The 60978-nt window shown below is 33.2% G+C and overlaps 3 protein-coding genes, 2 long non-coding RNA genes and 1 pseudogene across 5 annotated transcripts; 4 read left to right on the top strand and 2 right to left on the bottom strand.

The window, feature by feature from the left end:
- Positions 1–7958: 7958 nt before the first annotated feature.
- On the top strand, positions 7959–9809 carry LOC142634658 (receptor-like protein EIX2). Its single transcript, XM_075808947.1, has 3 exons — positions 7959–8263; positions 8377–8918; positions 9076–9809. The coding sequence occupies exons 1-3, from the start codon at positions 7959–7961 to the stop codon at positions 9807–9809; spliced, it is 1581 nt and encodes a 526-aa protein (XP_075665062.1).
- Positions 9810–16893: 7084 nt separating this feature from the next.
- LOC142634657 (receptor-like protein EIX2) lies at positions 16894–17328 on the top strand. Its single transcript, XM_075808946.1, has one exon. The coding sequence runs from the start codon at positions 16894–16896 to the stop codon at positions 17326–17328; it is 435 nt and encodes a 144-aa protein (XP_075665061.1).
- Positions 17329–17427: 99 nt separating this feature from the next.
- LOC142633497 (uncharacterized) lies at positions 17428–21762 on the bottom strand. The gene is made up of 2 exons (XR_012843924.1): positions 21648–21762; positions 17428–17988 (listed from the first exon to the last, which is right to left on the bottom strand). It is a non-coding gene; the product is annotated as an uncharacterized LOC142633497 (long non-coding RNA).
- A 12395-nt stretch (positions 21763–34157) lies between these two features.
- LOC142634656 (receptor-like protein EIX2) lies at positions 34158–36869 on the top strand (annotated as a pseudogene).
- A 1165-nt stretch (positions 36870–38034) lies between these two features.
- On the top strand, positions 38035–39900 carry LOC142636102 (uncharacterized). The gene is made up of 3 exons (XR_012844256.1): positions 38035–38165; positions 38460–38554; positions 39417–39900. It is a non-coding gene; the product is annotated as an uncharacterized LOC142636102 (long non-coding RNA).
- A 7241-nt stretch (positions 39901–47141) lies between these two features.
- On the bottom strand, positions 47142–53328 carry LOC142634654 (coatomer subunit zeta-2-like). The gene is made up of 5 exons (XM_075808945.1): positions 53141–53328; positions 50296–50455; positions 47447–47593; positions 47267–47345; positions 47142–47163 (listed from the first exon to the last, which is right to left on the bottom strand). The coding sequence occupies exons 1-5, from the start codon at positions 53147–53149 to the stop codon at positions 47142–47144; spliced, it is 417 nt and encodes a 138-aa protein (XP_075665060.1). The 5' UTR covers positions 53150–53328.
- Positions 53329–60978: the final 7650 nt, after the last annotated feature.

Raw genomic sequence — 60978 nt, 5'->3', positions numbered from 1 at the left:
CTATGTGTGTGGGATGGGGGGACTGCACATGCCTAAGAGAATAGTCAAACACCCTGTTATCAAAAAAAAAAAAAAAAAACACGTAGTTTTGTATGCTTGAGTTTTCTTCACATACAGAGTTTGGATTAGCAACTGTTTTGAGGGATTGGTTGTGGTTTCTTTCCTTTTGAAATTAATTCTTTTATGCAATGATGATGGAAAGATATTATTAAACACATGATGACAGATTCAGACATTTACTGTGAGATGTGATACTATCTTAGTTGTTATGTTGAGTTGGAAACTTGCTTTGCTTTTGTAGTTTTTAGCATCATTGAGATCATGTAAACAATAATGCATCATTTTGATGCAACATATTTAAATCCAAAGGGCTGGATTTTTTTACTGTGGTGCGGACACCAAGTTAATGCCCAATTGATTCCACTAGTCCATATTATGGGATTCAAATTTTGTTTTGAGGGTTTTAACTTTCAAGGGTTTAATTGCAATCTTAATTATGAATTATGAATTTTTTTTTTGCTACAATTAGGAATTATGATTTGATTTCCCTTATTTCATGTACTTTGGTACCTTATTCATAGATCCTAGAGTAATCCCAAACTCTCCAAACAAGGCTGTTTTGCATAGTCCGGGACTATACAATAATTTTCCCACCAAATAGCGACTACTAGATTCTACATTAACATTACATTGCACTCCAAAGTGAAGTCTTGGTTCAGTTTTAACAACAAACACCTTATAAACCTTCAACATTAACAGCAAATACACACTCTTTTTTCTTTTATGTGAAACCTCTTATGACTAAAATGTAAATAAATTCACACATTGCCCAGGTCTAAACCAAAAATAAAAGTAAAAATTGTAAGAAACTTTAGATTTAAACGTAATAATACGGGAGAAATTTATTAAAATAGACTAATAGAAAAGTTAGAATTTGCTTCATTTCTAGGGATCTGTCACAATGTAAGTGTTGAGAAATAAGAATCGAGATACATAGTACGTTAACCTAGTGGGGTTGGCCAAGTGGTTGGGCACTTGATCTCAAAGTGGCTGTCTTGGGTTTGACTAGGAGCTCCTTAGTTCAAATCCAGGCACCAACACTTTGAAAAAACTCCCTAGGCTAGCGATTTACACCGTTATGGGCCCACTTGTTGCGAACAATAATTAATCTCTGGTGGAAAGCTTTGAGGATCACTGTGGGAAACCAAAAAAAAAGAGATACATAGTACGTTTGTTTTGGCAACGAGCCACATGAGTGGTGGAGATTTTTGTGATTTAGTCCTCTGGAGTTGTACAAGTCCACGTTACAAGTGTTAGATACCGTGGTATCTAGCCCTCAAATGACGGTGATTTTTTTTTTTTCAAATCAACAATTCTACCAATTCTTTTGTATTCTTGTCATACTATTTTCAAGTCAACTTTAAATATTCCTGAGATAAAAAGGAAAAAAAAAAAAAAACCTTTATGTAAGTACATATATTGATGAAAAGTATCATTTTTTAAATCATTTTATTGAATGTAAAGTTTTTTATTATCAAATAGTAGACATCAGATTGAATCTTGCCAATATATAATTAAAAGAATAAAAAACCTCATTGATACCTTTGCAAGAAAATGATATATAATTGTTATTTAATGATCACTATAAATTAAAATTCCATGTAGTGAATTGGAAAATGCACCAACTGATGTTTTGTAGTCTACTAAAAAAAAGCCACGGTACCTTCTCAAATAAAATAAAAAAAGCCAATATATTTGGTACATGCATATTGTAAAGTTTTAGACCCCTTAACACAATATGTTTAACCTAATATTAAGCCAAGTTGATTAACAAGTTTGTTAATTAAAACTAGGTTAAACCAATATGTGTAAAAGAAATATAATGCGGAAATATAAAGAACACAAAGATCTGATGACCTAGGAAAACTAAACCGGTAAAAACTTGGAGAAGATTTAACCTAACTATCCTCAAGGTAAAACAGATCCACTATGAAAGAATTAAAGTTTGTACAATAGAAGTTAGACCACTAACATTCTATTGTTACCTCAAGTAGAAAACTTACTATCACAACCACGTGATAGCTCCAAGTCTACAGACTACTTCTTTTCTTTGATCCATTGCAACCACAAGTTCTCCTACTTGTGACTTTGAGACTCCACTCAAAGATTTCAGATCTTCGTTAAGTTTTTTATGCAGCAACTGAAGCAATCATCAAGCTCTTGATATCAATCTTTATCTTGATAACCCTAAGTATGCATGAAGGTAAACACCTCTAGATCTCACAAGAGATTCAAACACACAGCACATCAAAAGCCTCTAAAACGTAGTTAGGGCTTTTCTTTTATATGAGAAGTAAAACATAAAACCCTACATATCAAACAGGCTTAGGCTGAGTTGGAAATTCTGCAGAAAAAACAACCTGCATGTGATTTAATCAATCGAGTCTAATTTTCGATTGATCGAGTTTTGCAGATTTAGTCCAATAAATTCTACGGTCACTTGATTCAAACTTTACAATAAAACATACTTTGAGCAAGCCTAAACCTAGACTCTATATTTTGATCATGTTTGCCAACACATTACACATTAAAATTCTAATACATTAGTCCCCAAGGTCTTAGAACCTAACACATATTGATAATTGCTTTAGCTTTTGCAAGTTGACTTGAGTAGCTTACTCAATGAAGCGTTGAACCTCCTTCCAGCTTTATATGCTTTGGCGCAAGATGGACACAAGATTTCAAGCTAGGGAATAGGAGTATGAGAAAAAAAAAACTTTAAATAAGCATCTATATAGTATTAACAAACTATGACAAATACACAAAATTATTATTTTTCAATACAATTAGATGCAATCATCTACTAACAAAGACAAAAAATACAAAATACCATTGTTTTTAAATATATTATAGTGAAATCATCTATGCAATCTCAATTTATAGATTTACTAGTTTTCAATTTATAAATTTATCTAATTTAGTGAGCTAATATAATCTTGGAGGACAGGAGTCCCAATTATAAAAAATAAATAAAAAAAGTCTGGTTAATATATGTTCTTAAGACATACATTAGTCATTTATTTTAAGAAATTTTTTTTAGGAAATTTTTTAGGAAAAAGCTTTCTCATTAATTTTTTTTTTCTCCTAAAATGGTTCACTAACATATGCCCTAAGGGCATACGATAGTAAAACACATAAAAAAAAATTGTACTTAGAAAAAAAGTCTTCTTTGGGTTAAGGGGGACTCAGGCCCTTATATCCCCCCCACCCCAGGTCGATCCATATTTTGTGGAAGAAGATGAAGATTGTATTTCCACAATTTGTCTCACACTATTTTCAAGTTCACGCTGCCTTCAACGTTCAACCTTTATTTTATTTTATTTATTTGAGAAACAAACTAACTGCTAAATACACACACACACACACACACACTTAATTACACTCTCTCATCAAATGTCCTCAATATGAGTTTCCGGCCTTACATGAAAATTATTCCCCATAGTGGAAAATATTGCATAATGGATTAATGATCAACAAGTCACCAAAAAAAAAAAAAAAAAACAAAAGTTGTCAACAAGTCAAATTCTTGATGATTTTGATATTGATGAAAAATCTCTACGTGGTTACGTGAAAGATGGTCATCAAATGAATCCAACACTCCATCTTATCACTTGTGTGTGGTGAGCATTAATCTTTGCTCTTTGGGGGGTTTGGCTTAAAGTCTATGTTATCACTAAGTCAATCATGTTATTAAGAGCACAAATGCATGATATTTTACTCAATCATGACTTCCACACAAGTGTCCATAACATGAATCTCTAGCCTTACATGAAAATTATGCTGCATGGTGAAAAATGTTGCATAATGGATTAATGGTCAACAAGTCTCCCAACCAAAAAAAAAAAAAAAAAACAAAAGATGTTAGTAAGTCAAATTCTTGATAATTTTAATATTGATGAAAAATCTCTATGCGGTTACATAAAAGATGGTTGCTAAATGAACCCAACACTGCATCTCTTCACTTGTGTGTGTGGTAAGCATTGATCTATGAGGGTTTGGCTTAAAGCCTATGTTATCACTAAGTTAGTCATCTATATATATCTAAAAGTTGAAGCGTAGTATTTATTGTTATTACGCTCCAGTTGAACCACATTAGCGTCTACGTCATTATCTTTTTTCTTTTCAATTTTTCTATAATTGTTTTTAACATTTATTTTTTTAATATTTACATTTCTTTTCTAACTTTTCTCCCTCCCTTACCTTTTTATCTCCCCACTACTTCTCCAACCTTTCTCCCTCCCGTATCTTTTCATCTCCCCACTACCTTCTACATTAATGTCATTCTTCCTTTTTTCCTTCATCTTTCTTTATTTTTGTCTCTTCTTATTCATACTCTCTTACTATAACTTCGTCATTACCCTCTTTTATTCTATGCATAGTTTTCCCTCATAAAAAGGTTATTTCCCCCCCCCCCCTCTCTCTCTCTCTCTCAATTTTTTGGTGGATTTTTTAATTTTTCTTGTCTTCTGTTTTAGGTTGATAATTTTTTATATTTTTAAAACTCTACTTTAGGTTGATGTGATTTAGTTTAGTTTTTTTAATTTTAATTTTTTGGTTCTCTTTGATTTTTGAATTTATCCTATTGCGTCAAAAAGAACTAAATATAGCATATAAAAATATAATATATATTTTTATATCCTTTAAAACTCTACTTTTGGTTAATGTGATTTAGTTTTCTTTTTAAATTTTTTTTTGGTTCTCTTTGATTGTTAAATTTATCCTATTGCGTTATAAAGAATTAAATATAGCATATAAAAATATAATATTATTCTATTATATAGCGTGATTTGGATAATTTCATATTTATTGTTTTTTAATTTTTTTATTCTCTTTGATTGTTAAATTTTATCCTATTTCATTATAAAGAATTAAATATAGCATATAAAAATATAATATTATTCTATTACATATCATGATTTGGATAATTTGGTATTTATTTTATTACACATCATGATTTTTTATGGTGCCCAATTTAGATGTTAAACTATGAGACTTTACTAATTTTTATTTATTTTTTAACCCTTTGTGGTGGACAAAGTACTCTTAATAGTTGTATTAAGAGTTTCTCTAAAAAACCTTTTCCCCTCTCCCCATGTGTGTGTGTGTGTTAATACTTAGTATTATAAAAAAAAAAATAGTTGTATTAGAACTACTCTATAATGCCATTTATTTAGAGAAAAGTAAAGGCTAGTCAAATGAAAATAATCAAATGAGTGACAAATTTTAGCTTTTACAATTTTACTTTAATTGTTATTATTATTTTATAACAATGCATATATAGAAATTTAATTCTTAGTTTTTGCTACTAATTGTTTATTTGATAATATGTTTTGGGTGGATGACATTACAATTTTTGGAAAGAAAATAACCTTAATAGATTATCAACAACAAATTGTTTTTCCTAATTGGTCCAATTAATCATTGTTAAATTTATTAACTTTCTTAGTTATGTTTTTTGATGTTTTGAATTGTAGGCAGAAAAAATAAGGTTTGAGAAAGTTTGTTTAAAACTAAAAGAATAATTTCCAAATTTCATATTCTTTTTAATGATTCACAAAATGTTATAAATAACTTTTATTAAAAATGAATATTTTCCTTAATTTGCCTTTAAAATTTCTGAGAAAAATTGTATTGTTTTCATTTTGGTACAACAAAAATTATATTTATGATTTATTATTGTTTTTATACTACATTATTCTTTATTAAATTGGTTTAAATTGTAAAAAAATAAAAATAAAACCACCATAAAAGTAATTATCACACGCAACGTGCGGGTTCGCGACTAGTGTAATTAAGAGTGCAAATTCATGTTATTTTACTCAATCATGACTTCCACACATGCAAATGTCCACGATATGAATCTTTGGCCTTACATGAAAATTATGCGACACAGTGGAAAATATTGCATAATGAGTTAATAATTTAATGATCAACAAGTCACCCAACAAAGAAACCAAATATCTTAGTAAATCAATTCTTGATTATTCTAATATTGATGATTAAAATATATGCAATTTCGTGAAAGATGGTCATCAAATGAACCTATCACTACATTCCATCTCTTGTGTGTGGTGATATCTTACTCAATTGTGAGCCTAAATTTCCACAAATATCCACAACGTGAATTTTGGACGTGAATTTCCTGTATAATCTCATTTTCTGACCTTCTAACAAGGCTCATTGCCTAATTATTGTATGAACTAATGGAAAATACTTCCCCAAAAACCCAACCTTTATGTTAACTCCACCATCAAATCATAGGTTTTTTTTTTTTTTACAAGATAAAACTCTACTCTATCCTAATTTAAGTGTGTATATGTGTGAAACTCTCTCTTGATGACTTGAATCCCGACCTTTGCCCCCCACACCTCACAAACACTTATACTTGTGGAAAGACCGTTGCGCTAAGGGTGTACGGTGGTGATCATAGGTTTTTGAAAAACTGATTTTTTAATAAACTAACAAGAAGTACATGGTTAATATGGATAAGGATCAACCTTTCTTTGATGGTCATGCAAAATGATATTGGCAAAATTTCAGTGCGGACTATAATTAGAATTCAGCTTATAGCATGAAAACATCCAAAGACCATTGCTTATGTTCTCTTCTTCTTTATTTATTTTTTGAAATATCCAGGAAGATACGTCAGAAAGCACTCTCATTTACTAATACAAAGCTACAAACCTCCTGCTTTCATTCAGTGAAAAAGAAAAAGAAACACACATGACCTTTTACTTTGATTACAAGTTCTAAAATTGTAACAGCAGCTTGCTTCTTTTCATGAAGGCCGAAAAATATAGTTCCTTCATATTCTTGCATTCATCGTATCAGAATGTTCAAATGTTCACAACCTGATAGACTGAGGCAGCCATTCCTCTTCAGTGGTGCCATGTCCTGGCTGTCTTGAGCTGTTGGAGCTGAATGTATAAACATGTTTAAAATTAAAGAACTCCATTCTCAAAATGTACATAATATTTACTTGCCTCTAGTTTTGCAAGATCTTGAGGATCCAAGTTACACGTTGTAAAGACATAAAGGAAAATGGAGGGATTTGAAGACAAGGGGGATTCCTTCCGGGGGATGGAATCCCTGAAGCAATGGTGTTGGTGTTGGTGTTGTTGAAATGCCGATACAGGTGTGGCAACAATAGCATTAATTGGCTGGTCTGGAATATTATGGTTATCGAACACTTGGGGTTCCACTCTTTGTAGCATCCACGGGCATTGCCACAGTTTGAAGTGCCCAAATTTGGCTGATGATAGATCTAAATTGTTGGGAATTAGGAAACCTTGATCACAAAAATTACTAGATAACTCTTTCCAATGACATCTTACTATTATATTCACTAGTAGATATTGGGCATTGGTATCTATCTACCCTGAAATGGTGATTATATTGCAATCATGTTTTTAAGGCCACTAAGCAGTATTTCATATGCATAACAGAAGAGTTTTAAGATTTTAATCAATCATGAGCATTACTTTATTGCAATATAGTAAAAACGAAAAAAAGGACCAAAGTGTAGAAGGTTAGAATTTAGAACAAAGCCATACCGGTATAATCATGAAAAAACAAAAAGCTGAAATTCTTCACAAATTATCAAAACACCTTACCGGTAAACAGTGAGATGTCCATTGGCAAATAAGTCACGGAACAAAAGAAACAAAAAGCAGTCAACAAACAAAAATCTTGAAGTGCAATTACTATGCTGTTTCATGAAACAAGACATGACAAGAGTATTGGTCTTTGGCATTTGGACTTAGTCAACGAGTGAAAGTCTTCGTTGAAGTAATATATTAATAAGAAAGGAATTGAAGAATCACTATAAATTATTACGACCCAGTCTTCCTTCAAACTTCTCTTTTGAACCCTTCTCTTCCTTCGTTTTTTGCTCTGTAATGGGTGCCTCTTTTGCAACTCATGTGCTTTTCTTACTATGCTGCTTTGTAGCTACCCTGAGTTTAAGCTTCTTCTTCAAAGCAGAGTCAAACTCAAATGTTTCTTGCAATGATAAAGAGAAACAAGCACTTCTAAGCTTCAAACAAGGTCTCATTAATTCTGAAATCATACTCTTCTCCTGGACTAAACAAAAAGATTGTTGTAGATGGGACGGAGTTCGCTGCGACAACATTACTGGTCACGTCACAGAGCTCCACCTCAATTTTTTATGGGACGGTGATGAAGATTTCAACTACGGAAAAAGGTTAGGCGGTGCTATTAGTCATTCATTGCTGGAATTATTACAACATTCGAATTACTTGGACTTGAGTGAGAATGAATTACTGGTATTCCAAGTTTTCTTGGTTCAATGGGCAGTATGAGACATCTTGAGCTCCATGATACTGGGTTTTGTGGAGTCATACCTTGTCAGCTTGGGAACCTTTCAAGCCTTCACTATCTAAATCTTGGACGTAATTTTGGCCTTTATGCAGATAACCTTCATTGGCTGTCTAGTCTCTCTTCCATACAATACCTTGACCTGAGCTCAGCCGACCTTCACAGAGAAGTTAGTTGGCTTCAAATAATGAGTAAGTTCCCATCTCTTTCGGAGCTATACTTGCAATATTGTCATCTTAATAGTCTGAATTCATCTTTTGCATCAGTAAATTTCACATCTCTTCGAGTCCTTTATCTTTCTGAAAATAATTTCAATCATGAGATACCTAATTGGTTCTCTAATCTCAGTACCAGCCTCTTAAGGCTTTTCCTGGCCGAAAGTTCTCTGATAGGCGGGATGCCGCCTAGCATTTTGCATTTTCAGAAATTAGAACTTCTCGATCTTGGAGATAATTCTTTGAGCGGAAAAATTCCAGATTCGCTAGGACAACTTAAGCATTTGAAATATCTCAGTCTTCGTGGTAATTCTTTAAGTGGTCCAATTCCTTCGTCCATTGGGAATTATCTGAATTGCAAATCTTACTCCTTAATGGAACCGAGTTAAATGGCACCGTTCCAAAGAGTCTTGGACTTCTCTCAAATCTATTGGCAGTATCTATTTCACTTAATTCTTCCCAGGCAGTCTAGATGAAGCACATTTCTCCATATTAGGGAAATTAAAAGTACTGTATATCTCTTATACCCCTTTGTTCTTTAACGTGAATTCCAATTGGGCTCCACCTTTTCAACTTGAATATGTTGACATGAGCTCTTGTAAGATAGATCCCAACTTTCCTACATGGCTACATACCCAAAGATCCCTTTGGCTTTTATTGTTGCCCTTGTCAGGAGTTTCAGGTAAAGCTCAGAGCTGGTTTTGGGATTGGATTTCAAACATTCATACGGTTGATCTCTCTAAAAACCACATAGAAGGGGATGTACCAGACATTTTGTTGAATTCTACAATTTTGAATCTAAGATCTAATCACTTTAAGGGGCGGTCGCCAGGATTGTCTGCAAATGTTGAAGTGCTCAATCAAGCTAACAATTCATTTTCTGGACTTATTTCCACTTTCTTGTGCCAAAAGATGAATATAAAAAAATTGCAGGTTCTAGATGTATCAAACAATTTCTTACTTGGAGAACTTTCTAACTGTTGGAGGTACTGGCAATCTTTGATCCATTTAAACTTGGGGAGCAATAATCTATCAGGTAGAATTCCTTATTCTTTGGCATTGTTAGTTGAAATAAAATCATTGAGTTTACAAAATAATAGCATCTATGGGGATATTCCCTCGCCATTGAAAAGGTGCTCAAAATTAGGGCTCATTGATATAAGTGATAATAATTTTTCAAGGACCATACCACTCTGATTACAAAATTGACACGACTTATAGTACTCCGTCTAAGATCTAGTGGATTCAAGGGAAATATAACTCTAAATATATGCCAAATTTCTTCTCTTAGAATATTGGATCTTGCAAATAATAGCCTATCAGGCCCTTACCAAGTTGCTTTAAAAATATCAAGATGTTTATTTTGATAGTTTAGATTTTCAAAAGTATTATTCAGTTTCTTTTTGGTGCAAACACAATAATAATAGAAATAACACAAAAAGAAATTATTCAGTTTCTTTTTGGTGCAAACACAATAATAATAGAAATAACACAAAAAGAAACTGAATAATACTTTTGATTTTTTATTAATTTAAAGAGAGAAATTACACAACACTATTTGGACTGAGGTACGACACTCGCTCTCTTTAAGGAGATTCAAGCCCTTGGTTGGCTAAACTTTGTAACCGGTGCAGACCGTCTCTGACTTTTCTCCCTCAAGATAAAACAGCCCAACAAGTGTCGTATGGCTAGAACAACCTCTGCATAAAGTGTTCAAGCCTAAAACTCTACCAGAAAGAACACCCTTCCTTGCCAAGAACCTCTCTATTTTTTTTAGTGTATATTGTAGAAACTTGGATTGGGTCTGAATGAGTCTATTTATAGGCTCAATGGGCCTCACAAAATTACTACCTAAATTAATCTAATTAATTAGGTCCATTATTCTGATGTAGTGGGTGTTACAAGATTAATTGTTGGATATTAATCTGATGGACTGGAGTTATTTACTCACCAACAGATATGGTAATTACTCTGAATGGATTGTCAAGTAGGAGGATCCAAGAGGCTGATTTATTTCCGTTTTTGATACCTCCACCCTTCACCTTCCCCTTGTGCACGTATCTAGCCCAATATCTGAGACAATTTATGTTAGTCCATTAATCACCACAATTAAAAAGAATAAAATAGTTTCTCTCATTTTCAATGTGGAATTAAACATTTTCACTAACTCCTCATTTTAATTATTTAATATTAAAATGCTCCAACAATCTCCCACTCATTTTAATATTAAATTTTAGTTAAAGAGAGATTACCAAGCAAATATGGGTCACTAAGCATCATGAAAGTGTGCTTTGCATTGAACCTTCACTTAGTAAAACAGTGATCTCAACTCCAAAGTCGTAATGGTCTTCGACTTGAACTAGGACTGCTTTAGGGAAATTAAGTACCATTGCTTACACATAACAACCCAGGTGTTGACATGAGCTTTTATAGCTAGCATTTTACTACCGTGTGCTGATCCCGGTTTCATGAGCGTATTTGATATTAAGTCCAAATCTCATAGGGAGCAGCCCCACTCCCACACTCACATAGGTGAAATTTTGTCAAGGGTGCTTCTATAATTCTGACACCCCATTCATACGAGCTACAACTTTCATTAAGAGTTTTTTACTCAACCTCTCCACATTACAGGATAAATGTACTTACATCATAGGGATGAACAATTAAAAAAATTATTCACAAAATAAATAATTAAAAAAATAATAAATTGTGCATTTCTTACCGCCATCGTATAATTCGTTTTTTCCATTGAACCCAATTCTTAGGATCTTTGGTCCTTGGGTTAGGAATCTTCATACATGGCTCATGATTCTATGGACTTTAGTCCCATCCCCCTCGATGTATTCCAGACTCTATCTTTTGCCAAGGCCTTGGTAAATGGATCTGCAAGATTATCATTAGATTTAATATAATCCACAATTATGATGCCACTACTCAAATAAGATTGCAAGGTACTGTGCTTTCTTCTTATAGGTTTGGATTTACCGTTGTAGTAACGGTAGTAACAGTTTTTACCTTTACCAATTGCGGCAGTGCCATCATAATGAATTAATATAGGTGGAATTGGCTTTTTCCAAAGTGAAATTTCATATAACAAATCTCTAAGTCAATTTGCCTCTTCACTAACTAAAGCTAATGCTATTAATTCAGCTTCCATTGTTGAATTAGCAATTATATTTGCTTTTTAGATTTCCAACAAATCACATCACTACTTAAGGTAAAAATATAACCAGTGGTAGAGATAGTGGCGACACCACTCAAGATCCAGGGTGTTCCTAGAAATTTTTGTTTATATATAATAATTTAATTTTTTTTATTTGTTTACCCTTAAAAAAAAAAAAAGGAACACCCTCAAGCAATATCAGGAACACCCTCAAAAATTTTATACCAAACAAATTTTGAACTAGAAGGCATGCAGAGGCAAATGTGTGTTCACACATGAGGTGTGTGCTAACACACAGTGGGGTGTGTGCTAGACTCCTAGTAGTTAGTAAAAAAAATCAATGAAACAACTAAATACCAATAATTAATAATTTAATTAACTAATACATTATAAAAGACAAACAAATTAAATTATGTTAGGCTAAACAACAATTACTAATTAATGAAACAACAATACAACAAATTATAGTTTATAAAAGAAAAAAAAATTTATGAAACAACTAAATAACAATAATTAATAATTTTATTAATATTTTAAATGAACTTATAGTTTATTGAACAGGTACCTTTGTTCATTAATTTCTTTTCTTTTTATTTTTATTTTTTAATTTTTTTTCCTTTTGAGGTTTTTCAGTGTATAGAATGCAAATTTATTTTGGTTTTAAGAATTTTTTTTTTGTAAGTACAAACTTCATGCTTGCCAAATCTTGAATTTCGACCGGTATTTACCGAAATGTCCCGAAACAACCCGAAATAGACCAAAATGACCCAAAATTTTTTCAAAGTGAAATAGGAACACCCTGAACAAAATTCCTAAAGTCGCCACTAGGTAGAGAGAGAATCACTTGACAAAGTATTCTAATCGGTATCACTAAAAGTTTCAATCACAGCAGGGTACTTTTTATAAAATAAGCCATAGTTTTTGGTACCAATTAAATATCTCATGACTTGCTCAATAGCTAGCCAATGATCTTTACTAGGCTTGCTAGTAAATTTGCTGAGCACTTATACTACATCTGCAATGTCAGGTCTAGTACAATTAGTAGCATAACACAAACTATCAATGATACTAGCATAATCATTTTGATTAAAAATCTCATCATCATTATTCACAGGAAACAAGTGAACACTACAATCAAAAGGACTAGCTACACTTTTGTGATTATGAAAATTATATTTTCTCAACATAATGGGATTGATCAAGAAATATTTCATCACATGTTTTTGTAATTTTCATGCCCAAAATAAAATCAGCCTCACAAAAATCTTTCATATCAAAATGATTTTTAAGCATATTTTTTGTCTCATTTATAACATGCATGTTTGAGCAAAAAATCAACATATCATCCACATAAAGGCTAATAATAACATGTAAATTATTCCATGATTTAGAATAAATACATTTATCACATTCATTTGATTTATAACCATTCTTAATCATGCAAGAATCAAACTTTTTATGCCACTACTTAGGTGCTTGTTTTAGGCCATATAGGGATTTAGTTAGCTTACATACTTTGCTTTCTTGTCCAAGCTCTACAAAGCCTTCGGGCTGATCCATATAAATCTCTTCCTCTAGGTCCCCATTTAGAAAATCAGTTTTTACATCCATTTGATAAATTTTCAAATCAAAGATTGTAGCAATAGTAATTAATAATCTAATAGATGTAATTCTTGTTGTCGGAGAAAATGTATCAAAGAAATCAAGACTAGCTTTTTGTTTAAAGCCTTTTGCAACAAGTCTAGCTTTAAACTTATCTATTGATCCATCCGGTTTCAAATTTTTTCTAAGGACCCATTTATAACCTATGGTCTTACAACTCGGTGGAAGATCTACTAATTTCCAAGTTCTATTAGAAATTAGAAATTTCATCTCATCATTTACAGCATTTTTCCAGAATATAGCATCAGGTAATGTTAAAGACTCTTTTAAATTTTAGGGATTTTCCTCAATGTTAAAAACATAATAATCAGGACCAAAATCCTTTTCAACTCTAGCTCTTTTACTTCTTCTAGGTTCCATTTCAAAATTTTCTTGATTTGGTAGATATGAAGTAGAAGAACTAGGTTGTGACAAAATATTTTCTTCACCCCCACTGTTTTTCAATTTAAAAGGAAATTTTTCTTCATGAAAAATTGCATCACCAGATTCAAAATTATTTTGTTTTCAAGATCAAAAAATTTATAGGCTGCACTATTAATCGCATAACCAAGAAAAGCACAGGTAGTAGCTCTTATATCTAATTTAGGCATTTTAGGGTCAGTAAGCCTTACATAAGCAAGATAACCCCATACTCCAAATATCCCAAATTTGGCTTATGTCATTTCCACATCTCAAAATGTGTGGTGTGTGACTTTTTATGTGGCACCCTATTCAAAACATGACATGGAGTCAAAATATTTTCACCCCAAAAATGTAAAGGTGCACCAAATTCAATTAACATAGCATTTGTTAATTCAATTAAAGTTCTATTTTTTATTTCAACCACACCATTAGAAGCAGGTGAATATAGTACAGTAGTTTCATGGATAATTCCCAAAGACTGAACAAATGAGTTGAATGCACTTGATTCATACTCACAGCCTCTGTCACTTCTTATTCTTTTTATTTTTCTATTGAATTGATTTTCAACATCTTTTAAAAAATCTTGAAAATTTTCAAAAGCATCACTTTTATTCTTCAACAAATAAATAATTGTATATTTTGAAAAATCATCAATAAAAGTGATAATATATCTATTTCCTCCACGAGTTAAAATTTCCTCAAATTCACATAAATCAGAGTGAATTAACTTAAGCAATTCGGTATTTCTTATAGCACTTTTATGAGGCCTTTTTGTAATCTTAGCTTGACTACAAGTTTCACATTTTTCAAAATCTTTTGGCAGTCTTGGAATTAATCCTAAACTACTTATGATTCCCACATATCTACTATTTATATGACACAAACGAGCATGCTAGATATTAATAAAAGAAAGCATATAAACTGAACTGGTAGATGCTTTATTATTCTCAACATTCTATTTAAACATTCCATCATAAGCATAACCCTTGCCCACAAATAATCCATTTTTAGTGATTACATAATTATCAGATTCCATAGTTTGCTTGAAGCCAACCTTGTTAAGCAAAAAACTTGCCATCAAATTCTTCCTTATGGATGGAGTGTAAAGTACATCTTTCAATGTTAGCACACGTCCAGAAGTGAATTTCAATTCTGCCTCACCACTCCCAAGAACCTTGGTTTTGCTAGAGTCACTGAGCATAACAGTTTTTTCTTCTTCAAAAAGAGTGTACAATTTGAACCAATTTTTGTCATAGCAGACATGCCTATTAGCACCAGAATCTGCCCACCACCTTTCAACACATATGCACAATATTGATGTCTGTAATCATAGCCACTAAAGGCTCTTCGGTAACGTTAGCCTGTGGGACAGATTCATGTTTCCAAAATTTGCAAAATCGAGCAATATGCCCACTTTTATCACAAATAAAACAAGATCTATTAAATTGATCTTGTGAAGAGGGTCCTTGGTTCTTATTGTAATTTTTATTCGGTTTCCTGCTTCCTTGAGGTTTATTATTATTTTTAAAGGCTCTTTTTTTAGGCTTCAATAGACCATTTCTAGGAAAATAATTTTTGGGCGTATTATTATTGGCTAAAATAAGGTTTACCTTTGTGGTGGAATTACCATTGCTCTCTTATGTCATAAGTGTTTTGTCCTCTAGCCTCCTCGTGTGATCAAACTCTCCAAGGATGTCTCCTTTTGTTTGTGCCACAAAGTCTTTTGGAACTCCCTCCAAGATTGTGGTAGTTTGTCAATTATGCTAACTACCACCAAATTGTCTCCAATCTTTATGCCTTTAAATCTCAATCCTGCCACAATCATTTGGAAGTCTTGTGCTTGATTTACCACCGATTTTCGATCCACCATATAGTAACGGAAAAATCTACTAGCAGCATACTTCTTTGCACTAGCCTCCTCGGTATCATATTTGTTTTGTAATGTTTTCCAAATTTTTTTGGCAGAATTGTAAGTTGTATCATAATAATCATAGAAATGATCAGCAAGACAATGCAATAGATAAGAGTGATAATTATATTAATCTTTTGTATACTTATCTATTTTTTCTTGATGGAGAATATATTCTTTCTCACTCATCTAATCGGTAGAAATCTTTGATGGATTCTTGTCAGTGAGGATGTAGGTTACTTTGAGAAGACTCAAGTAGAAGAGGACCTTCCCTTTCCACCTCTTGAAGTGGGCTCCCTTAAAGCGAAAGGGCTTGTTGAGATCTCCAATAGGCTCATTTGGTTTCTTTGTGTAGGCTCCATGTCTAAATCTCCTTAAAATTGTTGGTGTAAACACAATGATAATGAAAATAACACAAAGAGAAACTGAATAATACTTTTAAATTTTTATTAATTTAAAGAGAGAAATTACATAACACTATTTGTACTGAGGCGCAGCACTTGCTCTCTTTAAGGAGATTCAAGTCCTTGGTTGGTTAACTTTGTACTTCTGAATTTTTATTAATTTAAAGAGAGAAATTACACAACACTATTTGTCTCCCCCATGATACAACAGTCCAACAAGTGTTGTATGGCTAGAACAAACTCTGCACAAAGTGTTCCACCAGAAAGAACACCTTTTCTTGCCAAGAACCTCTGAATGGGCTGTCAAGTAGGAGGATCCAAGAGGCTAAATCATTTCCATTTTTGATACTTCCACCGTTCACCTCCCCCTTGCACACGTGTCTAGTCCAATATCTGAGACAATTCATGTTAGCCCATTAATCACCACAATTAAAAAGAATAAAATAGTTTCTCTCATTTTCAATGTGGAATTAAACATTTTCACTAACTCCTCATCTTTCATATTCACTTCCACATCTTTACATTTATGTTGTAACATTTATTCATTTTAATTATTTAATATTAAAATGCTCCAACAAGAATCTTATGCTGGTTCCAAAAGGACATGTACTACAATATGAAGATAACCTTAAATTTGTGAGGATCATAAACCTTTCAAGTAACAAATTGTCTGGATCAATTTTGGTTGAAATTCCAATTCTTTCTAAATTACGGTTTTTGAACTTGTCTTGAAATCATTTGATGGGCAACAAACTAGAAAACATTGGGATAATGAAGGAGTTGGAGTCAATTGATCTCTCACAAAATCATCTATCATGTGAAATTCCATCAAGTGTGTCTAATTTGTCATTTCTTAATTACTTGGACTTGTCACACAACGATTTCTCAGGTAGAATTCCTTCAAGTACCCGACTTCATTCTTTTGATGCTGCCAGATATATTGGCAATCCTCAATTGTGTGGTGCTCCTCTTCTAAAAAGATGCACACCACCAATTGGAGAACCTCATAACAGAATATTAATTAGCAAAACAAAAGAGGAGTCTGAAAGTTCTAGCTTCTATATGGGTGTGGGAGTTGGATTCGCAGTTGGCTTTTGGGGAGTTTGTGAAGGTCTTTTCTTTAATAGGACATGGAGGCATGCTTATTTCAAATTTGTTAATGACAAAAAGGATTAGTTTTATGTGACTACAATACTAAAGGTGAAATGGTTACAAGAAAAGCTAAGAAGTGGCCGCCTTAGTAAGTGAAGGACACAATTATCTAGCTAAAAGGTATTGCTTCAATTTTTTTTAATACCATTTAAAGGGAGTTAGAAACAAGAGTTACAAAAAGGCTGGGTTGTACCAGTAATAGTTCATAGGCATAGAAGATTCCATTTTAGCTACAGACCATACAAGTTTAACAATGAGGTGGGGCACTAAAAGCATATTGCAGATAAGTCCTGTTTGAGTTAGAAAATTTAGATCAGCCAGTTTAGTATTATCTAGCCAATTTGGTGCCCTTTTCTTCCTAAAGGCTTGGACTACTTTTCTGCTATCACCTAAAAACAAAATTTGTTGGAACCCATGGTTTCTTGATTTGATGCCACATCCACCATAACTTCAGACATTGCCTCACATGTTGACCTGGATGCACTACTAGCTACTCCAAAGAAAATACTAACTCCCTGCATATTAACTGCTTCATTGGCAAAAGAACATCTTTTTGGCTTTTTGCATCTTGCTCTTGCAATGTTTATGATTAACTGCCATTGACCTGCTGTTGGTTGCTGTTCTGGCTTTAATCTTCTTAAACTGCTGTTATAGTTTGGATGCTCATTGAAGGATTCTTTGTACCTACAAGACAGAGATTGTGCTGTTAGAATCACATCCATAGGATTGGGATTTCTTCCTTCATAAACCACTCAATTCCTATGGTTCCAATTTGTCCACAAAGTTGTAAAAATAGCCTGCAAATATTCCATAGAGTTTGCTTCTCTTTTTTTGTATCTATTTAGAAGAGAAGTCAGCCATTGTTGGACTATTGTGTTGCTGAAATAAGATGAGTGAATGGCTAAAGTTGAACCATGCTAGCAAGCTCTTGTGAAAGGGCATAACAGAAAAAGATGTGTGGTGGACTCATTCTCTTTATTACGGAAAGGACACAAACTAAGAGAAGTAATTCCTCTACTATTTTGGCTAAGAAGGGTGGGTAATCTATCATGCATGAGTTTCCACACAAAGGTATTGATTTTCAAGGGGACTTTTAACACCCCAAATCATTTTCCACACCCCTTCTTGTGACTGAGTTTGTCTTTGTGTAGTAGAGCAGTCTCTAACCAAGATCTCATATGCAGATATGACCTTATACTCTCCATCATTTGAGTATTTCCAGCAGAGTTTGTCTTGAACTGCATCTGTTTTGGAGATGGGGATTTGCAGGATTTTCGAAGATTGTGAGGGAGGATATATGGATCTAACCAAGTCAACCTTCCAAGAATGTGTATTGTTATCAATCAAGTCTCCTACGGTGCCTGTGGGTAAACATGGTTTTTCCAAATTTAGAGTTGGTTTATTGAACCAGTTTTGGTGACTGAGAGGAATATCAAAGCCTCCTCCTACCCTCCATTTTCCTTCTCTCAACTTGGGGTTGTCTAGCTTAATGATGTTCTCCCAAATCCAGGAGTGGTGTGGTTTGGGTTGCACTCTTGCATTGAGCCTCTAGGAAAATACTTAGCTTTGAAGGTTCTAGCTAGGAGAGAATTAGAATTTTGGTTCATTCTCCAATATTGTTTTGCAAGCATGGATTGATTCATGAATCTGAACTTCTTAAGACCTAATACACCATTTCTCTTTGGCTAGCAAATTTTATCCCAGTTGATAAGATGAAGTTTTTTCTCACCCTGCTCATGCCCCCGCCAAAAAGCCCTAACTATGGAATCCATTTTGTTGCAGACATATCCAGGTACCCTAAAACATGAGAAAATATAAAGAGGAAGGGATTGCAAGACTAATGAGATGAGAGTTGTTCTGCCTACTTAAGAAAGAAGCTTTGCTTTCCATCCTTGTAATTTAGAGTTGAGTTTGTCAATTAGAAACTGGAAATCAACAACTTTATTCCCTCTTAGCTTGAAATCTATTCCAAGATATTTCCTAGGATTTTGGACTAGATTAACTTGCAGCACTCTAACTAGGGAAATTTGATCAAACATAGGCATATTGGGGGAACAATATAGGTTAGATTTTGACAAATTGATTATCTGACCTGAGATCTTGCAATTCCAGTCAAGGATTTTCATCAGGTTTTCTAATGAGTGCTTGTCCTTTCTAAAGAATAGAAAAGAGTCATCAGCAAATAACAAATGAGTAAAGGACAAGCCACTCCTCCCTATTTTTACCCCTTTTATCCTAATTAAACTCTCTACTCGGAGTAGGGAAATGGAAAGGATGTTTGCACATATAAGGAATAAATTAGGTGTGAAGGGAGTTATTAGGTTCCCATTTACAAGTAGAGTGAAGGATACTAACGACACACATTCCATAATCCAATTAATCCATTTTGAATCAAACTTCATAACAAACAGGATTGCTTTTAGGAAATTCCAATTTACCTAATCATAGGCTTTAATCATATCTATCTTTAAAGCACCAAATATGATTTTTCTCCCTTTCTTTTTCCTAAGGACATCAAGAATTTCATGAGCTAAGAGAATGCTATCAGAAATATTTCTTCCTTGGATAAAAGCATTTTGATAGGGTGTTATTATGCTATCCATGATTGGCTTTAGTCTATTAACTAGGATTTTGGATATGACTTTATAAATCACATTACATAGACTAATGGGCCTAAAGTGTGTAACCTTATCAGGATAGGTAATTTTAGGGATAAGGGTGATAAACGTATGGTTGAGAGGCTTAAAGAGAGAACTTGAATGGAAGAATGCTTGGACAGAATTAATGACATCTGTCTTGACTGTGGCCCAAAATTCTTGAAACAAAAAAGTTGGAATGCCATCTGGTCCAGGGGCCTTGTGTGAGCCCAATTGGAAGACTGTCTCTTCAATTTTCACATTTGATATTGGCCTATTGAGAAGGCTGCATTGTTGCTCAGATATGACAGAAATAGGTAAGGCATCAAGATCCTGGATGATATCTTCAACAATAATGTTGTTATTGCTCTCATAGCTTTTCATGAAGTGATAGGTGAGAATACTTTCAATCTCACCAAGCATGTCAATAAGAACACCTTGATCATTCTTAATTTGTAAAATTCCACTCCTAGCTCTTCTCTGTTTGACCACAGTTTGAAAAAAATCTAGTTTTCCTATCCCCTTGTAGAATCCACTTGGCCCTTGCCTTTCGAGCCCACATCAATTCCTCCCTGTCTAGCGAAACCTCGATCTCCTTTCTAAGAGTTTTCTCCTTCTGAACATCATCCATAATACTGATTGAGTTCTGAATTTTTTATAATTCAGATTGCTTCAACTTGATTTAATTCTCTACCTTTCCAAACACCTCTCTATTCCACTCCAAAGTTGTCTTTCTGACATTTGAAATCTTGTTTCTCAATTGAGCAGCCCTAGAACCATGAGACTGCACATTCCATGCCCGTTGAATCATCTTTCTGCAACTGGAGTGGGTAAGCCACATGTGTTCAAATCTAAAGGGTCTTTTCCTGAAAGGGCCTTGAACTTCCAAATCTAGAATGATTGTTCCATGGTTAGAGCGGATTATAGGCAGATTTCTAAGAGAGTATAAAGGGTACCTATTGACCCATTCTACACTAGCAAAGACCCTATCAAGTCTTTCCATGACAAAATCCGTATCCTCCCTATTGTTCATCCATGTGAATTTTTGACATTTGGCTGCAAGGTCACATAATTGCAGTTCAGCTACCACTTGTTGGAACAGATGTGCACCAACAATACTACCTTGATGAAATGATAGTTTCTCATCCTTTGTTAGGACTTGGTTGAAATCCCCAATATAGAACCAATTGAGGTGAGCACAACTTTTAAGAGATTTAAGTTGATGCCACACTTCTCTTTTTGAATGTTCAGGATGCCCATAGACAAAAGTAACAGATAAAGGGCTACCTTTTGTTGTCTAAAAGATCAGTGTGTATGAGGTGCTTAGAATCAAATACCACCCTAAAATTCTACCTGAGCATCCATGCCAAAATTAGTCCACCACTAAAACTCACCCCTGGGACCTCCCACCCATCAGAAAAACCACATTTTATCCAGACTTCTTTTCCTTTATTTTTTACTAATCTAGTCTCCATCAAAAACATAATATCTGGTTTGAATTCTTGGGCTTTTTTTTGACATTGTAGAACTGCAAAGGGTTTGCCCAAACCTCTACATTTCCAACTAAAGATCCTCATGGCTACTGGGGAAGCTGAGTAGGGCCAGCTTCCCAACACCCATTTGGATTTTCCAAAATTTCCTTATGATAATAACTTTCATCATGTATGTAATAGTAAAAAGGGTTTGTCTAAGGAATTTTATTGTTACCTTCCCTGGGGAAGAATCCGCATAGCAACTTTTGCTGAATGTTCCTGCCTAGCCTCTCCAGCTTTGTTCCAAGCCTTTTCCTTGATGTGCCACTTCTTCCTTCCAGCCACTCATTAAAATATAAGCTTAGTAAATGCCCTGGGTCTGAACTTATTGAAATTGGAAGAGGGTGGGCCTGGGCCTAGGCCAAAAGGATCCGAGGTGATGATGTTATCCAGGCTAGTGTCTAGGCTAACAGTGTGGCTTTGGGCTTCTACCACTAATGATTCTGTTATGTGTAATGTTAGAGACTGACTTTGGCCCATAACTTGGGACCTTTGGATCCTAGGCCCAGCACTAGAGCTACCAACTTCAAACCTCATTCTTTCTCTGTTAACCCTATAGACCAATGAGTCTATCAATGAGTTTGTTGAGTATGGTGTCCTCTATTCCATGCATCCCTACGTACCCATTCAGGACGATCCTCATTTAGCTTGTCCAAGTTAAGCATGATGGCTATTTTCGATTCACACTCTGTATCCGTATCAGGCCTTGTACTTTGTCTTAATTCTCCTGTCGTTAGAAAAGGTCCATTCCCTTCAACCTATGTCCAACGACGAGAAGAGTTAGCTGTCATTGTCCATGGAGGATGCATGGTGAAGGAGGAGGTGTCCTCTTGCTCTTGTCGTTGGGTTTGGGTAACACACAAAGCTTGCTCAAAAGTCAAATTTAGTCCAAGGTCTCTGTTTTGGTGTTTTTCAGTGGATGAGGCAGGGGATTTAACAGGCGTGGGTGGTACCGAGTTATTTCTAAGGAAAGGGAGTAGATAGCTAAATTCAGTGTTGCATGTTCAAATTCTGGTTGTGGGACTATATTAGGAGCTAGGTTTTGGGTTGGCTATTTGGAATTGGCACAGTGGGTGTTTCTAGGTCAGAGGGGCTAGATTGTGATCTTCTTGTGGCTGTAGGATTGGCTGTGTGCTATGTTGTCCAGGTTCTGGGTTATCATGGGGATGGTGATGTTGCATATGGTGATTGGGGTGCAGATTTCCATATCGGGCTTGGGTAGTCCAGTGCCTTCTCCTATCATAAAAGGCCCTAAGCTCATTATGAAAATGTGGTTCCAAATAATCATAGCCAAAGTGTACCTGGTGCAACCTCTAAATATGATTCCTTTGACAAATAAGCATTCTTTCAATTTCATTCATGCTCTCATTGCATTGTCCCTTGTATGGCCGATCAAACCACATCTAATGCATAATTTGTGCACCTTTTTGTATTGGCATTGTATCCATGTCCTAGATCCATCATCTAACCTTAACATAAACCCTGAGGCCTCCATGGATCTAACCTTACTCTGATAAGCATAAAACTAATGTTTCTGGGGATGCAATCCTTCCAATCTATCCTCTTGAAGATTCTGATTATGTGAACCATCCTTTCAGCTAGTTCAAGGTACTGGTACTCCAATAGTAAGCCATGGATTTGTACCCAAATGGAGACATAGTTTAACTGTAATCTGTTGAGGGCCAAATTTGGTCTCCATTTCTCTAGAACAAGGAAGGCACCATCCACTGTCCAAGGTCCTTCAGAGCACATATGCTCTAAATACTCCTCCAATTCAAACCGAATCAAGAAAAAGAAGGAATCTCTACCTACAATTGTAACCCCTCCTCTGATTAGCCATGCAGTGTTGATTACTTACTGTAGGTAAGGAACTGAGAATTTCCTATAGTCAAGAATGAAGCCAATAGCTCAATGGCTCCAGAATTCTTGTTGCATGTCCAGACTATCAGGATTTGCTTCAATCACGGGCCAGTGTCTTGCGAAGGGAGTTTCTTTTTCATCGCTGTTTTGTGAGGATGAGTCTGAATCTGCAGCAAAAGGGCCACCACTAACATCTGACCCGCTACTTTCAATCTAGTCAAACTCACGTGTTGCTATATGGTCCCCTATGTTTAGAGAACAAGGGAACAAACGCTTGAAAAAAGACTCTAGCAAGACTATTACTCAGAGAAACCAAAGACAGAAAACGAAAAGATCACTCAGAAGTCAAAGCAAACAAATTTGGGAAAAGGTAAAGAGAATAAAGAAGAGTGTAAAGGGAAGAGGCATAAAAAGTGAAGAGTTGCTTTGTTATGTAAAAGGACAGAAACAAGAAGCATGATAAGAGCCTAACATCTCGGAAGTGTGCAACACAGTGTTCAATGAAACATAAAACAGGTAGTTGAAACAGTGAGGGGAAAAGACTATGATAGCCATGATAGGTGAAGAGTAAATGGGAGTGAGTATGATGGGAGGTGATTGGGATAGAAAGGTGGTGGAAAAGAGAGAATTTTGGGTATGAGCGTAGACGAAACCTAGGTAGAAGTGAAGCTCTCTTAGGTGTGTTTGTTTGAATGTGAAATAGGGTTGATGAAAAATTTTGGAGAGAAAATAAGAAGGAAAACTTTTTTGAGTCTGTTTGGTTGGGTGGAGAGGAAGGAAAATAAATGATGAGACTCAAGTATTTTCTCCTTGAGCCCACCAAAAAGTTTTCTCCCCAAAATAGAGAAAAAATTGAGCTGCTTAATGGATAAAAATGTCCATGTCCAATTTTTTTTTCCTTTTTTTTTTTTTTTTTTTTTTTTTTTTTTTTTTTTGGTGCTGGGCACGTTGCCTCTTTGAGAAAGGGACTGTTGAGCTCTCCTAGTTGAGAGGGAAAAAAAAAAAAAAAAAAAAAAATGGAGTTATAATTTTTCTAGTATTGCTTCAATTAATGTGTCCTTATATACTGGTTCTTCATGTTAATGTAGTAGCCACCTATTTTGAATACTAGTGGATGTCCTATGCAATGTGCTTGTTCATTATTAGTTATTTTATAATATTCATATGTGTTATAATGTTTGGAAAATTAATTTCGATTATGCATTATACGTCACTAAAATAATAAATGAAAAAAAAATAGTAACACAATATATTTATAAGTAACCATAATTAATTAGACTCTAAAAATGCCACTATAGGCCCTTTTTTGTTTGATCAGGTGTACATGTGTATTTAGTTCTTACATTCGACCATTTCCAATATAAATTTTTTTATTATTTCCTTTTCTTTTTTTAGAAGTATTTTTTTTTTATAAAAGAAAACACGTGAACTTTTGAAGACTAAACATCTAAAATTTAAGGTTTATAATTTCTAATTCGTAAAAAACTAAATATACATGCCAAGAGATTAAAAATAAAACAATAATTGAACAGGAAAATATAAACTTATACTATTTCATATCTTACGTTTAATTTTACTTACATCTGAGTACCTTAATCACATACAAAGATTATACACTTTCCAAACATATAAATAAAGACAAAAAACACGTACCTTTTAGATACCTCATATGTTGTTAAAGCATTGTATCAAGCTTTGATAGTGTTGTTAAGAAGTTTAAATTATATGTACCTGAAATCATACCCAATGTCATACTCTTTTTGACACTAATTTCTCACTCTTTGTCTCTCTATCTCTCTAGTCCTATTTTTCTTTTGGCCTTTTGATATTTTGTGAAACTGGAATATATAAAAAGAACATGAAAGCTAACATTGAATGGAGAAAATTTTTCATTTTTTAAATTAATGAAATTAAAAGTGGAAGAGTTCAAGAAGTTGGAAAAAGGAGTAGAATCAAATCTTATAATTTTTTGCATTTATGGCTTAAACTAATCATTGATAAGAAGATGAGAGGTGAAAGGCTAAACAAAAAAGTACTCATACAAAGTGTCACATGGCTGAACCTCATGCACTTCTGTATGAGGTCTCTGCTTCCTGTGCGATGCACAGATAATTTTGTGATATTTTATATAAAACAGTTTTGAATAATGTTTGTACATACATTTTAAAGAAAAAGTAAATTAAATTAGAGTAAAGAAACATATACATTTTGAGATATTAAAAATTAGTTTAGTAACTTCACTACATATTTGTATCATTCTCAAGGTAAGATTATTATTTTTTTAAATCATGACACCAAAGATAAATGAAAAAGAATAACAGGACCATGAAAATCAACTAATTTGTGTTGCGTTCACATATTTCATACCATGAAATGAAAGTATGCCCAACTCTCTCACCGTCTTCTCCTCATTGATAGTGCAACATTAATACATAATGTGGGCAAGTGTATATTCATGTGTTTTAAAGATGATTTAAAATTAAACCATGGTAGAATATGACTTTGCATTGCACGCCAAATATTCTCTCTACTTATATACCCAAAACAAAAACTATCTAGTCATATTACTCAAACTTAAATCATATTTAAGTCCCTAATTTAAATAATAATAAAAAATTATCTGTAGGGGTTTCAGTGTCTTGATGGTGGTGGGAGGCTAATATAATGGAGGTAGTGACCTCTCAGATCCCTCTTTCTCTCACTTTCAAATGTTTTGTCAGTCTCAGGTTTTTTATTTTAGTAATATATAGTGAAACAGTGCATTTTATTTAACAATCCACAACATTTTTGTGATATTTTATGTAAAACGGTTTTGGATAATATTTGTACATATATTATAAAGAAAAAGTAAATTAAATTAGAGTAAAGAAATATATACATTTTGAGATATTAAAAAGTAGTTTAGTAACTTCACTGCATATTTGTAGCCTTCTCAAGGTAAGATTATTATTATTTTTTTAAATCATGAAACCAAAGATAAATGAAAAAGAATAACAGGACCATGAAATCAACTAATTTGTGTTGTGTTCACATATTTCATACCATGAAATGAAAGTATGCCCAACTCTCTCACCATCTTCTCCTCATTGATAGTGCAACATTAATACATAATGTGGGTAAGTGTGTATTCATGTGTCTTATAGATGATTTAAAATTAAACTATGGTAGAATATGACTTTACATTGCATACCAAATATTCTCTCTACTTATATACCCAAAATAAAAACTATCCAGCCATATTACTCAAACTTAAATCATATTTAAGCCCCTAATTTAAATAATAATAAAAAATTATCCGTAGGAGTTTCAGTGTCTTGATGGGGGTGGGAGGCTAATATAACGGAGGTAGTGACCTCTCAGATTCCTCTTTCTCTCACTTTCAAATATTTTGTCAGTCTCAAGTTTTTTATTTTGGTAATATATAGTGAAACAGTGCATTTTATTTAACCATCCACAGCATTTTTGTGTCTTTCTATTTCTCTTGAGGGTCTTATGTGGTTAGTTATCACTATTAGTCCTTAATTATTAATTTTTTGTTTTTTTTTAAAAAAATAATAAAACGATGGGTATGCTAAAAAACATGAAAAATAGAGAAATGTATGGTGTAAGCTTAGACAATTAATGAGATAGTAATAAGATAATAGTAAAATAAGTTAATGTGAACTTTTGGGTAACAGTAAAAATAATTAATGAAAGAGGTAAAAAAAATACTAAATGCAAAATTAAAATGCCACTTGGCAAGACTTCATGCTTTCCCGTATGAGGTCTTTGCTTTTATATATACTAGCATTATGCACGTGCGATGCACGGCTTAATCAAAATTTATATGTAAATAGTTTTTTATTTTATTTTATAAATGTACTTAAAATTAGATAATAAAAATAAATGAATATTTTATTTTTAAGTTATATAATGGATGCATATTATGTGAAATTAAGGTATTATAAAATGCATATATATATATATATATTGAGCTTTAAGACTCAATAAATCACCAACATATATTTAAATAGAAAAACCTTAGATTTAATAATTAAAAACTATCCAAAATAATATATTCAAGTAGAAACTTCAATTCAGTAATTAAGAACAATCTAAATTACTAAACATTTTTAAAATAATGACAAATTTTGCAAAATCCAAACACATGGGGTAAAATCCAAACACCCCCAAGTTTTAGAGGTGTAATTTGCAATTTACTCAAAAATTAATGACAAATTCAAATCCACGTAAGTTTAAAGCAAAGCTTACAAATTTTGTTTCAAGATATTGGCGAAAAATAATATACAAAAAAAGAATAAATCATCTTGTGCATTTTAAAAACAAATATATATATATATATATGATATTTTTTTCTTATATATAATTTTGAAATTGTTTCTTAAAAACAATAAAAAAATGTTTTCATTATCTTAACCCTACAAAAATAGTTACTAATTTTACTTCTTCAAGGTGGGCTTCAAATAGTCAACCAGCTTGATTTTTCAATTTTCCTATTTTTTTCTTAAAAATTTCTCTTTAATTTAAATTCATAACAGAATATATATGTTACCAATTAAAACTCTTAAAATACATATTGATAATCACAGTGAAATACCTATCAAATCCTCAGAAAAAACAAAATAGATATCATAAACTTTATCAAAAAACACATACAATAAAGTCAATGCCTTACAAAGAATAAGAAAATTAAATACAAAAAAAAAAATGTTAATTCAAGAACCTAATTTCAAATAGGATTTTAAGATATAGAGAAACAGTGCAAATTACGTTGCAAATATTTTGGAAAGGATGATGATTGAGTTTACAAAATTAAGATTTTTAGTAACTTAAAAATTATAGATAAATTAATAATAAAAGGATTAGACGAAGAATTTGGATTGTAATCAAATTAAAATTTTCATCAAATTATAAATTATAGGAGAAGAAGATAAGCACAAATTTATATATATATATATATATATATATATATATATATATCTATTTTTTTTTTTAAATCTAACAAAATTTCTACAATTTGGTGAAGTCATTTGGCGCAACTACGACTTAATCAAGAATCATGTGTAAACTAAAGAAAATAAGATAACATTTTCTAATTTAAGTAAAATTAAATAATAAAATTGATATAACAATTTATCATCAAATTATATCAAGACATTCTTAATAATAAGCTAAAAATAAGATTGATCTCTAAATCAAAATTGAGGGATGGAAGCAACATATCACTATTGAAACATATGTCATAAACGTGTAATTCATATATGTTATAAAAAATAATAGAAAATCATGTCAAACCATATTAAACATAAATATGTAACAACGATCACCATTGGAACCCATGTCATAACGTTTAATTCATATACAATATACAAAATAATACAAAATCATGTCTAAGCATATTTAACAATTGATTCTCAAACCATAACCATATAAATTGAATAAAACTTAACAAAATTAGGTTAAACAACAGGAAAAAAAAAAAAACACAAAATAATACATACCAGCAAGGTTGTAGGTAGAAGAATAGAAGTAAAAAACCAATATGGTGAGTATTAATTATGACTTATTTGATATATATATATATACACTCTACATTGAAGAAATTGATATGAACAAAAAGTCTAATGTGAGTCTAATTTGTGGAGGTGTGAATCATAGGAGAAGAATATAAGAATAAAATATTATATCTATTTTTTTGAAAGTCAAAAAATATGAACTAATGGTGTTGTTTTTGACGTTAATATAAGTTATGTTTTTTTTTTTTTTTTTGAAAATCTAAAAATACTAATAACGTTGCTTTTTTTTTTTTTTTTAATGTGTAGTAATATAATTTATGTAAAAAAAAATTGTTTCTTCTATCCATGATCCAACAAATGATCATTTCTATCAACCAAAAAAAAAAAAAAAAAAACTCATTAAAACTTCAAAAGATTAAGAAGTTATATCCTTATCAAAAACAAAGATTTAAAAATTTATCTCACTCTAGATTTTAGAGTCCTTATTTAACTATTCTTTTACTTTTACTACTCTACGTATACTCCAAAATTTTTAGAAATTATAGATAAATTAATAATAAAAAGATTATATGAAGAATTTGGATTATAATCAAATTAAAATTTCTATCAACTTAGAAATTATAGGAGAAAAAGATAAGGACAAAAAAATATGCATCTATTTTTTTTTTTAAATCTAACAAAATTTCTGCAATTTGGTGAAGCCACTTGGCACAACCACAGCTTCTAAACCCAACTTTTATTATATAGTATATAATATTGATATGATTTAATTCATAACTAAATGTGATAGTCATTTGAATTTTATTTCACAAATACGGCATACCTTTAGCCTCAAGTCTTTATTTGCAACTAGTCCATTGTGTTAGAAACAAAGTTCATACGAAGATCTGAATTGATATCATTACCTGTGAGATACCACTGAACTTCCTTTAGAGATATTTGAAAGGAAAAAGAGAGAGATCATGTGAAATTCTCAATAGAAACAAAGGGCTACTATGACGGGAAGAATTGTTTCGCATATAAAAAAAATCAAATATGTGGTGGAATTTTTGTTTTTGTTTTTAAATTTAAATTGTTAACATATTATTATTATTATTTTTAATTCAATGCATAGCATATTTTCTCGCATCATATGCTATAAGCTTCAATTCCATAGGAAGATTTACTAATAAAATATTAAAGAAGTGGTTCTAACATGAATTCTTAGAATTTCAGCATGGCTTAATTTGCATTGCAATTAATCTTGATGCCTAGGTAGTCATGTTCCACATACCTGCATCACTATTGTTGAATACTAGAAAATTCAGTACCTTTGAAGATTATCCCTAGAAAAAAATTTCTCAGGTCACGGCTAAATAGCCCAATCGAACAATTGACTCAAAATGTTGATTTTGAACATCAAAGAGGACCATTTGACCAATGACTCACAAATCCCATTTTTTAAGGAGTTCGTTGCCCTACATTGTTTGAATTTCTGCACTTTCCTAGTCTAGGGTTTCAAAAACTTGGGAGTTTCTTTAATCATGCATTTTTAAGCTTCAAAATTTTATTCTTTTTGTGATGCCCCAATTTGATTGATTGTGTGATGTGTGTGGATGTGTGATGAGTCCCACATCGGGTATTTACTGGGTAGATCTGGGCTTTATTAACAACTGCAAGGAGCTTTAATTGTGACTAGTCCTTTTGAGATATAGTGCAAATGTGGCTAATGCTTTTCCTTGGGTCGTTACATATGGTATCAGAGTCGGCCCGGTAACCCCGTGTGGGCTCGGAGACACTACCCCACAAAGTGGACCCTAACGAGGACGTTAGAGATTTAAGTGGGGAAGATTGTGATGCCCCAATTTGATTGATTGTGTGATGTGTGTGGATGTGTGATGAGTCCCACATCAGGTATTTACTGGGTAGATCTGGGCTTTATTAACAACTGCAAAGAGCTTCAAGTGTGACTAGTCCTTTTGAGGTATAGCGCAGACGTGGCTAGTGCTTTCCCTTGGGTCGTCTACACACATCACACAATCAATCAAATTGGGGCATCACAATCTTCCCCACTTAAATCTCTAACGTCCTCATTAGGGCCCACTTTGTGGGGTAGTGTCTCCGAGCCCACATGGGGTTACTGGGCCGGCTCTGATACCATATGTAACGACCCAAAGAAAAGCACTAGCCACATCTGCGCTATATCTCAAAAGAACTAGTCACAATTGAAGCTCCTTGCAGTTGTTAATAAAGCCCAGATCTACCCAGTAAATACCCGATGTGGGACTCATCACACATCCACACACATCACACAATCAATCAAATTGGAGCATCACACTTTTAATTCATGCATGTTCCAAATTGTGTCTTGGTTGTTTCTGGATGATGTATTTGTTCCAGTTGGGTCCACTGTGCTCCATTTTGTCCACTTCGGTCCATTCACTCCATTTTGGTCCACTTCAGTTCTTTCCGTCCAATTCGGTCTATTGTGGTTGAATTCGGTCTATTTCAGTTCATTTTGGTACACTTTGGTCTATTTCAGTCCACTTCAATCTATTGCGGTCCACATTGGTCTATTTTAGTCGAGTTCAGTCCATTTCAGCCCATTTTGGTCCGTTCAATCCACTTCGGTCCACTTTAGTTCATTTGGTCCAGACAGCCCACTTTACTCCATCTCAGTCCATTTCGATCCATTCAAAGTTATTTCCTTAATTGTTTTTACTTTTTTTTGTCTTTGCAATATTTTGCAATTGTAAGTTTTAAACCACTGTAACAGAAACTTGCTTCCTTTCCCGCTGGCTGAGAAATATAGTTCCTTCACATAATCTTGCATTCATTGCCTTTGGTCTAAGAACGTTAAAATGTTCACAACCTGATAGACCCCTTCAGTGGTGCCATGTCCAAGTTGTCTTGAGCAGTTGAGCTGTTGGAGCTGAATGTATAAACATGTTAAAAATTAAAGAATTCCGTTCTCAAATGTAAATAATCTCTACTTGTCTCTAGTTTTGGAAGACCTTGAGGATTCAAATTACACGTAAGGACATGAAGGACAAATGTTTGGAATGCTGATACAGGTGTGGCAACAATAGCAATAATTGACTGATTAGGAATGTCAATGTTATTGAATAGTTGGGGTTTTACTCATTGTAGCATCCATGGGCACTGCCACAGTTTGAAGTGCCCAAATATGGTTGAGGGTAGAAGTCAAAAAGTCTGATAACAATGATACTAATGAAGAAATCTAGAAGTTGGATGTCTGACATGGTCTTACATGAAAATTATGCCACAGTGGAGGAAGTGAATTGTTAACCAAAAGGACAAAAAAAAAAAAAAAAGTCTGATAACATTGATACTAACGAAGAAATCTAAGCGGCTATGTGAAAAATGATCGTCAAGTGGAATATAAAAGTTCATTGTTCTGCTATGAGTGTACAATTTTATGTTTTACCAGCTATATTATATTATGTCTAATTTTCTTTGTCATCATAAACTTGATTACTTTATTAGGAAAAAAAATGATATATAGCAAATTGCAATTGGTGACATAAAATGTAATAGGGGATTTTTATTCCGTCCAATGAACCTAGCACATCTCATCACTTGTGTATGGTGAGCATTGATTTATGAGGGTTTGGCTTAAAGCCCATATTATCACTAATGAAATCATGTCATATGAGATTTTAATCAATCATGAGCCTTGTGTTCTAGACAAATGTCCTCTGAATGAATTTCCGAATGCGTATCTTTTGTATACTCTCATTTTCTAATCTAATTTATAGACACTCATTCCTTAATTATTGTATCAAAAGCACTGAAATGGAAAATAGTTCACCAAAAAACCAACCTTTAGTACCCGTTTGGGTACAGCTGAAATGTACTGCGTCGACGTTTCAACCTTTTTTTTTTTTTTTTTTGAACTAGCTCCTGGTGCACTGTTCATTGGGACATGAACAGTACATCTATGCATATAAACAGTGTTTTTTAGTGTGAACAGTAACTGGAAATTATTTTTTTATTGTTTCAGTTTTCAGTTTTTAGCAAAATAAGCGGTATCTAAACGCACCTTTAGCTTGGAAAATTTGATCCAAATATTAACTCCATCAGAGCATAAGTACTTGGACAAACTGATTTTTCAAAAACTGACTAGAAATACGTAGGTCAATATAGATAAGGTTCAGCCCTTCTAGGATGGTCATGCAAAATGATATTGGAAACATTTAAGCATGGACTTTAATAAGAATAAAGCTTATAGCATAAAACATCCCAACTAAAACGCATATGCTTGTTAGCACTTAATAGGATCTCTACATGCCTCTAGTTTTGCAAGATCTTGAGGATCCAAATTACACGTTGTAAGGACATAAAGGACAATGGAAGGATTGGAAGACGAGGGGAATTCTCTGCGCGCGTGCACATGGGGATGGAATCCCCAAAGCAATTGTGTCGCCGGCGTTGTTGTCATGCTGATACAAGTGTGGCAACAATTGCAGTAATTGGCTGGTCTGGAATATTATGGTCATTAAACAGCTGGGGTTCCATTCATTGTAGCATCCATGGACACTGCCACAGTTTGAACTTTGAAGTGCCCAAATTTGGCTGTGAGTAGATCTAAATTGCTGGGAATTAGGAAACCACAGAGCACAAAAATTACTACATTACTCATTCCAATGAATATCCAATGTCTAAATTTAAATAGATCTTACTGTTTATATCAACTAGTAGAATATTGGGCAAAGGTATCAACCTTTAAACAGTAACCATTCCGCAATCATGTCATTTAATGCTGAACTTTAATAAGAATTTACTTTTGTGCAAACAGAGTTCCATACATGAGATTTTATTTTTCTGCAATATAGGAGTAACAAAAACGAAAGAAAGAGACAAAATGCCGAAGGTTAGACCAAAGACATATACAATGTGCTCATTGGATAAAAAACCTTTCCTGATGACTTTGCAAAACAAGTCACCGAACCAAAAAAAAAAGAAAAAAAAGAAGGTAAATAGGTCAAAGTCTTGATGACTTTGATACACAATAAACAATTATTTCTACGCGTTAAAGTGAAAGACGGTATTGCTCTTTTGGCATTTGGCTTAAGTCAACAAGTCAAAGTCTTCATTGAAAAAAAAACATTGATAAGAAAATGAATGTTTTGAAGAATCACTATAATTTTTTGAATAAGTCAAAGTCTCATCAGTTTATATTATCACACCCAGTAGATTCATTAGTATATATTATCACGAGCTAGTAGTCTCCAATTGCATCACCTCCACTACTCATACTCAGCTTCTCTTCCATCGTTTTTGTTTTTGCTTTGTCATGGGTGCCTTTTATGCAACTTGTGCTTTTCTTACTATGGTTCTTTGTTGCTACCTTCAGTTTAAGCTTCTTCAAAACAATGTCAAATGAGGTCTCTCACAATGAAAAAGACAAACAAGCACTTCTTAGCCTCAAACGAGGCCTCACTGATCCTTTCAACTTACTTTCATCCTGGTCTAGCCAGGAAGATTGTTGTAGATGGGATGGTGTTCATTGTGATAACAAAACTAGTCGAGTCACAGTGCTCCACCTAGTGTATACCGGGATAGGGGGTGAAATTAGTTGCTCATTACTTGAATTAGTGTTTTTGAATTACTTGGACTTGAGTTTCAATGACTTTAATCGTACTTCTATTCCAACTTTCCTTGGCTCAATGGGTAATCTCACACATCTTGACCTCTCAGACGCCAACTTCTCTGGACTCATTCCTCATCAGCTTGGGAACCTTTCAAGCCTTTGCTATTTGTATCTTGGACCTAATTTTGATCTCTATGCAGATAATCTTTATTGGATGTCTGGTCTCTTTTCCATTCAATACATTGACCTAAGCTCAGTTGACCTTCACAAAGAAGTTGATTCGCTTCAGATAATGAGTAAGTTCTCCTCTCTTTTTGAGCTATACTTGTCCAATTGTAAGCTTGATAGTTTGAACCCATCTCTTGGATTTGTCAATTTCACATCTCTTCAAGTACTTTATCTTTCTGGAAATCATTTCAATCATGAGATACCTAATTGGTTCTCTAATTTCAGTACAAGTTTCTTAAAGCTTTACTTGGATGATAGTTCTTTGAAAGGCGAGATACCGCCCAGCATTTTCAATTTAGAGAAATTGGAATATCTATCCTTGTATCCCAATCATCTAATTGGAAAAATTCCAGAGTCATTAGGCCAGCTTAAGCATCTAACATATCTCGATCTCTCTTTTAATTCTTTAAATGGTCCTATCCCTTTATCTGTTGGGAATTTATCTCATATGAGAACATTATCTCTCAACCAAAATCACTTGAATGGCACCATTCCAAAGAGTCTTGGGCTTCTCTCAAATCTAGAGGAGTTATATATCGAAAGTAATTTCTTAAAAGGAACTATAGATGAAGGGCATTTCAAAAAACTATCAAAACTAAAGGATCTCTCTATGTCTCAAACACAATTGTTCTTTAATGTCAATTCCAATTGGGTTCCCCCCTTTCAACTTGAGTATGTCTCCATGAGCTCAATCAAGATAGGTCCTAATTTTCCTTCATGGCTACAATCACAAAGATCCCTCAGGTTTTTGGATATGTCAATGTTAGGAATTTCAAGCAAGGCTCCGAGTTGGTTTTGGAATTGGACTTCAAATGTTGAAGCTATTGATCTATCTAACAACCATATAGAAGGTGATTTGTCGAATATTTTGCTGAATTCTACTGTTAAAAATTTAAGATCTAATCACTTCAAGGGTCGCTTTCCACTATTGTCTGAAAATGTCAAAGTGCTCAATATAGCTAACAACTCATATTCTGGACCCATTTCCACTTTCTTATGCCAAAAGGTAATTAGAAAGAATAAATTAGTGGTCTTAGATGCATCAAACAATCTATTGTCAGGAGAACTTTCTCATTGTTGGAGGTATTGGCAGTCTTTGATCCATTTAATCTTAGGGAGTAATAGTCTAGCAGGTAGAATTCCCTACTCCATGGGGGCTTTAGTTAATCTCCAATCATTGCATTTACAAAACAATAGCATCTTTGGAGTTACTCCTTTATCATTCAAAAATTGCTCAAATTTTGGGCTCATTAATATAGGTAATAATCATTTGACAGGAATCGTACCACCTTGGATTGGAGAAATGACAAATCTGTTAGTTCTTCATCTAAGATCAAATGAATATAAAGGTTGTATACCTCCACAAATATGCCAACTTTCTTCTCTTGGAGTATTGGATCTTGCTGATAATAGTCTATCTGGTGTCATACCAAATTGCTTGAAAAATATTAGTGCCATGGCACTACTAGAACCCAATATTCAAGTTTTTCCTTTTGAACCTTTAAAATATATGTATGGTTATGTATCCTACATTGAGAATCCTAAGTTGGTTCCCAAAGGTAAGGAATTGGAATATGCAAGGAATCTAGAATTTGTTAAGATCATAGACCTTTCAAATAACAACTTGTCTGGATCAATCCTTGCTGAAATTTGTGTTCTTTTTGAATTACGTTTTTTTGAATTTGTCTCAAAATCATTTGATGGGAAAGATACTAGAAAAAATTGGGAGCATGAAAGAGTTGGAGTCAATTGATCTCTCAAGAAATCATCTATCAGGGAAAATTCTGCCAAGCGTGTTTAATTTGACATTTCTTAGTTACTTGGATATGTCTTACAACAACTTCTCTGGTAGAATTCCTTCAAGCACCCAGCTTCAATCTTTTGATGCACTCAGCTATGTTGGCAACCCTCAACTATGTGGTGATCCTCTTCCAAAAAATTTCACAATAGAGGAAGAATCTTTGAAGAGATCACCAACTGGCAGTGCTGAAGATGACTCTATAAATTCCAGATTCTATCTAGGTATGGGAGTTGGATTTGCAGCTGGCTTTTGGGCAATTTGTGGAGCTCTCTTCTTCAAATGGACCTGGAGGCATTCTTGTTTCAGATTTTCTGATGACATAAGAGATTGGATTTATGTGAATACAGTGATAAAGTTGAATTGGTTATTGAAAAGCTAAGAGTCTACCTTAGTAATTGAAAGGTATCATTATCTAGCTAAAAGGTACTATTTCAAGTAATATATTCTTAATATTGTTTTACTCATGTTAATGTGTAGTAGCCTACTTTAAATATATGATTTAATCCATTGTTTATACTTCAGGAGGTGGCACTGGTTCATGCTCTTCAAAAGGCCAAAAAGAATCATTTTCAAAAGATATTTTCTTGATCCTATTTCATCCTGGATGTATCGTAAACATACATGAACAAAATGCTACAGATTATGATTCTTGAATATGATGTGTAAGAACTATTTATCTATATAGTGCTACTAGTCATTTAATGAAGAATTATTTCACCATTAGCATACATTCAAAGTTCAAGTCACTGAAAATAGTACTTCCCGTACTCATTGATTCATTTGACAATGGCTTTTCCATTCCACAAATTCCAAGAGGTCTCTCTCTCTTTCTGGTTTTAGTTTTACGGTTTTATTGAAAATACTGATCTCCATTTCTCAATAGCAAAAATGGGTTTTCCATTATGGAACCAACAAGCTCTACTAAATTGAGCCAAATCAATTACTTTTGTCGGACTAATCTGAGTTTGGCTCTTGTTCTTTGGGCAAACCCACTACAATATTAGTCATGACTATTAAAACCTTCTTTCATTTAGGCATTTGTTTTGTTTTTTTTTCCTGTTTTTTGTTTGACCCATTTGCTCTTTTGAGAATGATATTTGCAGGCTATGAAAACTGTTGCAAAAGCCCACTTTTGCTAGGGATTCATGGTTAAAGGGTCAACTATGGCCACCATATTATTGAAGCCAATGATGGGCCATTTATTTATTTATTTTTGAAAGGATTTAAATAATCAACAGAGAAGACCTATTAGAATGGATCAACTTGCTAACAAGTATCAAAAGAGTTTGTATAAATGGTAAGATTATCTATTCAGAAAAAAAGAAGGTAAGATTATCTCTTATTCTTTTTATTTTTAGACTAAAATGTTATTTTTATTCATAAAATTTATCAAATATTTATTTTTTATTCTTTTTATTTTTAGACTAACATGTTTTTGGCCAGGTCATTGAAATGTGAAACAAAGAAATAAATTGAGAGGTCAAAGATATAGTCGACGTTACAACTCTAAAGTCGACACAATAGACGTTTTTAGTAACACCAAGGCACGCCCCCATAAAGGGCGTAACGGAAAGCGAACACTCTTCGTTTACCTTGCAGTCCATCTCGGAGTTCAGCTCACTGAACCAAAAAGATTGCTCTTTGGACTCACTGATTCATTTCACAATGGCTTTTCTATTCAACAAATTCCAAGAGGTCTCTCTCTTTCTTTCTCTCTTTGTGGTTTTAGTTTTACACTTCTACTGAAAATACTGTTCTCCAATTCTCACTAGTAAAAATGGGTTTTCACTTTTCCATTAAGTTCTACTCGATTGAACACAATCTATGACTGTTATTGAACTAATCTGATATGGGTTTTTGTTCTTAGTGCAAACCCAGATCAGTATTAGTCATAAAGATTAAAACTTTGTTTCATTTATGCCTTTGTTTTCTTCTTTTTTAGTGTTTTTTGAATGACAATATTGCTCTTTTGTAAATGGGTATTTACAGGCTGTGAAAACTCTTGCAAAAAGTCCTACTTTTGCTAGGGATCCAAGACAGTTACAATTTGAAGCAGACATAAATAGATTGTTTCTATATACCAGGTCAGTTGTGACTGTGAATTTGTTAATTTAATTATCTCTCATGTATTACCTTTAAACATGAATTGTATGTGTCTACTGGCTAGTTTCAGTAATGCTGTTGTTTGTGTTAATGTGCAAATATAGGTAGCATATTGTAGTGTAGAGTTTAGACCATTTGATTGGTTTTAATAAACCTCTTGAGTGAATTATTTTCCTCACTTTTGTCGATAAACATGCTTATGTTTGAAGTAGTAACTGTTGTGGAGTAGATGCTATGGTCAAATTAATTAGAAAAAATTTACCATAACAATGAGCTGTACCTCAAATGACATTTCCTCCTCCCATAAAATGGGATTAAGGGTAAGTTTTTGGATTCAAAACTTGCTGGGTGTGTAACTTACCAATATATATTTTTTTAAAAGGGAGTAGATACTTAGATTCCAACCCTATCAATTGGTATAATTGTGTCAGATCTAATTGTCCTTGCAGTGCCTTTAATCATTGGACGATGAACTCTTTCTCTGCATTTTATTTTTAGCTGTCCATGACATCTCATTTTGCTCTAGTTGTTACTATAGCTATATTATTTATTACTTCTTGACATAACTTGATCTTAATGTTTGCCTCACTTCTATCCAAATTTTACCTTCTTAGATCTTGTGCATCAATGTCAAGTGCTTCAACAAAAGATAAATTTCTTTTAACTTTTTGATTGATTAAGCCAAAAGTGAACATTTAAATAATTTCTATTGCATTTTGTGTAGATGCTATTTTGTTTGTTCCCTACTTTACCACTTTGCTTCGTGTGAATTTATGCTTCCTTTGTCACTCAGTGTTCAACTTCATTGGGTGTCCTTTAATCTCAAATTTTTTCTCATGAAAGACTTAAACATCCAGCTACAACCGTTTGGGAAGGGATGGTGGGGAGGCAGATGCAGAGGAGATCATTGAAATGGCTAGTGAAGCCTCTCTTGCTGATCAACAGAAGCTAGTCCAAGAAAACATCCATGCTCAGATTAAAAGTTTCTCCATGTCTATGGATGAAATTCTTCTTCCTGATTCTAAAAGGATAGGTGAGGCACACGAATTGCCTCCACAACCAACAGCTGCTCCTTGTCGGAGTGGCCTTGGTTTTGCTGTTGGCAGGCATGACCAACCTACTGAACGTCCTGGTAAGATTCTGTTTGCAATCCCAAAAAATTTTCCAATGTTGCATTATGTGCTTGAAATTGCATGATTGTGGCTTGAGATGTTCAAATTGTTGAGTTTTCTTGTGTCTTATCCTTTCTATGTTTGCGGTAGTGGGATTATCTTGATTTTTCTTTTTTGGATAAGTAACGATAAATTTAAATAAAAAAAAAAAAAAAAACAAACCAAGTACAGCGGGGTGTACTCAGTGTGATTATCTTGTTTGAAGGAGTGATATTTTGATTTGTTCCATCAATTACCTTAACTTCTTTACTAGTTTCTTTAAACAAATATAGTTATTTAATAAGTTTAAAGTTATTCGTGTAGAGTTCAAGTCAACACCCATTCATTTTAAAAAATTAAGTATCGGGCAGCAAAATGGAGGAAACAGGATGGTGGCCTTGAGGGTAGGGGAGGTGAGGGGAAGATGCCTTGAAGATGCTTGAAGTTGATTGGATGGCATCTTCAAGGAGTATTGAATCACTATTTCCAGAGTATTGATTGGGAGTCTGTTGGTGTATCTAATGCTCTATCCATTATCTCTAGCTTCTATAAGGTCTTTTTCTTATGGTAAGTTACACATGCATCTAGTGGGTCTTGAACCCCCGATCTCACCCTCCATCTAGCACTTGCAAAGGGAGGAGGTGCCAGTCGAGCTAGAGTTGATTGGCAAAAGTCAATTGGTAGGATTCAAACATTTGTACTTCTATAAGGTCTTTCTTGAAATCATGTTTTTTTTTTGTTTGTGACGTGAGTCATTGGTAGTTCTTGATATTATATTTTTGGAATGATGATATGCTCTAGTTGCTAGATTTCTTTTTCAATGTTGCTATGAGTATTCTCCTCCTCTTTTACCCACGTGTAACTTACCAATAATATAAAAAAAAAGATTTCTTGCATGCTGTTAAAACCTTCTAGAATATCTCTTGGCTCCATTTCATTGAAGTTAAAACTCTAAATAAGAGTATTTGTTCCTAGCTTTGCTTACCTTATTACAGCAAAACAAGTAATCTCAACCAGTTTGTAACCTAAATTGGGAATTTGTATATAGGTGCTTTCAATGGGTTAAGTTTGGGAGGATTAATAGATCTAGGGTATGAAGTTGTAGAAGAAAAGGTGAAGACTCAAACTTGGCAAGGGTTTGATGAGTTTTTTATGGTGATTTGATAGAGAAAATGTGTGGGGAGTTATGGTGTTGATAGGCAAGAGGAAGGGCTTTACTTAGGGTTTGGGACTAGGAAGCATCGACGCGGCTGGGAGGGTGCCGCACCGGAGTCCGACGCAGCCCGACGCGGGGTGCGGCCACTGACGCGGCTGCTTGCGCATTGGTGCCGCGTCTGAGTTTTTTTGTGTTTTGACCGGAAAAAGGAAATCGGCCGGTGAGGGAAAAAAAAAAAAACATAAACCGAAAATACCGGTGGACTGGACTAGTTATTGATACGTCGCTGTCGCCGTGGACTGAAATCGTATCTTTACTTCTCCGTCTTCTTCGCTGCCTCTTCTTTGCTTCGTCTTCTAATCTGTTTCTTTTTTTCTTTTTGGAAGAGCTCTGTTTCTCTTTTTTGCTAAGAACAACTTAAAAGCTCTTTTTTTTGTTTGTTGTGGCTTTCTGACCAAACACGTGAGAGCCACATCTTTTCCTGTCTTCTTCTTTTTTTTTTTTTTTTTTTTTTAATAGGAAGCTATACATATTTTAATATTTGCTACATATATCCTTTATTTTGTTTTTAGGCTGACCAAATACGTAAGCCATTAAGCCGCATTTTTTTTTTTAAAATTTATTTATGAGAAGCCTCACTATTTTAATACTTCTATTAATAATTCAACTGTCAAAAACTTTTGTGTACTTATTACTATCTATTTATTTTTCTATTATTATTATTATTATTATTATTATTTTATTATTATTATTATTATTATATGAGTTTTCTATTATTATTATTATTATTATTATATAAAAAAGCATGCTTAGCAATATATTAAAAAAAAAAATTTTAATTGCCGCACCCTGCCACACCCGCACCCTATTTTTTCAAAAATTGCCGAGTCCTGCACCTGCACCCGTACCCGCACCCGAATCTAAGGAAAAGAGAGAAATATATGGTATGGCCTCTATGAGTATGAACAGTACCATAAGAAAGAGAAGAAGAAAGGAGAGAACAAGGAGGGAGAAAATAAACAATAAGGCCAACATGTAAAAGACTAACTTGGACTCAAAGAAAATAAAATTTAAGATAGTTATGATCTCCTAGAAAATTCTAGATAATAAAATAAAATAAAAAACCCTAAATTCACTTCTACCCCTAATTACAAAATTGACCAGAACTTGTTGAATAAAAACCCAAATAAAAACTGTTTCAATCTTAGGACACATATAACTAGACATTTAAAACCCCACTTTTACTTTGATTGGACTTGGCACATGGCCTCATAAAATAAATCTTGAATAGTCGAACTTGTGAAGTGATAACAACTTAATCTTCCATGGCAGCATCAAGAACGTAACATTATTTGCGTTGATTAATAGAGTTTGTATTAAGTTCTCAGTTTTGTTAGATATTCTTCAGGGCCTTGATTGGAAATTGTTGGATGGGAGGTAAAACATTTAGCATTCAAGATTCATTTTTTTCAATAAATTGCTAGGTCATGTTCAACTCTCATTTTAATATTTGGATGCTGTGTTGCTGGCTTACAAATGCCTGGATATGTGTTAGATGATAAAAGAAAAATTACTAGTAAAATCCAGGTAGGGAAAAAAAAGGGTCGATATCTCTCAAAGTACAAAAGCCACTTAAGTCCTCCTGTTCAATCTCCTTATGTGGCAAGAGCTAATGGATACTGTTTTTAATATATGAATAATGTCTCAAACTTTTGTCTATTGCTGACTATATTTCCCGATACTGCAATAAAAAAACCCTTGCCACGTCAGAGGTTGGATGAGAGGGCTTCAACCTCAGTACCAGTTCCGCTATACACAGACGTCAAGTATGTTTGATCGTTACGGAACTCGTTACATCTGAGCATATAAGCAGTACCCCATATCATATTCTGTGTACTGGAATCAAATTCAAAGTGATTCTGTACCCAGATTTGACTGCTAGACAATCAGATTTGTCTAATGTACTTGTGTGTATACTCTCACACACACATACACATTTTGAGTTTGGATAACTTTGGTATTATAGGGAAACATCTGAAGCATGAAATCTGTATCGTTATCATCTGCTGAGTTGCTTGTCCTGCAATTGAGAAAGACCATAGGTTTCCTTTGGTGGTAACATTTCTGTGCCTTGACTGCAGCGCTTGGTGCGTAAAACCAAAAAGTTCAGAAATAGTTTGATATGTACGATTATGCATCACCTCTATCTTCTTCATTTTTCTTGACATTTCAGTTGTCTGATTCTGACTGTTTCATTTGATTTTTTCTTATTGGCCTTGCTGGCTTTAATAATACTTGAACTGCTTGTATTTTATCAGTTATTGTTTCATGGTTAACTTTCGTCAAATTGTCTAACAATCAACTGTTTTTACACATGCCACTATTAACATGGTCAAGCAATGCCATGTTTGGCCAAGATGTTTAGAATTTTCATGACATGGTCAAGCAATGCCTTGTACCCTCAGGGTAATTGTTGACAAAAACCTTTCCTTTTGGTCCATGAAAGACTTTATTCATCCTGTGCTTTTAATGCAGGTACCTCAACAAATGAAATTGAAACAGATAGCTTGGTCCAGTGAGTGTTTTATTTTAAAGAGTTTAAAGTTATTCAAGTATAGTTAATGTTAACATCCAATCACTTTTGAATTGAAGTATTGGCAAAAGAAATCTACAATTGGGCAGCAAAGTGTGGGAAATGGGATGGTCGCCTTCAAGGGTGGGGGAGGAGAGGGGAGGGGAGGGGAAGGTTTCTTGGGGATACTCAAGTTGATTTTATGGAAGGCATATTCAAGGAAAACTATTTCTTGGGCATACTTAAATTGATTTTATGCTAGGCAGTGCTGAAGATGACTCTAAAAATTCCAGCTTCTATTTAGGTATGGGAGTTGGATTCACAACTGGTTTTTGGGCAATTTGTGGAGCTTTCTTCTTCAATAGGACTTGGAGGCATGCTTTTTCAGATTTGCTGATGACATTAAAGATCGGATGTATGTGACTATAGTGGTACAGATGAATTGGTTGTCTAGAAAGGCAAGAGTCTGCTTTTGCAAGTGAAAGGCATCATTATCTACCTAAAAGGTATTATTTCAAGTATTATGTCCTTAATATTGGTTGGTTCATGTTAGCGTAGCAGTTACCTACTTTGAATGTATGATTTAATTCGTAGCTAATGTGATAGTCATTTGGATTTTATTTCACAAATATAGATTGTCTTTAACTTCAGTCTATGACAGTAGAAATTGTTTCTCATATACATAATGCATCAAATAGGTGGTGTAGAGTACCCTTTTCTTTTTTTCAAATACAATGCGTAGCATAATTTCTCACCTCATGTTGTAGGCTTTAATTCCATTGGAGGATTTACTTATTGAATATCAAAGAGGTGGGCTTGACATGAATTCTTATAATTTTGACATGGCGTTATTTGAATTGAAGTTAAGCTTGATGCCTAGATAGTCATGCTGCTAATACTCACATCACTATATTGCAATTTGGTGACACTGGTTCATGCACTGTTTACAAAAGAAAACTTCTTGATCTTATTTCATTCTGATTTTATCATAAAATATTCATGAACAAAATGAAACAAATTATGATTCCTGTGTAGGATGTGTAAGAACTATTTATCTATATAGTGCTAATCACTTGAAGAAAAATAAAATTTTTGGTCAATACACTATAATCGCGAACATGAGTAATAATGTTGTCAACTGAGTAAACTCAAAAGTTTATGACATGGTCACTTTTGCATATTTGAGTGATAAATAATTTATTAGCTTGAAAGATATATTAAATCCACCTTTTTTATATTCCAGTCCCTTAAAAATTAAAAGTCAAATGATCTGGTCAAATGAACATTCAAAATGTGACATGGTTATTTTTTCTCCTATTCGGTTAAATAAACTAGCTATTAGGCTGAGAAATATACTAGCTCCACCTTTTTTTTGTTTTTATTTACCAATCTCATAGAATCAATTTAAATTATCATTTCTTATTTCTCAAAAAAAAAATTTAAAATGATCATTTCTTTACCATTCAAGGATACAGTTCATTTTTGTTTATGGAGAGTAAATTATACACGCCATCTTGTGGAGAAATTATTAGGTCCACCAGGGAGACTGCTGGTGTGATCCTCCCAACTAATGAGATAATGTCATTTATGCAAACCTGTGAGTGAGCTTTCTAATCAACATAAGGAATAAAAAATAAAAATTACCAAGTAATGTTACATTTGCATAAATAATGACATTTTATTGGTTGGGAGGTTAGGGAAGATCACGTCAGCAATCCACCGGTGGACCTAATGATTTCTCCATCTTGTGGTATACCTTTAAAACATGGAGCAATCTTGTGCTTTATTTGTGAATTTACCTTTCATGATTTGCTTTGTTTGACAAGTGCAAATATCACATATTGATATGTTATTTTTTCAATCTAGTCACTAGTTGAAACATGTACCATTGGGTTAGGAAGTCCCATACATGCAAGCCTAGGTGATAGATGGATTTTAGGACTGGATCTTGGCGAAGGAAGGAGTTTTGATAGAAAAGTATCCCGACATGGTCATAGGTGATAGATTGACTTGTTTAAGCGCCTGGAATTGAAGCTGTGCTGGGTTTCTTTGAAAACATCCAATACGAGGAGCAACTCCCCTAGTCCGTTTACATGACAAACACTTAGCCAATTTGAATGTTAATGCTTTTATTGTTTCATATGGGGTGTTACTTCAGGTTAGCATGTCGTGTCAAAGTAGTGGTATTCAGTTAAATAGCTCAATCCGAACCCAGCCTATTTAATAATTGTGTCTTGACCCTTCAACTTTAAAAGAAGTGCATACTCTTCAACCCAAATCAAAATAACATGGTTCATAAAAAATATAACATTTATATAAAATAAGTTTTTTGGTGAGGTTTAGTCCATTTAGCAAGCCAATAAGCCCAAGCTAGAGCGCTCATTTTTTTAATTTGAATTTGTATTTTTATCAAAATACAATCTTGACTATGTTAATTATAGATTGACATTCTATCCACTTTGGTCTATTCTATCAAGTTCGGTCTATTTTGGTCCAATTAGGTCCATTCAGTTTACTTTAGTCCATTTGGTTCACTTTGGCCTATTTTGGTCCATTTCAGTCCATTCGGTTCTGTTTGGTCCAATTCTGTCTACTGCGGTCCATTTTAGCGTATTCGGTCCATTTTGGTTACTTTAGTCCAATACTTCCAATTCGGTATTTCCGGTCCAATTCGGTTTACTTTGATCAGTTCAGCCCAATTTGATCCATTGATTCCATTTTCGTCCCATTCGGTCCATTTCGTCCATTTGGTCCACATCAGTCCAGTTCAATCTATTCGGTTTAATTTGGTCCATTCTGTCCATTTCAGTCTACTTCGGTCCATTTAGTCTATTTTAGTTCACTTCGGTCCTATTTAGTGTACTTACTAAAGAATGAGAATATACAAATTTAAGTGGAGAGTACTATCAATTATTTGAGTATTATCAATTGTAATTATATGAAAAATTTTAATTAGCATAATAATCTCCTTAAGAGAATGAGAATTTGAATAATAAATTTGAAACTTAAAAATTTTAGTTGTACCAAAAGAAATTAAGAAAATATAATGCATAATAAAAATAGTTAGAAGAATATGAATCATTTCAAAAAATAAAAATATCAATCAAAAACATCAAAAGTGATAAAATTATATATTTGTAAAATAGAGTTATGAAAATTACTTTTTGAAATTGTTAAATTTTGAGAGTGAACAAATTATCTACAATAAAATTTAGAAAATAAATTATACATATTTAATATAAGTTTGTTATGAGTTTTGACTATCATAATAATCCCCTTTATGAGAATGAAGAATTTGAATAGTTTATTTGAAACTTCGAAAGTTTAGTTGTAGCAAAAAAAAAAAAAAGAAGCATACTGTAATATAATTTCGAAGAATATGGACCACCTTATAAAAGAATAATATCAATCAAATACACCCAAAATAATAGAATGATATATTAGTAGAAATAGAAAGATGAAAAATAATTATAAAAATTGTTTAATTTTTAGAGGGTACATATTATCTTCAAAAAATAGATATATGTTCTTAATAAATAATACATTCCTTCACCATAGAAGCACTGCAGTAAACTAGACAACACTTATTGATGCTTCATGGGAAAAGAAAAAAAAAAAATCCTCCAATAGAGAAGGAAGATTGATAATTCTCCATAGTAGAACAAAATTCTTTTTCCTTTATGTTCTTCTTATCCATTATGATCTATCAAACTGATCCCACATTCATTATTGGAAGCGTGGAAAAAGGAACATGGAAATATTTGATAGAGTGCAAATATGCAGGGTTTGTGAATTTAGGAAGCATGTTACATACCCCCCATCAACAATCTCATCAAGACATAAAAGAATGAGATCCAAGTTTTCGAGTGCCTCCCTTTTATCAACAGTATTCCAACAGCAAGTGAAATAGAAGAACGCATAAAACAGAAGCACAAACTAATAAATCTCTTTATCAGAAATCAAGAAACAAAGGTTAATTATGACAAACAATACCTCAACAGAAGGGCAACTGCATCAAAGAATCCCTGAACAACTGTAGCTAAGATGAGTTCGTTTTCATCATCACCTCTAGTCACAAAGAAGTGCAGGTCCTGGAAGAACTTGTAGATAACAATGTTGTTCTCAAACATAGCTATCTCAGCTGCAGACTGTAATACAGCAATGTATCAATAATTCAAGTCTCAGGCGGTGTACCATATTTACGAGGCTTCATCAACCTTTATAGGGTCCTATCACCTGTGGCAATACTAATATTTTGTGTTTTTGTTGAGTCCCAGCTAAAAATTTTCCTGGTCAATTAGAATAAATGAAAGATGCGACAGAGTATGGCAATTTGAACTAAAGCACATGCTTGTCACTTTTAGCTTAACGTTCACAAGAATATGCATTTGTGGCTTCAAGCCATGGGGCTAAAATATGCAGATATGTAATCATTACTTTACCAATCCTTTTGACACCAGTAAGAAGATCAACTAAAATACCAAAACCGGTATTATTATACTTTTAAAGTGGTGGTTAAAGGTTTTGGCTAACTGTTGTTAGCACACAACTTTTACCATTAAAAAAAAAATACACTAAGGCTAACTTTTGTTATTACACAACTATACAGAATGTAGTGCAAGCAATACACTCCAATGCCCTTGGAAATTGGATATGTTCAAGGATAGAAAACTGCTGTCAGCCCAAGCGGGAAATCAACTCCTCCAGCCACACTGAACACAACCACTCAACACACAGGCAAAACCACTCCACAACTTGTTCAACCTTGCCTCCTCACACAAACCCATCAAATCAACATTTGGTGGGTCACTGCATAATGGGTCACTCTCATTTTCATTGTTAAGCTAATTACTGTTCATCTTTTGCACATTGGAGTGGTTCTGCTTCCTGTTACTCGTGACTGAAAAAGGTTCAGGGTGGGATTTGTACTAAGTGTTGGTGCTTTGGCAGTGAGAGACACCACTACCGTAGCGGCAATAGGTCTCTGAGTCATGGGTATTGGGTAGTGCGTAGGTGCATAGAGGTTTGGAAAATGTGGGGTTGAGACAGCTGAGTTGAAAGTTATGCTATTTGAGGTCTCAAGTGGGAAGCGATAATGGAGTTTCTTGAGCCTTGAAGAGATATTAGAGAAGCCATCCTCTATCCTATGATGCATGGACACGGACACGGCGATACGGCAATTTTTAAAAAACCAAGACACGACACGACATGGACACGGCAATTAAATAATTAATTAAATTTTATATTTAGGCATATTTTTAAATATTTTTAGACATAAAATACGTTTATATCTAAAATTTAAATTATGTAAGAACTACAAATAAGTAAATTAACACCCAAAGTAATACAACAATACAAATAAAATGTTCAGAGTACAAACCAAAAGTTTAAATAGGCTACATTCAACATCAAACTAGAAACATAAAAGGAAACCAAGCTTTAAACTTACAATATTTAAGTAAATCACCCACAATATTTAAGTAATTTAACTTTAATAAATAAATAAAACTATAGCAGTAACAACTAACAACATTATATTATATGGCACATAATGTAACAACATTATATTATATCCCACTCTCAAACAGTGACCGTGAGAGTGGGATTAAAAAAAAAAAACGTGTTATAACTTAAATAAGTAACCTGTCCCATTCACCCAACCAAATGGCCAAACAAATATCTGAAAGAGCAAAAAAAAAAAAAAAAAAAAAAAACAGAGAGAAGCTTAAAGAGTCAGACTTGAGTTGTCCACGCCGAGAGAGAGAGAGATCGGAAAGGACAAGGATGGCTTCGACGTCTATGAAGCTCGCCGATTGGCCCGATCTAGCTCCGGTGAGGGACAGAGGGCAGCGGCACAGTGGGCAGAGGTCAGAGGGAAGGTGGGTGGGTTAAGAAGTGAGAGTTTAAGATGTGGGTTTCAGTTTTCAGACTTTTTTTTTAGGGTATATCATGAAATCAACGGTATTGGTAAGTCCATCTGTCAAAATTTGTGATTTTTTTTTTTCACTGCTGGCATGTCGGACATGTCAGAGCCGCGTCAGCGCCGTGTCGGAGAAAAAAAAAAACAAAAAAAACAAACAAACACTGCTCGGACACCAGAGTCCGGGGAATCATACCAGTTCCGGTGTCCGACACATGTTGGACACCAACACGTCGCCAAAAATGCCGTGTTGGTGCAACCTAGCCTCTATCCAATCTGACCTTGCTTCTTTTCTTTGTTCTTTCCATTAATCCATTGAGTTTTAAATTAAGGGGTTTGAGTTTGTATTTTTAAAGCTCATGTGCGTCTCATGTGACTATTCCGTTAGTTTTGATAGCATACTAATTGGAGATACTGATTTGGTAGGTATGAAAAGTTTATGGAGTAAATTGGCCAATAAAAAAGTTCAAGGGGTGTCTTGGCCACTACTTCAAAGTTCAGGGGGTGTGTGACATTTTTCCCGATCAATATAGCATGGCGCGCATGAATTTATATGCATAGAATTGCAAGCCATGCACACAGGTTCTAGTTATCCACAGATGTAACACACCATTATTTCTGAAATACATGAGAGGAAGCTTTCTGATTTTTTTTTTTTTGATAAGTAAAATGTTTTAGTCAAAGAAAGAAAAGCTCAGAATGGCAGGCATCGAGGGGAAGCTTTCTGATTTGGTTTAAATATTAAAACTGCATTCTAATTTAGCAGAAGAAAATAGTTTTTAATGCAATTGAATTGCAAACAACTAGCTGAGAAGGCAAAAAAATAGATGAGAAAGTTTGCATACCCATATATATAATTAATTGGCTGATAATATTTGGACTAGAACAACTGTACTATTTAAAGTTGAGTTATCACAGCATACCTTCAACCCGAGCATTAGACTTCAGAGTCTTGGTAAAAACAAATTTTTCAAAAGCTAACTTTGCACTATTTGTTGGCCAATCATCTGAGTAATACTTGACTGCTACACGCTTCCCTTCAGAGTCTAGAAGAAGAATGTTCTTCACCGTAGGGCATGATTCCTATTTTTTTTTTTAAAATAACTGGATTAATGGAGTAACAAATCCCTTTACACTAAAAAAGACATGTTTAAAACGTAACAGTAAAAAAAATGCAGAACATATATTTTTTTTTTGCTACATCAATATGGAGGGGGGGGGGGGGGGGGTGGGGGGGACAGGTTTGAACCATAGACATATCTAAATTTTCAACCAAAAAAAAAAAAGGAAAAAAAATCTATTGCATGTTACTAGCACGACCAAGACTCAAGTCTGCATGACCAATACTTTAAGATCACTCTGATGAACCTTTACAACTTTTTTCCATTGATAAGTTACACATCTAATGGCTTTTGAACCCACAGACTCACCCTCCATCCATTCTTGTGGGAGGAGGGAGTTCTATTTGAGCTAGAACTCACTAGCAATTCACTTTCATGAACAAATATGTGACTAAGACTACTGTATCATTGGCTGTGTTTCCAACATTATCATTCTATTGATTTATGTCAATTTCTGCACAACTGGCCATGTAACCACCCCAATGCTATTGCTTATGCCATATAATCTCACTCAACCAAGTCACCCTCCATAATTCCCTCAAATTCTAGAGGTTCTATAACTGTACCAAGCTGGGGATTCGCATATTGCTGCATGCAGTTCTTTGTGCATTACTGCACCTAAGGCAGCCAATGTGATTCTAGCCATTCCAATACTCTACAACTAATCAGCATAGATCGCACAGTTAGGACCTAAATCAACCCCCCATCATTTCCAAAACCAATCCCAAATCCTCCTAACAATTCTCACAAGATCCTACATTAATCAAATCCTAAAATGGCTAGCATTTCATGGCCACATAAATTGATCTCTTGGTTGAGTTTGAGGTAACATAGTCAAATACACCTAACTCTGCCAATCTGATCCTCCTCCATGTAGTAACTACTGCTATAGAACATAGATCACACATTGGGACCACCATTTAATTAGTACTACTAATGAACATTGATCACACATTGGGACTTAAATCAATGGCCCATCATTGTCAAAACCAAACCTAAAATCGAATAAGAACTCCAGGAAATCCTAAATTAATCAAAGCCCAAAATGGCTAACATTTCATAGCCCCGTAAGCTTAACTCTTTAGTTGAGTTTACATCACAAACATTGTCGAATATACCTAACAAAGCCAATATGATTCTCATCATTTAAATACTACAACTATTCAACATAGATCAGACAATTTGGAGTCAAAACAACCCCATCATGTCCAAAACCAATTCCAAAGTCTCCTACCAACTGCCCCAAAGTCCTAAGGCAGCCAATTCTGTGCATTACTGCACCTAAGGCAGCCAATGTGATTCTAGCCATTCCAATACTCCACTACTAATCAGCATAGGTCACACAGTTTGGACCTAAATCAACCACCCATCATTTCCAAAACCAGTCCCAAATCCTCCTAACAAGTCTCCCAAGATCCTACATTAATCAAATCCTAAATTGGCTAGCATTTCATGGCCACATAAATTGATCTCTTGGTTGGGTTTTAGGTAACATAGTCAAATACACCTAATACGGCCAATGTGATCCTCCTCCACTTAGTAACTACTGCTATTGAACATAGATCACGCATTGAGACTTAAATCAACAGCCCATCATTTGCAAAACCAAACCTAAAATCTAATAAGAAGTCCAGAAAATCCTACATTAATCAAAGCCCAAAATGGTTAACATTTCATAGCCCTGTAAACTTAACTCTTTAGTTTAGTTTATGTCACAAACATTGTCGAATATGCCTAACACAGCCAACGTGATTCCATCATTTAAATACTACAACTATTCAACAAAGATCACACAATTTGGAGTAAAAACAACCCCCATCATGTCCAAAAGCAATTCCAAAGTCTCCTACCAACTGCCACAAAGTCCTACATTGATCAAAAGTTCAAAACCTCAAACTGGATAACGTTTCATAGTTAAATAAGCCAAACACAGCCAATCTGATCCCCACCATGTAATTACTACCACTAATCACACAGATCACAGATTTTAGAGCTCAGCCAACCACCCAGCATTTCCAAAACCAATCCAAAACTCTCCCAATAGCTGACACGACATCCTACATTGAGCAAAACCCCAAAACCGGCTAAAATTTCATAGTCAAATAAGCATAACACAGCCAATCTGATCCCCCACCCCCCACCCCCCACCATCACCATGTAATTACTACCACTATGCCACACAGATCACACCCTTTTGCATCCAAATAAAGCACCCATCAAACCCAAAACATTAACATTACAATGAGCTCCAAAGTGAAGTCTTGGTTCAGTTTTAACAACAAACACCTTATAAACAAACATTCAACAACATCATCAAATACACACTCTTTTTCCATTATGTGAACCCTCTGATTACTAAAAAGTAAATAAATTCACACATTGCACAGATCTAAACCAAAAAATTACAAATTGTACGAAAATTTAGATCCAAAACTAATAACACAAAAAAGGGGCATTTAGAATTTGCTTAATTTCTTCGGATCTATCATACTGAACAAGCATAGAAATCATAAAATTTTCTCAGCGACCAAATAAACAGAGATTAACAATAGTCCTAGTTGTATTAATTTCTGGATTCGGAATTTGAAAGTTGAATAAACATTTCGTTGTGTGCAATTGTAAGAGAAATAGAGAGAGAGAGACTTACGCGAGCCATTGATGAAATATTCAGAACAGAGAGAGAGAGAGAGAGAGATATGCTGCAGATTACAAAAGCGTATGCTTTTTGAGTAGTTTTTGGTGACGATCTATATGAGAGTGTTTTATTTTATTTTATTTTTTTCGCTGTGGTGATGGTGTTTTTATTTTATTATTTATTTTCGGGTAAAGTAATTAATCCGTATTAAATTTTTAAATATGTTCTATCTTTTATATCAATATATATATATATATATGAATTTTGAAGTGTATTAATTTTGTATTAAAATATTTGAAATTTATCAAAAGATGTAATTGTATTAAATTTTTAATTGAAGTGTATATTAAAACAAACCCAGTGAGGGAAGAATATATTAAAGAAACTAATAGTTGTGTATATTCAAAATGATATAACTCTTTTTTTTTCTTTTTACTTAATACTACAGGTCAGAACCGAAAGTGCATGCAACACTTACTTCCGCGGAGCAGTAAATAAACTCACACACCCCAACACACACACACACGCGCGCGGTGTGGGACTAAGCTCAAACTCTTTTTTTGCTTAATACTACACGTCAGAACCAAAAGTGCATGCAACACTTCGTTCCGTGAAGCAGTATATAAACTCACACACCTCAAAAATGTTTAGCTATTGGATACACAGCACCACAGCACAAGTTCTAAACCTCTTTAACTCACTCATTTTCTAATGTGGGATTAACCCACTATTTTTATTTTTATTTTTAGAATACTAATTATTTTAACATATACACGAGGAGAATGGAAAATGTAAAGAATATTGTTTATTATGTTTTTCCTTTTTCAACGACTTATGGAGATATTTGCTATTGCAATTATTTTGGTATTAGATAAATTTTTTATTTTTATTCTAAATTTATCAATTTTTTTATAAACCATAGTTAAACTTTTGTAACGAGATTCTTATACTAGAAGGTTAAAATATTCATTACTAATATAAATAAAAGGGGGGAGTTGTTAATTTTTTTAAAAAATTTTTAAGGGAGAGGGGTGTTTTTTCATTCAAGTTTGGAGTTGAGTATCATTCCCTCAAACCTCAAGGGAGGGGAATGTAACCCACCCATAGTTTAAAAAAAAAAACTTTTATGTTAAATATATTACAAAATAAGCTAAAAATTAATTTATTTTAAAAAATCTAAAATTTATATTATTAATAAAAAAAGATAACACTGAAAAAAAATTAAAATTTGTTTTTAACAATTCCTAAACACACAAACAAGTCATATATATATAACCGCACAAAAGTCTTAAACAATGTGTTCAGACAGTTTTTTTTTTTTTCTTCAACTTTTAAGCTAAATTATAAACTGGACTTTCTATATTTTACCCAAAAATTAATTCAGTTTTATAGCCTTAGATTAATTAAGTATCTATACCTTTTGTTTTATTTTTTTTTATGTAGCCATTTCATTTAGAAAAATTGTACGTTCACAATATTTTCACAACAAATATTAAATAGTAAGTTGCTATTAATTGTTATGGGTGGATTAAAAAAGTAATTTCAATTTTAAATTTAGACTAGATCAAATAATAACATACCATTTATGATTTGTTGTGAAAGTATTACGAAAATATTGTGCATATAATACTTTTATTTTGTTTACTTCTATTAAAGAGGTTGTCATTCAGTATCCCAATATAATGTGATTTCAGTATTTTGAATTTCTAAAACAACGTCATTTTAGAATACTTAAAAGGCACAATGCCATGGAATTTGATGGAAGGAAAGTTATAAATCTAAAATAAATAAATCAAAAGTTACAAGATTGAATTGAACTATGAATAAATTTAAATGGTGAAATTTATAACTTAGTTTTTTTTTTGAATAAAAAATCAATAATTTCAACATAATCTTTCATATCCCTGTTTTAGATCGTCAAGTTTTCAACTTAAAAAAATGCTGAAACTAATATAAATTGTATTATAAAATATTTACAAATTGATAAAAAAATCAATATGACTAGTGGATTTAAAAACCATAATTAATGAATGACTGATTTATTTTTTTATAATTAGTGATACATTAGTTTGTAAAAATTATATAGTAAAATTTGTAGTATCTTTAATGTTACTTTTTCAACTTTTCAGAAAACTCATTTTCTTGAATGTAAATTTCTTTTAATATCGAATCTCAATGATAAAAAAATAAAAAGGTTAATTGCTAAAGAATAATTATTATAAAGAATCTCTCTTGTATAAAAAAGGATAAAAGAAAATTATTGATGTCTCGAATAATTGCTAGAGAATAGTACTCTTATAGAAAATAAGTTCTAATTCTATGGATATATAAATAACTTTGTGCCACATTTGAAATAAGTTGGTTTAATTACAAATCTAGCTCATCTTCTAACTACATTTATGTATGTTTCACTAGTCACTACCTTGATTGTTTCCTTTATTTCCTTTCTTACCTATGAGGTTAGAGTAATTCTACGGTGCCCTTTTTTTTGGGTACTGAACTCACTAGTTAGCAACTTGTTATACTAGGTTACCAAAGCATCACATTTGACGGTTTCATTCTCACATTGTGCAGTTCCAACATTACATGTGACGATTCTTTTGTTACATTTGATGGTTATCTTATTTTTTTTCTCACATTTGATGGTTTCTTCCTCATATTGTGTAGTTCCAGGCTTCCAGCATCACATGTGACAGTACTCTAGTCACATTGGTGGTTCTTTTATTTTTTTTCTCACATCTGATGGTTTCCTCCTCACATTGTGTACTACTAACATAACAAGTGACGGTTTTTTTGTCATATTTGGTAGTTCCTTTTTTTTTTCCTCACATTTAACAATTTCATTCTCATATTGTGTAATTTTAACATTACATGTGATTGTTTTTTTTGTCACATTTGGTAGTTCTATTTTTTTTTTCTTACATTGGATGGATTCATTAATTGTCACATTAGGTAGTACTAGAATCAGATCTGATTGTACTTTTGTCACATTTGGTTGTATCCTATTTTTTTCTCACATTTGTCGATTTCATCCTTACATTGTGTAGTTTTAATATCATATGTGACTATTGTTTTGTCACATTTAGTGGTTCCCTTATTTTTTTTTCTTACATTTGATGGTTCCATTGTCATATTAGGTAATACCAACATCACATTTGACTGTACTTTTGTCACATTTCGTAATACCTTATTTTTTTTCACATTTGACAGTTTTATTGTCACATTGGGCAGTACTAACATCACTTATGACCGTACTTTTATCACATTTGGTGGTAACATTATTTTTTTCTCACATTTGACAGTTTCATCGTCACATTGGGCAATATCAATACCACGTCTGACCATGCTTTTGTCACATTCGGTGGTATTCTCATTTTTTTCTCACATTTGAAAGTTTCATCGTCACATTGGATAGTACCAACATGACATCTGACCATAATTTTGTCACAATTTGTGGCACCATTATTATTTTTTTTTTTTACATTTAATAGTTTCATTGTCATATTGGACGGTACCAACATCACATGCGACCTTACTTTTGACGCATTCAATGGTTCCTTATTTTTGCTCACATTTAACGGTTTGATTGTCACATTGGACAGTACCAACATCACATGTGACCGTACTTTTATCATGTTCAATAGTTTCCTTATTTTTTTCTCGCATTTAATGGTTCCATTTTTACATTAGACAATACCAACATCACATATGACTGTACTTTTATCACATTTGATGGTTTCCTTTTTTTCCCTTATATTTAACAGTTACATCGTTACATTGGGTAATATTAACATCACATGTGACTGTACTTTTATCACATCCAAAAGTTCCCTTATTTATTTTCTCATATTTGGCAGTTTCATCATCACATTGGGCAGTATCAATACCACATCTGACCATACTTTTGTCACATTCAGTGGTACTCTCATTTTTTTCTCACATTTGAAAGTTTTATCGTCACATTGGACAGTATCAACATGACATCTGATTGTACTTTTGTCAAAATCTGTGGCACCATTATTTTATTTTATTTTTTTCACATTTGGTAGCTCCATTGTCACATTGGACAGTACCAACATCACATGTGACCATACTTTTGACACATTCGAGGGTTTCTTATTTTTTTCTAACATTTGACGGTTCCATTGTCACGTTAGGCAGCACCAACATCACCTGTGACCGTGCTTTTATCACATTCAATGGTTCCCTTACTTGTTTACTCACATTGGATGGTCCATTTTTACATTAGGCAAGATCAACATCACATTTGACTGTATTTTTATCACATTTGATGGTTCCCTTATTTTTTTTCTTACATTTGACAGTTACATCGTTATATTGGGTAGTACCAATATCACATGTGACCGTACTTTTATCACATCCAATGGTTCCCTTATTTTTTTTTCCTCACATTTGGCAATTCTATTGTCACATTGAGTAATACCAACATTACATGTAACCAAAATATCCCCAAAACTCTTAGAAAATACTGGGATACCCTTAAAACCTAAAAATGATGGAAATACACTTAGAACCTAAATAATGATCGAAATGACCCTAAAACCAAAAAAAATGACCAAAATATCTTTAGAACCTAAAAAATAACCTAAATGACCCTGAAACCTAAAAAAATGGCTGAAATGACTTTGTAACCTAAAAAGTGACTGAAATACTCTTAAAACCTAAAAAATGACCATAATACACCTAAAACCTAAAAAATGATCGAAATACTTATAGAAACTTTAAAATGACCAAAATGCCTTTAAAACCTAAAAAATGACCGAAATACCTTTAAAACCTAAAAATGACCGAAATGAACTTGAAACCTAAAAAATGACAAAAATGAACTTGTAACCTAAAAAGTGACTAAAATACCCTTAGGACCTAAAAAAATGACTGTAATGCACTTAAAACCTAAAAATGACCAAAATACCCTCAAAACCTAGAAAATGACCAAAATACCATGACTGAATAACGACCGAAATACCCCTAAAACCTAGAAAATGATAAAAATACCCTTATAACCTAAAAAATGACCATGATGCCATTGAAACCAAAAAATAACCAAAATGACCCTGAAACCTTTATTTGCAAGACCAAAATGACAATAAAAATTTTATATAACTACTCTACTTGCTTCCCCCCCCCCTTAAAAGTCTCAGTGGAACTTATAAAATTTTCTTTTGTAATTAAATTGTTGTATTTTGGTGTATACTTATTGTAATTTAAAAGATGATAAATTATCTATAAAAAAATATCTAGTACACACACACACACACTTTTTTTAGGTTTTATTTTGAAATTCTCGCGAAAAAAACTTAAGGTTGTGTTTGGATGGCAACATTTGGATTTGGATTTGGATTTTAAATCAATGGATTTAAAATGCCTTGATTTGAAATCCATTGATTTTAAATTCCTTGTTTGGGTCTTTTTATAAAACTCGAGATTTGAAATTCATAATTTGAATTTCCATTATTTGGATACCTAAATTTGGATTTGGATTTAGAATTGGATTTAAGATCATAAAATATTTTTTTCCAATTATTATTTTTCTTAAACCTCCTACATTTTGATTTTAGTAACATTTTTAATAAATACACAAGGTAATAAAAAAGCTATTGATAATCCAATTGACAAGATGATGACTAAAAATCTGTCATCATAGACAACTAATAATTTGCTATTAGTTACAACTTGGACTTGAAAAATATGAATTTATCATATAACTAAAAACAATTTTTATTGTTCCATCATAATCATTATCAATGGCAAGGACAATCATAATCGATCTAGAAATTATGGACATTTGACCCCAAAATTTATAACCAACTTTCATGTGCTACAAATAGGTCTCTTGTTGTAAAGTATCTAAAGGAAGAAGCCAGACTACAAAGAAATCCATTATAAGTATCTTAACTACTACTTACTTTGCTACTTTCTCATCACAAGAAGGAAAAAAATTCATTGACAACTGAAATCCATTACAATGTATTTCCTTCAAATCTATATTTGAATACCATCATGGAATGAGACAATCAAAAGCAGCTTGCAATGGGTCTTCATGTCTAGATCATTCATCCCTAAGTTTTCAACACGGCAACTTATAACTTGTAGGAATTTCTCATTGTCCCTTCAACAACTCAAGTGGTAAAGGAAATATTTGCATTTACATGGTATAACTATCAACACTTAGAAAAATGAGATGTGGTTACCACCTTGATTAACAAGTAGAGCCACCCCTAACAGTGGAAAATATTGCATAATGGATCAATGGTCAACAAGTCAAAAAAGAGAGCTAGATTCTAGATGATTCTGACATTGATAAATAATAGCTACGCGGTTACTTGAAAGATGGATGTCAAATGAACCTAACGCAACATCTCATCACTTGTGTGTGGTGAGCATTGATCTTTGGGGGTTTTGCTTAAAGCCTATATTATCACTAATTTATTCATGTCATTAAGAGCACACTCACATGATATTCAACTCAATCATGAGGCTTAAGTTCATGAATTTTTGGCCTTACATGAGATTATGTCACATGGTGAAAAATATTGCATAATGGATTAATGGTTAACAAGTCACCCAATTAAAAACCAAAAGATGTCAATAAGACAAATTCTTAATGATTTTGATATTGTTGAAAAATCTCTACACGTTTACATGAAAGATGATCGTCAAATGAACCTAACACTACATCTTTTCACTTGTGTGTGCTGAGCACTGATCTCTAGGGGTTTGGCTAAAATTATATATTATTACTAATTTAATCAAGTCATTAAGAGCACATACACATGACTTAAGATTGTACTCAATAATGAGCCTTAAGTTCCAAAAACAATTTCCTGAACATGAATTTTTGGCCCTACATAAAAATTATGTCACATGGTGGAAAATATTGCATAATAAATTAATGGTCAACAAGTCACCCAATAAAAACAATAATTCAACAATTCAAATTCTAGATGATTATGATATTGATGGAAAATCTCTACATTATTACGTGAAAGATGGTTCTGAAATGAACCTAATACTACGGGTCTATTTGAGAACAGTTTACTTAGTTGAAACTGAAAATTTGTTGTTGAAAATGTAGAAAATAAAATTTAAAAGCTAGTTGAATAGTACAATGAGACCTATGAATAATTCCAATTGTACAATGAGACCTATAAATAGTAAAAAAAAAACTACAAAATTAAATAAATTTAATGATTTTTTTTAAATTATGAAACAAAAAATAAATGCAAAAGAGTAATGGGACCATGAAAATCAACTAATTTGTGTTGTGTTCACATTTTTAATACTATGAAATAAAAGTATGTCCAACTCTCTCATTGCCTTGCACTCATCAATAGTGCGATATTAAAACATGGTGTGAGCAAGTGTGTATGTATGTGTCTTATAGATGATTTAAAACCATGGTAGAATATGATTTTACATTGCGTACCAAGTATTCTCTCTACTTATATACCCAAAACAAAAATTATCCAACCAAATGACTCAAGCCTAAATCATATTTAATCCCTTAATTAAAAAAAAAAAAAAACTTATAGGGGTTTCGGCGTCTTGATGGTAGTGGGAGGCCAATATGACCGAGGCGGCAGCCCCTTAGATTTCTCTTTCTCTCTCTTTCAAATGTTTTGTTAGTCTTAGGTCTTTTATTTTGGTAATATGTAGTGAAACAATGCGATTTATTTAACAATCCATAACATTTTTGTGTCTCTCTATCTCTCTCCAAAGCCTTATTTGGTTAGTTATTACTATTAGTCTTTAATTATTATTATTTAAATATTAAAAAGGTGGGTATGCTAAAAGACATGAAAAAGAGAGAAATGTGTGATGTAAGCTTA

This window comes from Castanea sativa, chromosome 5 (assembly GCF_040712315.1).
Source record: "Castanea sativa cultivar Marrone di Chiusa Pesio chromosome 5, ASM4071231v1".
In the NCBI taxonomy this organism is placed as follows: Eukaryota; Viridiplantae; Streptophyta; class Magnoliopsida; order Fagales; family Fagaceae; genus Castanea; species Castanea sativa.
This window is presented reverse-complemented; position numbering and strand designations above follow the sequence as displayed.

Bases quoted from the DNA above. Each gene is read 5' to 3' on its own strand.
- LOC142634658 (XM_075808947.1), top strand. From the start codon at position 7,959: ATGGGTGCCTCTTTTGCAACTCATGTGCTTTTCTTACTATGCTGCTTT. The intron at 8,264-8,376 runs GTTAGGCGGTGC...TTCAATGGGCAG, and splicing joins GATTTCAACTACGGAAAAAG to TATGAGACATCTTGAGCTCC. The intron at 8,919-9,075 runs GTAATTCTTTAA...AATTCTTCCCAG, and splicing joins GAAATATCTCAGTCTTCGTG to GCAGTCTAGATGAAGCACAT.
- LOC142634657 (XM_075808946.1), top strand. From the start codon at position 16,894: ATGGGCAACAAACTAGAAAACATTGGGATAATGAAGGAGTTGGAGTCA.
- LOC142634654 (XM_075808945.1), bottom strand. The intron at 47,594-50,295 runs GTATGCTGTGAT...TACAGTCTGCAG, and splicing joins GTCTAATGCTCGGGTTGAAG to CTGAGATAGCTATGTTTGAG. The intron at 47,346-47,446 runs GGTATTGTTTGT...TCACTTGCTGTT, and splicing joins TGCAGTTGCCCTTCTGTTGA to GGAATACTGTTGATAAAAGG.